Source organism: Haliotis rubra, unplaced genomic scaffold (genome assembly GCF_003918875.1).
Source record: "Haliotis rubra isolate DU_JTF1 unplaced genomic scaffold, ASM391887v1 Scf178, whole genome shotgun sequence".
In the NCBI taxonomy this organism is placed as follows: Eukaryota; Metazoa; Mollusca; class Gastropoda; order Lepetellida; family Haliotidae; genus Haliotis; species Haliotis rubra.
The window spans coordinates 1,223,258-1,295,346 of NW_025765758.1; the positions used below are offsets into that span (position 1 = coordinate 1,223,258).

General features: G+C 42.3%; 2 protein-coding genes and 1 long non-coding RNA gene across 3 annotated transcripts; 2 read left to right on the forward strand and 1 right to left on the reverse strand.

Annotated features, from left to right (window-relative positions):
• The first annotated feature begins 702 nt into the window (after nt 1–702).
• LOC124273201 (peroxidasin homolog) lies at nt 703–24,329 on the forward strand. Its single transcript, XM_046708420.1, has 12 exons — nt 703–829; nt 6,217–6,304; nt 8,756–8,898; nt 9,479–9,658; nt 10,431–10,512; nt 10,910–10,920; nt 17,031–17,213; nt 17,520–17,618; nt 17,991–18,705; nt 18,884–19,053; nt 22,860–22,962; nt 23,806–24,329. The coding sequence occupies exons 1-12, from the start codon at nt 703–705 to the stop codon at nt 24,287–24,289; spliced, it is 2,385 nt and encodes a 794-aa protein (XP_046564376.1). The 3' UTR covers nt 24,290–24,329.
• Nucleotides 20,159–22,261, reverse strand: LOC124273218. Its single transcript, XR_006897578.1, has 2 exons — nt 21,231–22,261; nt 20,159–21,199 (listed from the first exon to the last, which is right to left on the reverse strand). It is a non-coding gene; the product is annotated as an uncharacterized LOC124273218 (long non-coding RNA).
• Nucleotides 24,330–27,322: 2,993 nt separating the features above from the next.
• On the forward strand, nt 27,323–57,050 carry LOC124273216 (peroxidase-like). Its single transcript, XM_046708432.1, has 13 exons — nt 27,323–27,338; nt 29,186–29,317; nt 31,276–31,423; nt 33,497–33,639; nt 40,350–40,529; nt 41,410–41,491; nt 42,336–42,442; nt 47,371–47,472; nt 52,777–52,875; nt 53,419–54,133; nt 54,620–54,789; nt 54,896–54,998; nt 56,628–57,050. The coding sequence occupies exons 2-13, from the start codon at nt 29,188–29,190 to the stop codon at nt 57,031–57,033; spliced, it is 2,385 nt and encodes a 794-aa protein (XP_046564388.1). The 5' UTR covers nt 27,323–27,338; nt 29,186–29,187; the 3' UTR covers nt 57,034–57,050.
• The last annotated feature ends 15,039 nt before the right edge of the window (nt 57,051–72,089 follow it).

A 72,089-nucleotide genomic window follows, 5' to 3' on the forward strand; every position in this document is an offset into this window, starting at 1 on the left:
GTGTGTTCTCAACTAGTGTACATTCAGGTTATATGGGGCGCGGTGGGCGAGCTGGCTAAGATGCCAGGCTAGTGATCCAGCGAGCTTGAGGTGTCGGGATCGAGCCCACCTGTGACCGGGTGTAAAGACCTTGGAGTCAACTTTGTGTGCAGACTCTTTCCGTGTTGTCACAATCCCTAGTGTACAGTACACAACCCTGTGCGCTTATCAGAACCCACGAATCCGTTGGTATATGACCAGATGGTGGCCACATGAATACGTGCAAACACCAAGTTGCGGGTACAGCAACGTGCAGTGAACTTGGACAAAGGACTGTGACTATGTGTCCCAGTCCACCCAGCTGTGAATGGGTACCTCGTTAGGATGAGAAGGCCACAATAACTCGGTGCGCCTAGTGGCTGCAAGAGTTGTATGATCCCCAGTGAGTTGAGATTGATAACACGATGTGCCGTTGAGACTGACATTTTCGAGGGAAAAAATAACAGCGCCTTGAGCAAGCACTAGTTGCCTGGATATGTGCGCTATCCTTTAATAATAATAATTATATAGATCTATGTAAAACAGTCCATCCAGGGCGAATTCCACGCCTAAAGATGAATGATGTCTAGACCTCATGCATGAATGCATTCAACTCAAAAATGCGATGCATACTTATCAATGTGAGATATGGTCAGTTTTTTATTCTCTTGTTTGTCTCCAGACATGGGGTCGAGGTTCCTACTCTTCATCGTGGCTGTCGTGGCCATGAAACAGACGGTCGAAGCCCAACCCACAGCTCCATTGACGGCTTCTGCCGAAATACAGCAAGACATCCAGTTCCTTGAGTCTGGTAAGTAACACTATACACTTAATGTATGTCAACCATAAAAGGTTCTTTCTACCATTACATCGATTACATACACGTGAAGATCCAGGTTCGAGTTGAACACGTGACGGTCTGGATTTGTTAGAATTGGTCTTCAGCACCCGAAGCTTGTCGTAGAAGGCGACGAACGGGATCGGGTGGTCAACCTCGCTGACTTGGTTGACACATGTCATCGTATCCCAATAGCGTAGATCGATGCTAATGCATCGAGTCCGGACTCGATTATTTACAGACCGCCACTTGAATATTGCTGAGTGTGGCGTTAAACAACAACCCAACCAACTACAACACAAACGATTAACTCTCGTAGCTGTAGTGCTTAGCAAAATAGAGTGAGTGAGTTTAGTTTTACGCCGCATTTAGGAATATTCCAGCAATATTATGGCGGGTGACACCAGAAATGGGCTTCACATGTAGTACCAATGTAGGGAATCGAACACGGCCTTCGGCGTGACAAGCGAATGCTTTAACCACCAGGTTACCCCACAAAATAGAAGATACAATGTGATGAATACAAGTGACGAATCACTGTACAATATATAATAATAATAATAATAATAATAATAACAATAATAATTAGGCTCAGGCTCGTCAGGCTCCCCATTGTTCTCGGTGCCCTTGGTTTGGTACCTCCTGATCTCTTGGCGCAGATCAGGAGAGTGCCCGGGTTCTCCACCGGGAGCACAGCCCTTCTGACACTCTGGGTAATGCAGAAGGCTGCAGTGTTGGGGAGCCTTCATATTCTCCGGAAGGTTCTTGGTGGGTTCGACTAGGCAGCGTTTCCTGGGAGAAGTCCCATTCGCTGTCTGGGCTGCGTGTAGAGGGGGGCAAGGGCCCTGAGCTGATGATGAGCCTTACCAGCCTGACTGTGCCAGGATCACCCGAACCCTCTCTGCTGCATACTATCTTTAATCTGTAAAACATAATAATAATAATCACAATCATAATCATAATAATCATAATTATCATAATAAATGTGAACTTATAATGCGCCTTTTCCATGCACTAGGCCCATGCTCAAAGTGCTAACAAAGTGGGTGGATAATATACATATATACAATGAGGGACTAGTACAATGATGGAACATATTTAGGACGTTGTCCCTGTTTAATTCTTAGAAAACTCACTTCACTTTCTGAAAAGTCATGACTGAATATTTCTTGAAGAATCTGGGAAGTTGATGTTACAATGGAACAGAATCATTTTACATTGGATGTGGAATTTGCAAATGTAATTTGTGCAGTTTCTAAATAAAACAAAACAACAACAACAGAGAACCAAATGTTGTTTTTCTTTAGACTTATCTGCAACTACAACCTGAATAGGGAAATCTAAAAAATAACGCTAACCAATTTTTTTCGATGATTGGTCGTTGGCATTGAACCAATCATCAATTGTGAGATTTCAACCAATTCCCAACACTACTGTTTGGGAAATAGCTAGCGATCATTGATGGTGCCAGGTGTTCATAAAAATGATAGCATGGTCTCGCACCTGTACAGTTCAGCACAAACGATACATCATGAGAATACAGGCGAATAATTGATACTATGTCTCACAACAATATGTCACAGTTCAGCACAAACGATACATCATGAGAATACAGGTGAATAATTGATACTATGTCTCACAACAATATGTCTCAGTTTACAGCATTTGAAATGTAAACTGCCTACACAACCGTTGTCAACACAAAACATCCTTGTCATTCAAACATGCCAATATTCAGTAAACCTACAGGTAGACAATGATTCAGTTGTCATGTTGCGTTTGTCATTCTGGTTATCAAACGACGCTTTTTATTTCTTTTTATCTTAATATATTCCCTTAAATGCTGGTAAGAATAACTTAGGATACCTGTAGGCTGTACTGGAGGTATTTTTTTCTGAAAATGCTGACACTTATCGCTTTTGAAGAACTTAATATCCAACAATTAAAAGAAGTTCTGCTTATTCTCTGACGTGGACTTAAATCTGACTGTCGCGCCTCAATACCTACGACTCTCAACCAGGAAGAGCGTCTCTCAAAGGTACTTCCCCGGTATCCGCATCAACGCACTTTCTTTTCAATCTGAAACAGTATCTCAAAGTACTTCTGGCTTGTCATCTCTAAATGCCAACGGGGCGGTGTGGTAGTGGTTAAAGCGTTCAGTCGTCATGCCGAAGGTCCGGGTTCGCCTCCAGACATTGGTACAACGCGTGGAACCCGTTTCTGGTGTGTCCCGCCGAAATATTGGAATATTGTTAAAAGCGGCGTAAGACCATACCCAACACTCTTAATGAGAAGAGGTTGGCAGTGGGGTTGCCTTGTGGTTAAAGCATTCGCTCGTCACGCCGAAGACCCGGGTTCGATTCCCCACATAAGGGCACACTGTTAAGAGCCCATTTTTGGTCTCCCCCGCCGTTATATTGCTGGAATATTGCTAAAGGCGGCGTAAAACTGAACTCAATCACTCAAAATGTGAACAGCCTACAAATTGACTAATACACACATTTCACAGGTGCGCGTTTAATTTCAGGGCAGTCTATAACTGTTATAAATTTCGCCGACAAATAGCCTTGAATATTACATGATATGCTGTTTTTTTTATAACTGTCCTTCGTTGACCGGTGTTTGTGATCTGAATGGATTCATCGTGTATTTAGAACTTGTTTTAGTCACGATATGGCTGAAATACTGTCACACGGGTTCGATTTTCTACATGGGTACAATGTGTGAAGCCCATTTCTGGTGTACCCGCCGTGATATTGCTGGAATATTGCTAAAAGCGACGTAAAACTAAACTCACTCACTCACTCAAATACTGTCGGTGTGACTTTAAATTTTAACTCACTCAATCACTCATTTGAATACCACTGACATTATAAATATTATCTCGAGGCCATTGCGTACGTCTGAGATGGGAGTTTGAATGCAGGCACATTTTTATAGGAAATTTCTATCAAGAAGTTTGAGATGTTGCCTGTAGGCTGTCATTCGCCTGTAAACTGTACAACATTTGTTACATAATGTTTAGTTAACGAGCGATGGATTTACTCAGTGGAGAAGTTCCTGGTCTTTTATAATTATTGAGCGAGTAAGTTTTTAAGACATACAAAGGAGTTGCATGAAATGTCAAAGTGACAGGCGTCCTCACGTTGCTACCCTCATTTCCCCTCCCCTTTTACCCGTGAAGATCCGGGTTAGAATTCTTCTACTGCAACCCGTGCTTCTAGAAGCGACTAACGGGATCGGGTGGTCAGGCTCGCTGACATGGTTGACACATGTTTTTTGTTTTTTTATAGATTTTGTCTCTATTTGTATATGTGTAATTCGTATTATTCATAATTGCCAAAACTACTTATATTTGTGATCCCATCGAACTAGAATAACACAAACAATGAATTAAAATTTACATTAAACAGTATTGGATTAGAACTAACATTTATTAAATATTTATCTCCTTGTGGATAACTGACCCGTGAACATCCGGGTTAGAATTGATTTTCAGTAACCCAAGCTTCTCTTAAGAGGTTACTAACGGGATCGGGTGGTCATGCTCGTTGGCTTGGTTAATACATGTCGGGGCGGTGGGGTAGTCTAGTGGTTAAAAGCGTTGGCTCGTCACGTCTTAGACCCGGGTTCGAATCCCCACATGGGTACAATGAGTGAAGCCCATTTCTGGTGTCCCCCGCCGTGATATTGCTGGAATACTGTTAAAAGCAGCGTAAAACCAAACTCAGTCAGTCAGTGACACAAGTCATCGTATCCTAACTGCGTTAATCGATGTTCATGCTGTTGATCACTGGATCCCTTCAATGTAGATGAAGTTTTTTTGTTTTTTTAAAAATATTTTTTTATTTATTTGTTCCCATGGTTACAAAGTCAATAACAAGGGTATATGGTAGCAACAGGCACAGAAAAGGTGAAGATACATTGCTGTAGAGATATATTGGTAATTAGTTGCTGAATACTGGGATGAGCGAATTCCATTTAAGATTGAATTTCTCGATTTCATTGTTTCTCTTTGAAATAAATTTTCTACAGAAAATATCTCTTTTAATACTTTTTATAATTACGGAATTTTGGAATTGATTTTTTTATATTACATAAATTGATATGTTTTTTGGCAGAGATAATGATTTGATTTAGTAATACATCATTATGCAATGTACCAAACCAAATCAAATATTTTGTGATGTTTATTTTTCGTGGTAAATAGTTATTAATCCAGAGTTCGAGATCATTCCAGAATTTCATGCTTTCACAGCATTCCCAATAAACATGACAAATGCTCTCAGAAACATTATTGCAAAACTACACAAATCATTGTCAATCAGGTTCATTCTCGATAATTCTTTTTTAGTATAAATAACCCTTTGCAAAAATCTGTATTGAAAATCAAGAAGTTTAACGTCTTTCAATCCATGTCTATAAGAGTTAAAAAATTTGTACCAATCAAACTCACAATCATTGAATGTAGTTTCCCATTTAGTACAAATTTCAAGTTTATCATTTTTAGAAATCAGCTTGTCATAAAATATTCTTGAACCTTTGGAGAGCTTTAACATATTTCTTTGGTAAACATTGATGTATAAATTGTAGGAAGGAATGATGCTTGTCCTTTTTTAATAACATTTTTCCAAATATCAGGTAAGATGTGAAGTAGATATTTATAAATAGTGTCCCTCTTATTTTGTATTTTATCTTTAACTTTTCAAATGGCATAAATCCATGTTCATCACATAAATCCTTTACTGTCAATAAGCCCTTATCCGCCCAGTGAATAATAACATGGCAAGGGTTTTTATAATAGTGATTGAGCCATAATGGTTCGGCAAGAATGTAATCAATATTGTCAGAATCAGCATTGAACTTTTTGCAATAATTGTTCCATGCTTTTAAAACATCTTTCCAATAAGGGTTTTCAATGTTGAGTATTTTGTCAATATTTGCTCCATACTTTAAGATATCATTATAAGGTATCTTACAAGGATTATTGTCGGATGATGTAATGTAGATGAAGTTGATGTCACACGTTTGCACAAGTTTACAAACTAATGCATACTTTTCTTACACAATGAACCTGTTACGGTCGGGATTAGAATTGGTCTTCAGAAAACCATGCTTGTCGCAAGTGGCGACTAACGGGATCGGGCGGTCAACCTCGCTGACAAGGTTGACATATGTCATCGTATCCCAATTGCGTAGATCGATGCTCATGTTGTTGATCACTGGATTGTCTGGTCCAGATTCGATTATTTACAGACCGCTGCCATATAGCTGGAATATTGCTGAGTGCTGCGTAAATCAACAAAACAAACAAACAAACAATCTTCCCCCCTCTATTTTTCTCAGTCGTTGTGTTTCAGGTGTTGACCGGCTCGGAGGGAAATCTACATCGGAACTACACGCTGCGTTCATCTCAACAAAACCAGAGGCGATAAAGCTCGGCCAAGCGTACAGAGAAAAGCTTCTGGCGAAACTTGCGGTCACTTCTGCAGCCAAACCCTCTAAAGTAAGTTCATCACAAAGGATAAATATTTATGCGCAAAACTCTCAACGATCATTTTAATGTTACTTCGAAGTCTCATTTCATGCTGTGTTTTGAAAACACAAAACTTATACATAACTTTTAATGCAGAAGGTAATGTATTTTAAGATTTGATATTATCATAATTAATATTAATAATATGATATTATTATCAACTGGGATTGTTAGAGTCTGTGTCCTCGGTTGCCTCCCACAGGGTGATATCCTTAGTCTATATTATTCAAAGAATATTATATATACTGTTTTAAACGTAGAATATTTGACATTTTAAGTTTGGCTAAGATTGCCAATTATCGCTAGTGACTAAAGGGATGGTTTAAATCTAGAAAAAATGCAGTTAGTCTCCTTCGTGTCTAGTACGGTAATTTACCGCCAGTCAGCCAGTGTGTACATTGTATTGTCGTGAACAGTGAAAGAAATGAAAGGTTTCATGCTAGTTTTAAATCTGTAGATCTGATATTCTAGTTCTTTAACTGTCCTTTGCCAACAGGTTTTATAATATAAATTTCTGCATTACCAATGTGTAGTCCATTTGGCTCAAAAGCGGACCGATGAATTGCAATCTAACTCGAAAGCTAATAAACATAACATATTCAATGAAACGCTGATCATAATCAAAACATCATACCCACTCTGTGAGGTTTTTGCAGAATTTTTGTCCTAAAAATAATAAAGTTGTTTAACAAACTATCATTTAAATATTGACAGTTCACTGTCTGTTACGAGGGAGGAGTGCTGAGAAAGGGACAGCCAGGTGTTCGAGAAGCACGTTCACAGACAAAGTTATTTATTCATTAACCTGTGCTGTGCCGTCTCCATCCGTTCTCGAACACCTGGCTGTCCTTTTCTCTGCACTCATCCCTCGTAACAAACAGTGAACTGTGTCAATATTTTAATGATAGTTTGAACTTTTAATTTTAGGACATAAATTCTGCAAAACCTCACAGAGGGTATGATGACATGTCATAGATCACGATATGTCTGAAAACGGACTATATTGTACACATATCATCACGATATGTAAACCTATTGCCATAAATAGTAAACCTTTTGCCAATTATTTTTTGCTCGTTTGTTGTTTAACGCCGCACTCAGCAATATTCAAGCTATATGAGGGGGCATGTGAATATTCGAGTCTGGACCAGACAATCCAATGATTGACATTGTGAGCATCGAATCTATGCAGTTTGGATACGATGACATGTGTCAACCAATTCAGCCAACCTGACCACCCTACCCAGTTAGTCGCCCCTTACGACAAGCATGGCTTGCTGAAGATCAATTTTAACAATGATCTTCACGGGGTTGTTTTGCAAATTGGACCATGTAGGGATTCAAACCTGAATGATTCCGAAGCAAGCGGGATGTATTCCCAAAGCAGGGAACATCCACTTATCTTTTCATGAACGCCTACTACTATCTATTGAAAATCATCCTCTGACCCGTGAAGATCCGGTTAGAATTGATCTTCAGTCACCTATGCTTGTCGTAAAAGGCGACTAACGGGATCGGGTGGTCAGGCTTGCTGACTTGGTTGGCACATGTAATCGTATCCCAGTTGTGTAGATCGATGCTCATGCTGTTGATCACTGGATTGTCTTACACCGCCGCCATATAGCTGGAATATTGCTGAGTGCGGCGTAAAACGAAACATACTCACTCCTCCTCCCGTGGCGCTACGAGCATGAACAATTGTGTGGATACAGGCGCTATTAGCTGCCAAATATAAACAATGTAATCCCTGTTCCCACCTCTTTAGCAACATGAACCGTCTCTTGTGACGCATCAATGCGACACATATAAAGTTTTAAAAAGTACAATGTTGTGTGATTTCATAGCTGTAGACACAACAACTATATATCATATGATTTGCATGGTGTGAGGTGGTGTTGGAGAGCTTTGTAGCTTGGGTGTGGCCAATTGCCTTTGAGCAAATCTATTTTAAAAATCTATCTTATCTATCAATTCAATTGCTTTTTGTTTTATTGATAGTTTTAGCTGTTTAGATCTCCACATTTAGAAGTTGTTATTCAAAACCAACAACTCGTTTTTTTTGCTGACCTCTCATTGGGGCGATGGGGTAGTCTAGCGGTTAAGGCGTTCGCTCGTCACGCCGAACACCCGGGTTCGATGCCCCACATGCGGACAATGTGTGAAGCCCATTTCTGGTGTCATCCGCCGTGATATTGCTGGAATATTGCTAAGAGCGGAGTAAAAGCTCACTCACTAACTCTTGCTCCCTCGTTTTCTGTTTTTAAACATTTTCTAAATAATTTAGCCTCTTTGGAACACTATTTCCTTGCATAAATTATAATAATTAATTAATTCGATTTTGATAATTGATGTCAATCAATCAGAAACAACTGCCCCATTTCCATCACGTGCAACATAACCGACAAGTTCCGGTCAGCGGACGGCAGCTGTAACAACATCCAACATCCTGACTGGGGACAGAGCTTCATCCCAATGAGGAGGTTCCTTCCACCACAATATGGCGACGGTGAGCTGCGTGCATGGTTTTGTTAGATGGTTTACCAAGTTTGTGTGTAATGGACCCGTGAAGATCCGAGTTAGAATTGATCTTCAGTAATCCATGCTTGTCGTAAGTGGCGACTAACGGGATCGGGTGGTCAGGCTCGCTGACTTGGTTGATACATGTCATCGTATCCCAATTGCGTAGGTCGATGCTCATACTGTTGATCACTGGATTGTCTTGTCCAGACTGGATTATTTACAGATCGCCGCCATATAGCTGGAATATTGCTGAGCGCGGCGTAAAACTAAACTCACTTACTCACTTTTAAAAGTGACCTAGGGGCGGTGGAGTAGCCTAGTGGTTAAAGCGTTGGCTCGTCACGACGAAGACCCGGGTTCGAATCCCCACATGGGTACAATGAGTGAAGCCCATTTCTGGTGTCCCCCGCCGTGATATTGCTGGAATATTGCTAAAAGCGGCGTAAAACCAAACTCAGTCAGTCAGTCAGTCAGTCAGTCTGTGACCTGCATTACTTCGGGCGTTCCTCCCACAAAATGTTATCATTGTTAAAAGTTGCGTTTACTCAACTCGCTTATGATTGCAGGTATATCATCGCCCCGAACCACTGGAAGTGACGGAAGCCCGCTTGTAAGTGCACGTCTTGTCAGTACCACTCTTCACACCCCTGACGTCGACGCTTCGTCACAGAGTGACGTCACACACATGGTCATGCAGTGGGGTCAGTTCCTGGATCATGACATCACCAATACCCCTATAGAACGAGGTCAGCAGAAACTATAACTACTGGTTTGTTAACCTTGGTTTTGTAATGATGCATTTTATATGATATCTTGTTCGTAATTGTACACACCTTCTTTCCTTAGTGTCGGACTTTCACATTCACAAGCATATTTATCCGCCTCTCTAAAATTGCTGGGGGAGTTTGGTACATGAATCATATTTGATAATCCTATTTTGCAAGTGGACAGTAGGAGCAGTATCCAACGAATATGGCGTACAAGCATCCTGAAAATACAATACATATCTACAAAATGATTCTGCCGGAATTATATATATTGGGGGCACGAAAAGAAAATACCAGCGCCTTGAGCATGCACTAGTTGCGTGGATATGTGCGCTATAAAAATATCCTATAATAATAATAATTAAAAGAAATGGCGTCAATGTGATTTTAATGCGTTTATGGACAAATGAACGTAAAATAAAAAGTAAAGGCATAAATATAAACGGTTTTTCGTGGATACGCAAACGCAAAAAATATTCAAAATAAAAAAAGTCCAGTCATTAAGTAAAGTGTTCAACAATGATCTACACCTTTACATAAATAACTTGTCCTATGCTTTACAAGAACGTTTATCACTGTCCGTTGGGAAATGTATTGTTAAATACAACAGCATACTTTCAGAAGAAACGACAAGAGAAAACGGCACAATTGCTTTGGAAACATTTTCTACTTTCTAATAAGATTGGTCGTTTTAATAAACCTTTAGCCTTGATATGAATCAAATAAAAGTATAACATATTGTTATGTACAGGCACTGACGGAGCTGCCATAACATGTTGTAAGGAGGACGTCCAAGGCGGAGCCCCATCCCCTGCCTTGAATCTCAGTGAGAGGTACTTGTAACCTTGAATTCCCCTTGACAAGTATTTGTAGCCTTGAACCTCACTAGCAGGTACCTGTTACCTTGAATCTCACTAAGAGGTACCTGTAGCCTTGAGTCTTACTAAGAAAGTAAGATTGTTTATGGATAACAACTTCTTTTATTATATATGATGAGACGTTTCGGTATGGATTCTTATACCGTTGTCAAGCAAGAGTGAAGTACTACATCACAGAACAGACTTATATACATGAACAGGGATTAAGTAATAACAACATGTAGGTATGAATCAAGGGGATTAACAACAACAACAAGGCACGGTGGTAATAATGTAGTGAAGGTAATAATGAGTCTTACTTGCAGATACCTATCATATTGAATACCCTCAGCAGGTACCTGTTACCTTGAAGTTTACTAAGAGGTACCTGTAGCCTTGAGTCTTACTGAGAGGTACCTATAACACTGAATACCCCTGGCAGGTACCTGTAACCTCCCTTCTGACAGGTAGCTGTAGCCTTGAATCTTACTGAGAGGTACCTGTAACCTTGAATACCCCTGACAGGTAGCTGTAGCCTTGAATCTTACTGAGAGGTACCTGTAGCCTTGAATCCTCCCCTGAGGTACCTGTAGCATCCTTTACTGACAGGTACCTATAACACTGAATACCCCTGAAAGATACCTGTATCCTTGATTCTTACTGAGAGGTACCTGTACCCTTGAATACCCCTGACAGGTACCTGTAGCCTTGCATCCCCTCTGACAGGTACCTGTAGCCTGATTCTTACTGACAGGTACCTGTAGCCTTGAATACCCCTGACAGGTACCTGTAGCCTTGATTCTTACTGACAGGTACCTATAACACTGAATACCCCTGAAGATACCTGTAGCCTTGATTCTTACTGAGAGGTACCTGTACCCCCCTGACAGGTACCTGTAGCCTTGCATCCCCTCTGACAGGTACCTGTAGCCTCGAATCTTACCGTGGGGTACCTGTAACAATGAATACCCCTGGCAGGCACCTGTAGCCTAGATTCGTACTGAGAGGTACGCGTAGCCTTGAATACCTCTGGCAGGTACCTGTAACCTCCCTTCTGACAGGTATCTGTAGCCTTGAATCTTACTGAGAGGTACCTGTAACACTGAATACCCCTGGCAGGTACCTGTAACCTCCCTTCTGACAGGTAGCTGTAGCCTTGAATCTTACTGAGAGGTACCTGTAACCTTGAATACCCCTGGCAGGTACCTGTAGCCTTGAATTCCTACTGACAGGTAGCTGTAGCCTTGAATCTTACTGAGAGGTACCTGTAGCCTTGAATCCCTCTGACAGGTACCTGTAGCCTTGATTCTTACTGACAGGCACCTATAACACTGAATACCCCTGAAAGATACCTGTATCCTTGATTCTTACTGAGAGGTACCTGTACCCTTGAATACCCCTGACAGGTACCTGTAGCCTTGCATCCCCTCTGACAGGTACCTGTAGCCTTGATTCTTACTGACAGGTACCTGTAGCCTTGAATACCCCTGGCAGGTACCTGTAGCCTTGATTCTTACTGACAGGTACCTATAACACTGAATACCCCTGAAAGATACCTGTATCCTTGATTCTTACTGAGAGGTACCTGTACCCTTGAATACCCCTGACAGGTACCTGTAGCCTTCCATCCCCTCTGACAGGTACCTGTAGCCTCGAATCTTACCGTGGGGTGCCTGTAACAATGAATACCTCTGGCAGGCACCTGTAGCCTAGATTCGTACTGAGAGGTACCCGTAGCCTTGAATACCTCTGGCAGGTACCTGTAACCTCCCTTCTGACAGGTATCTGTAGCCTTGAATCTTACTGAGAGGTACCTGTAACACTGAATACCCCTGGCAGGTACCTGTAACCTCCCTTCTGACAGGTAGCTGTAGCCTTGAATCTTACTGAGAGGTACCTGTAACCTTGAATACCCCTGACAGGTACCTGTAGCCTTGATTCTTACTGACAGGTACCTGTAGCCTTGATCCTTACTGACAGGTACCTGTAGCCTTGCATCCCCTCTGAGAGGTACCTGTAGCCTTGATTCTTACTGACAGGTACCTGTACCCTTGAATACCCCTGACAGGTACCTGTAGCCTTGCATCCCCTCTGACAGGTACCTGTAGCCTTGATTCTTACTGAGAGGTACCTGTACCCTTGAATCCCCCTGGCAGGTACCTGTAGCCTTGATTCTTACTGACAGGTACCTATAACACTGAATACCCCTGAAAGATACCTGTATCCTTGATTCTTACTGAGAGGTACCTGTACCCTTGAATACCCCTGGCAGGTACCTGTAACCTCCCTTCTGACAGGTACCTGTAGCCTTGATTCTTACTGACAGGTACCTATAACACTGAATACCCCTGAAAGATACCTGTAGCCTTGATTCTTACTGAGAGATACCTGTACCCTTGAATACCCCTGACAGGTACCTGTAGCCTTGCATCCCTCTGACTGGTACCTGAGTGACAGGTTCAGGTATTCATGGAGGTGGGAGAGTGACAGGTTCAGGTATTCATGGAGGTGGGAGAGTGCCAGCAGGTTCAGGTATTCATGGAGGTGGGAGGAGTGACAGGTTCAGGTATTCATGGAGGTGGGAGAGTGGCAGGTTCAGGTATTCATGGAGGTGGGGAGAGTAACAGGTTCAGGTATTCATGGAGGTGGGAGAGTGACAGGTTCAGGTATTCATGGAGGTGGAGGTGGGAGAGTGACAGGTTCAGGTATTCATGGATGGAGGTGGAGAGTGACAGGTTCAGGTATTCATGGAGGTGGGAGAGTGACAGGTTCAGGTATTCATGGAGGTGGGATTCAGGCAGGTTGAGGTATTCATGGAGGTGGGAGAGTGACAGGTTCAGGTATTCATGGAGGTGACAGGTTCAGGAGGACAGGTTCAGGTATTCATGGAGGTGGGAGAGTGGCAGGTTCAGGTATTCATGGAGGTGGGAGAGTGACAGGTTCAGGTATTCATGGAGGTGGGAGAGTGACAGGTTCAGGTATTCATGGAGGTGGGAGAGAAACAGGTTCAGGTATTCATGGAGGTGGGAGAGTGACAGGTTCAGGTATTCATGGAGGTGGGAGAGAGCAGGTTCAGGTATTCATGGAGGTGGGAGAGTGACAGGTTCAGGTATTCATGGAGGTGGGAGAGTGGCAGGTTCAGGTATTCATGGAGGTGGGAGAGTGACAGGTTCAGGTATTCATGGAGGTGGGAGAGTGACAGGTTCAGGTATTCATGGAGGTTGGAGAGAAACAGGTTCAGGTATTCATGGAGGTGGGAGAGTGGCAGGTTCAGATATTCATGGAGGTGGGGAGTAACAGGTTCCGGTATTCATGGAGGTGGGAGAGTGACAGGTTCCGGTATTCGTGGAGGTGGGAGAGGTGAAACGGTTTCAGGTATTCATGGAGGTGGGAGAGACAGGTTCAGGTATTCATGGAGGTGGGAGAGTGGCAGGTTCAGGTATTCATGGAGGTGGGAGAGTGACAGGTTCAGGTATTCATGGAGGTGGGGGAGAGTAACAGGTTCAGGTATTCATGGAGGTGGGAGAGTGACAGGTTCAGGTATTCATGGAGGTGGGAGAGTGACAGGTTCAGGTATTCATGGAGGTGGGAGAGTGACAGGTTCAGGTATTCATGGAGGTGGGAGTAACAGGTTCAGGTATTCATGGAGGTGGGAGAGTGACAGGTTCAGGTATTCATGGAGGTGGGAGAGTGGCAGGTTCAGGTATTCATGGAGGTGGGAGAGTGACAGGTTCAGGTATTCATGGAGGTGGGAGAGTAACAGGTTCAGGTATTCATGGAGGTGGGAGAGAAACAGGTTCAGGTATTCATGGAGGTGGGAGAGTGAGACAGGTTCAGGTATTCAGGGATGGGTGGGAGAGTAACAGGTTCAGGTATTCATGGAGGTGGGAGAGTGGCAGGTTCAGGTATTCATGGAGGTGGGAGAGTGACAGGTTCAGGTATTCATGGAGGTGGGAGAGTGACAGGTTCAGGTATTCATGGAGGTGGGAGAGTGACAGGTTCAGGTATTCATGGAGGTGGGAGAGTGACAGGTTCAGGTATTCATGGAGGTGGGAGAGAAACAGGTTCAGGTATTCATGGAGGTGGGAGAGAGAGTTCAGGCAGGTTCAGGTATTCATGGAGGTGGGAGAGTAACAGGTTCAGGTATTCATGGAGGTGGGAGAGTGACAGGTTCAGGTATTCATGGAGGTGGGAGGGCAGGTTCAGGTTGGCAGGTATTCATGGAGGTGGGAGAGTAACAGGTTCAGGTATTCATGGAGGTTGGAGAGGTAACAGGTTCAGGTAGGTATTCATGGAGGTGGGAGAGTGACAGGTTCAGGTATTCATGGAGGTGGGAGAGTGACAGGTTCAGGTATTCATGGAGGTGGGAGAGTGACAGGTTCAGGTATTCATGGAGGAGGAGAGGGAGAGTGGCAGGTTCAGGTATTCATGGAGGTGGGAGAGTGACAGGTTCAGGTATTCATGGAGGTGGGAGAGTGACAGGTTCAGGTATTCATGGAGGTGGGAGAGTGGCAGGTTCAGACAGGTTCAGGTTCAGGTATTCATGGAGGTGGGAGAGTAACAGGTTCAGGTATTCATGGAGAGGTGGGAGAGTGACAGGTTCAGGTATTCATGGAGTTCAGGTATTCATGGAGGTGGGAGAGCAACAGGTGGAGGTATTCATGGAGGTGGGAGAGTGACAGGTTCAGGTATTCATGGAGGTGGGAGAGAAACAGGTTCAGGTATTCATGGAGGTGGGAGAGTGACAGGGTTCAGGTATTCATGGAGGTGGGAGGTGGGAGAGTGGCAGGTTCAGGTATTCATGGAGGTGGGAGAGAAACAGGTTCAGGTATTCATGGAGGTGGGAGAGTGACAGGTTCAGGTATTCATGGAGGTGGGAGAGTGGCAGGTTCAGGTATTCATGGAGGTGGGAGAGTGACAGGTTCAGGTATTCATGGAGGTGGGAGAGTGACAGGTTCAGGTATTCATGGAGGTGGGAGAGTGGCAGGTTCAGGTATTCATGGAGGTGGGAGAGTGACAGGTTCAGGTATTCATGGAGGTGGGAGAGTAACAGGTTCAGGTATTCATGGAGGTGGGAGAGTGACAGGTTCAGGTATTCATGGAGGTGGGAGAGTGACAGGTTCAGGTATTCATGGAGGTGGGAGAGTGGCAGGTTCAGGTATTCATGGAGGTGGGAGAGTGACAGGTTCAGGTATTCATGGAGGTGGGAGAGTGACAGGTTCAGGTATTCATGGAGGTGGGAGAGTGACAGGTTCAGGTATTCATGGAGGTGGGAGAGTAACAGGTTCAGGTATTCATGGAGGTGGGAGAGTGACAGGTTCAGGTATTCATGGAGGTGGGAGAGTGACAGGTTCAGGTATTCATGGAGGTGGGAGAGTAACAGGTTCAGGTATTCATGGAGGTGGGAGAGTGACAGGTTCAGGTATTCATGGAGGTGGGAGAGTAACAGGTTCAGGTATTCATGGAGGTGGGAGAGTGACAGGTTCAGGTATTCATGGAGGTGGGAGAGTGACAGGTTCAGGTATTCATGGAGGTGGGAGAGTAACAGGTTCAGGTATTCATGGAGGTGGGAGAGTGGCAGGTTCAGGTATTCATGGAGGTGGGAGAGTGGCAGGTTCAGGTATTCATGGAGGTGGGAGAGTGGCAGGTTCAGGTATTCATGGAGGTGGGAGAGTGGCAGGTTCAGGTATTCATGGAGGTGTGGAGAGTGACAGGTTCAGGTATTCATGGAGGTGGGAGAGTGGCAGGTTCAGGTATTCATGGATGGAGGTGGGAGAGTGACAGGTTCAGGTATTCATGGAGGTGGGAGAGAGTCAGGGCAGGTTCAGGTATTCATGGAGGTGGGAGAGTAACAGGTTCAGGTATTCATGGAGGTGGGAGAGTGACAGGTTCAGGTATTCATGGAGGTGGGAGAGTGGACAGGTTCAGGTATTCATGGAGGTGGGAGAGTGGCAGGTTCAGGTATTCATGGAGGTGGGAGAGTGGCAGGTTCAGGTATTCATGGAGGTGGGAGAGTGGCAGGTTCAGGTATTCATGGAGGAGGGAGAGCGGCAGGTTCAGGTATTCATGGAGGTGGGAGAGAGGCAGGTTCAGGTATTCATTGAGGTGGGAGAGTGACAGGTTCAGGTATTCATAGAGCTGGGAGAGCTATAGACTCCATTGCTGAGGGCTGTCATTGGCTGTATATTGAGGTTCGAGAGGTAGAAAATAGGTTCAAAGCCTCATGGGCGGTGGAAGTATAAGATGCTCAGAGATTACAGAGCGGTTTGGGTGTACCAAGTTGAGATATTCTCCGAAGGTTAAGAATGACAAGGATGTTCGGGCGTTTTAATTTAAGTGTCCAATTGATGTATTTTCAATTCTAAGTCTATATTAAGGTCGCGACTGTCCAAGTCGTGTTGTGAAATCAACAGGAACTGGTAAACCTGGTGCACCTTCTTCCAATATGGGTTCCACCAAATCATGCCCAAAACGATCTGTGGTGTGATGTCTAGTCGGAGATGGAACTTCCTTGATTATCCTCCAGTCCGGAGTGTTTGTCCCTGATCATACTCAACCACGTCATCGTCTTGTAGTTCCAGCAGAACAACTGAACCAACTGACTGCTTACATAGATGCGTCGCAAGTGTATGGTTCCACCGAGGAGGAACAGCATGAACTACGTGCTAACACTGGAGGTACGTCATACGACACGCATAGCCGACACTTGGTGCTCTCACGGACACATGGTGTCATTACTTTTCCTTGATCCGTCTACACAACTATCACTTGATGATGTGTTTCATCAGCAAATTATGATTTTACTGATCATTAAAATAACTGGAGGTATGTCATACAACACACATTGCCGATAGTTTTGGCTTTTTCGAACACCTGGTGTAGTAACTGATTGTCTTCAACTAAATAAAGTGTATGTCAGTGTGTCTGTGGAATGCAGATATAAGAAGGACTAATTTCAGTGATTCCAACTTACCTACTTTCAGGTTTGCTGAGAACATCATCTGACAATCCGGAATTGCTTCCCAGAAACTCCATCCCGGATTGTGTAACTTCCACTGAACCCAACTTCTGTTTCAAGGCAGGTATGTATCTCACCTTGTTGGACTTTGCATCTCGTCACCTGTGTGTGGCGCTGACATGATTACGTCAGACCTGGATTAGAATCCACGATCATACATTTCTATCTTTCCCAAGGGACGCAACTCTGCTAAACGAATTGCGCCACATAGACAACTGGGCCCCACGTGGTCCCTTTTTCCGTGAATATAAGGTTACGATATGTTTATTATTCATGAAAGATACTGTCCTGTCAAAAAGTACAGCCTGACCTGCTTTATATCGTGTCTCAATCATTCCTACAATTGTGGATACTTTTGAAAGGTAAATATATCCATGCAGTACCAAACAGAAAAACTCAAAATGCCCCATTTGAGTCTTCCATTATCTGTGTTCAGGTGACGAGAGAGTGGACGAGCACATGTCTCTGACAAGTATGCACACCATCTGGCTACGGGAACACAACAGAGTGGCCAGGAAGCTTGCAAGTATCAACCCGCACTGGGATGATGAGCGGCTGTTCCAGGAAGCCAGGAGGATTGTGGGAGCCATGATGCAGCACATCACCTATGCTGAATTTCTTCCCCTGGTCCTCTCCCCTACATTTTACAAAAAATATAAACTCCGTCCATCTTCTGGTCCTGTTAATATTTACGATGCCCGTGTTGATGCAAGTGTCCACAACGCCTTTGCTACAGCTGCCTACCGCTTTGGACACTCCATGCTAAGATCCTTCTTTAGTCGTCCAAACAGGAGATATAAAGGTGGAAAAGATCTTCAACTAAGAGACTCATTTGGAAACACATCTATCATCATTTCATCATCAGGTGATGCTATAAATAGACTGACAAGAGGGCTGGTGGTTGATAGGGCCAATTCTGTGGACAGACACGTAAGTCCTGAAGTTTCCGACTTCCTTTTCCCAGATGATGAAGGCAATAGTCTTGATCTGGTGTCTTTAAACATTCAGCGTGGCCGTGACCATGGTCTACCAGGATACAATGATTGGCGGAGGTGGTGTGGATTCCCGGAAGCTAAAGATTTTAAAACCAGCCGTGGAGGACTTTATGAGCATTCTGTCAAGGCGGCGGCAGCTTTTCAATCGTTGTACAGGTGAGTGCTCCGAGCATTGGGGACTGAATCAGAATTTAACGTTACATTTGAAGTACTGATACCACATAGTGATAAGGACGAACCGAACAGCAATGTGAAGGTGCAGAGTAGGTTTAAGATTGTGTGCCCATTCTCAAGTCAAATTGCAACTGAAGATGTAAAACGTATCCTATTTTAGATCTCCCAGCGACATTGATCTGTTCTCTGGAGGCATATCAGAATGCCCAGTTCCTGGAGGTCTGGTGGGGAACACCTTTTCTTGCATTATCGGCCGTCAGTTCGAGCTGCTCAAGATCGGCGACAGATTCTGGTATGAGACGGATGACAAGGATGTTGGGTTTACACCAGGTATGCATTACATAAGTTATCACATTCAGCGGAGGTTGACATTTGCAATTATCAGACCCACATCAGGTTTTATTTAGGTTTTGTTTTAGGAGCCGGAGCTGGATAAAACCTGATGTGGGTGTGATAATTCTCAATGGCAACCTCCACGAATGTGATCATGCATTTATTTTACCGACTTTTTTCAAGCTATCATCAGTAAAAACATTTTGACAAAAATAGCAGTTCGATTGACATTGAATGACCTATGAATACATCACGTGACATGAACCAACTGACTGACGCTTTATTCATGTAGCAGGTTATAAGGCATTGATTGTCCATCGGAAAAAAATTACCCACCGGGTGGACGGTGTATATGGAAATGTGTTCAGGGTCACGTGGACCAATCAGATATCGAGGTTCTTACATTAGGTAGGATAACCGTTGTTATTCTAAGTTACATATCCCCCAATACAAACACCATTAAAGGCACAATGTCACACATTTCCAACAATATTTTGGCCTATATTATACATATTGGGGCATATGCACTCACGTTAGCTTCCTATTGATGCAAATAATACTTTTTTAATAACTTTATTTCTGTTCACCGGTACATGTTTTACAATTAAATGAATAGTTCATAGTTCAATACATATAGTATCTAATCAAAATGGGTATGATAATTCAGTAGCTGATGGTTATGGCTTTTACAGGAGATATATTGTTCAGGTAAACGGGCAATGACATATTGACCAGTATTTCTTGAATTTAGTGTAATCTTAAGTTATGAGTAATAAGGGTGAGTTATAAGGATGAGTTATAAGGATGAGATATATCTGTCTAAATGATATGTATTGGTTATATCTCTGTTGATATATTGGAGATGTGGTGGCCGTTTCGATAGTTTGCATTTATACACATTGAATTTAGTTATATTTATGATCAGATTTACAACATCATTTCGCTTTTCATAATAGCCAAATAAGATATGTTGTTTGATAAAATATAGTTTATTCCTGTTTTCTCCTCGATCCAATCTTCTAGTTCTCTCCATATACGGCTAACTTTTGTACATTCGTAAAAGAGGTGTGTTATTGATTCAATGTCAGTTTACATAAGTCACATTTATTATTGTTCGTATATTTCATTTTATGTAGGAGGTCGTTCGTGGGTATTATTCTGTAAATGATGCTGTGTTGAAACCATTGTAGTTTGCTGTTTGTATGTGTGCGGAAGGGTGTATAATGTATGGTTTTCCATTCTTGTTCTGTCAGGGTACATCTGAGATTGTTCTCCCATTTCCGAATGTGTTTACTGGTCTTAATGTCAAAAAGGTTTGTGTTTTGATGTGTCATAGAATATACGACAGCCTCTTTTCGTTTCACATACATCTTTGATGAAATATGGCAGAATTGGTGTTTGGAGTTTTGATTTAAGTTTAATGCATTTGCTTTTAACATAAGAGTCAACTGATTCAATTATGCCTTGATATTCAAGGAAGTTTGTTTTATGTGATATTTCCTCTGAAGGGAAGAAAGGTTGAAATAATTTCCGTCGTTATCAACGAGGTCATTAATGTAGTGGATGGCCTTATCAGAGTAGTGTTTATAGACAAAGGTGCTTCCTCCTATTCTAATGTTCTTATTGTGCCATACAATTTGGGAAAGGATATCGTATTCGTTTTTGGCATTTTCACATTTAGAGTTTAGGTATAACTCCCAGCATTTCAGGACATCCCTCAAGAAGGGGTTTGTTCCTCGATTTGTTGGTTTATATGTCAGGTTATCTTCATTATTTATGAGGTGGTCGCGTGTTATTGATAGGAAATCATTCAAGAGTTTTTGAATTATATATGTCTTGCGTTCAGTAGTCGTCTAATCCATGATATTTTTTTAGAAGATATTATCCGCCTTATGTTTGGAGCTCGTAGTCCTCGTTCATCATTTGGTTCTGAAAAATTATTTTTCTGCCAATTTTATCGGGTTTGTTTTTCCCTACAATCCGAAGCAGAGTGATTCGATTTCTTTAAATAGTTTATCGTTAGGATCTGGAAGCGACGCGAATAGATGGTTGAGTTTTGGTAAGATATAGCTTTTTAATATGGTATTTCTTCCTTATGGAGTTAGATTACGTTGTAACCATATATTCATAATTGACTTAATGCCTTTTAGTTTGTCCTTATAATTTGTTTCGACCATTTCCGCCAGGTTGTGTGTAAAGGTGATGCCTAAAAGGGTGAAACTTTTCTTTTCCCAGTCTAATTTCCATTGTGTACATAATATTACACTTGAAGAGCGTTGTGAACCTATCCAAAATAGTTGTGTTTTACTCCTGTTTATTTTAAGGCCTGAGAAAGCAGAGTACGTATCTCGTGTGTTAAGCGCACTCTGTACGCAGGCTTCATTTCCATTTAGAATCAGCGTTGTATCGTCAGTGAACTGTGATATGAGGTATTCGGTGTTTCCGATTTTTATTCCTTTGATATTTTCATTGTGACGTAGCATTATCGCTAATATTTCTGCGCATAATACGAATAAATATGGGGATAATGGGTCACCTTGTCTGCAGCCTCTGTGATACTAAAGAAATCTGTTCCGAATCCATTAATAAGAATGCTGGATCTAATATTACGGAAACATGTTTCTATCCAGTGCTTGAAAGTTAAAGAAAGTCAAAACATTTTGTATAAAGTTCCAGTCCACCGAGTCGAAAGCTTTTTCGAAATCAATTGATAAAAGCAATCCAGGTATTTCCATGCATTCCGTATAATCCATTATATCCTAGACGAGTCTTGTGCATTCTCCAATATATCTGTTTGTTATAAAACCTTTTTCTTCGTTTATTATTTCGGGTAATACTGTTTTAATTCTATTTGCGATTGCTGAAGAAGCTATCTTATAGAAGACATTTAATAGGGATATCGGGCTCCAATTTTTTAGATGCTGTTTTGATTTGTTCTTTTGGGGAAACAGGTTATTAGGCCTTGCGTCTGGCTTACTGACAGTGAGCCATTATTATAGCCAAAATTAAGCGATCGTATCAAGTATTTATGTAAAACTAGCCAAAAGAATTTGTAAAATTCGACTGTGAACCCTGAAGGCCCAGGGCTTTTTCCGTTTTTTAATTTTTTCAAGGATCGTAATACTTCATTGTAGTTAAGTTCGCCTTCTAAACTACGTTGCTGTTTATTGTTCAGTTTTGGGGAGTTAATGTTTTCAAACAAGTTTTACAGGTTTATATTTTGACATATCTGTTTACTGTAAAGGTTTTTATAATAATTATGGGTTTCGCTTAAGATGTCTTCCTTGTTTGTGAGAATCTCTTCTCTTTTATTTTCTAGTCTTGTAATTGTTTTATTGATATAATTTCTGGTCTCAAGGGAGAGGAAGAACTTGGTTGGTTTTTCCCCCTTTTCTACCTAGTCTGCTTTTGATCGCATTATTATTCCAATAAAAGACTTATTATCCCTTACGACTTGCCTGAAATCGATGTTGTCGATGTTTGCCGAACTGGTTTCAATCACATAGTTGTGCCTAAGATATTCGTAAAGAGCGTTCCAAGGGACATAACTCTATGGGGGTTCGCTTGAAATAATGTGTTCGGCCGGTCGAGGGCGCAAGAATCGATTTAATGCAACGTTGCATTAATTCATTCGAACTTTTTAATTTAATATTGTAATCTAAATACGTAATTATTTTGGGCAATAAATTATATGTTAGTTAGTATAATTGAGAGAAATGCAGTAAGTTTCTTTTTAGAGAAGTGTGGTGTGACATTGTGCCATTAAATATGTGCTACTGCGAATGATTATCCTCTTCCATTAGATCAGCTGACTGAACTCCGCCACACGTCTCTCTCCCGAGTGGTCTGCGACAACACCAACACAAAGAAGATTCAGCCTAACGCTTTCAAGAGGGCAGGAAGAGGGTGAGTTCCTTGCGTACACACTTGAGGTGAGGTGAGGTGAAATTGGGTTTAACGTCGTGCTTGAGAATATTTCGCTCATATGACGACGTGCATGCGTGTGTATGTGTATGTGCGGCTGCTTGTACTAGCCCAGACTGAAGCTGGTTTTATAGTGCTAGCCCACTGAGATACCACGCCGCAGTGAAGCATGAATACCCGACTCAGACACATTATACTGACTCCGAGCCGACCAGTCATTGTTGTACCCATTAATGCCGAGCGCCAGGCAGGGACCAACAAGTACCATATTTTAACGTCTTTTGGTATGACGCGGTCGGGGATCGAACCCGCAACCTTCCGCTCTCCGGGCGGACGCTCTAACCACTACACCACGGAGGCGGTGTACACACTTGAAGTATGAACGAAATAGAATCATAAAACTACAATAACTTTCAAAGATTATGCAAAGATTAGATTTTACTGATGCATGCCGACTTTGCTATGCATTATTAATACGGTGAGTGAGTGAGAACGGTTTTTCGCTGCAGCGGTGGTTAAGCAATATGATGTGGGCCGGAATGAGGGACACGTATGTTAACCATGTAGGGAATAGAACCCAGAGTGAAAAGCGAATATCAACTAGATTTCCCCTGGATTGTTATAGTGCGTATGTTGGCTTCCAGCTCTAATTTGGAGTGAAAAGGGCATGCAAAGCTACCAACATACACATGGTTCTCATGTGGGGAGTAAACCCCGGATTTTCGGCTCGACAAGCGAACGTTTTAACAACTGTGCTACACAACAGTCGAGAACGTCTTCACCTTGGAAGTATAATGAAAATGGTTTTGGTTGTGATTGTTACAGGAACACCCTCAGGTGGTGCCGTCAACTACCCAAAGTAAACCTTCGTGCCTGGCGGGAGGTTCAACAGGGTGTTTGGTCCGCCTGGTCACCCTGGTCCGCCTGTAAACGCGGATGGAGGACTCGGAGAAGGTCCTGTACGAAGAGAGGTCGAAAATGTACTGGATCGAAGAAGCAGAAAGAGGCGTGCGGCTCAGACTGTGGGTTCCAGCAGTGGGGGGCGTGGGGCAGCTGTGTGCAGGGATGTCGCTACAGGAGACGGGTCTGCGACTGCAGGAGCTGCGGCCGCGGAGAAGACTTCGGCACTGACAATTGCAAGATAAAAGGGAAGCGTGGTCGCAAACGTATTTGTGCCAAGTTGTATGGATATGTAAAACGTGGTACTTCAATACATACTTGTCCAAATAAAAGTCTATTCGATTTCCATTCCTGTGTTGCCGAGTCGGGGTCGGGGTCAGGGTCAGGGTCAGGGTCAGAGTCCCCATAAGTGTACCGCACGTCGCTTGAATAAGACGTATATTGTTGTAGCGCTTCTGTACTTTTTTTCTCCTAAGATTTGTTTATATTTGTAAAGTATCCATTTAATAATAATAATAATAATAATAATAATAATAATGTGTCCATTTATATAGCGCCAAACTCCACACTAGGTATGCTCATAGCGCTAACAATCAATTACCCCAGATAACCCAAGCTGCCTGTTAGGCGCTAGAAGGTTATAGTCATTTGACTTTTTTCCACCGGGTACCCATTTTCCTGCTGGGTGAACAGAGACAATTTTGAACAAACTCACTTGCCTAAGGTGAGACCACATGTGCCACATGTGCTTCATTGTGGTGCAGGAATCGAGTCCTAGAAACTCTCAGGAGTCAAGCTGCCAAACACGGTCACCATTTAGCAGTAGTGTTGTCGCCAACGTGAGTGTGAAACTCCAATTGCAATTTCCTTTGTGTTACCTAAGTCTTAATACCTTTTTGTCCAAAGCGTTCAAGTGTTAATGGTATACACACACGGGTTGACATTTGCCTGCCACTGCAGCGTATAGCGTTGGCCTATTTGGCGTGAGTGAGTGAGCTTAGTTTTACGCCGCACTCAGCAAAATTCCAGCTACATAGTGACGGTCTGTAAATAATCGAGTCTGGACCCGACAATCCAGTGATCAACAGCATGAGCATCGATCTGCGCAACTAGGATACGGTGACATGTGTCAACCAAGTCAGCGAACCTGACCACCCGATCCCGTTAGTCGCCTCTTACGACAAGCATGGGTTGCCAAAGATGAATTCCAACTCGGGTCTTCATGGGTAGGCCTATCTGGAAGTTTGGACTGACACTCACAGCAACTAGCTTTTATTTATTACTGTTAACGTGACTAGCTGCCCGCAGGATGCAGATGATTTTAATCACAAATGTGTCCACTTTGGAGGTCGACTTAAGAGTAAGTGACTAAACTTTTACACCGCTTTTAGCAATATTCCAGCAATATCACGGCGGGGGACATCAGAAATAGGCTTCACACATTATACCAATGAGAGGAATCGAACCCAGATGCAAGGCAGCATGAGCGAACGCTTTAACCACTAGGCTACCCCATCACCCCCACGTCAGAGATATATTACTACTTCTGGTAATCGTCACTATAGTGGTGGTATGGTGTGGTTGTATTGTAAAGATACGACCTACACGGTGTTTAGACAGAAGCCAGCCTTCATATTATAAAAAAAGCGTATATATGATGCAATAACTTATAATGGGGCGGTGAGGTAGCCTAGTGGTTAAAGCGTTTGCTCGTCACGCCGAAGACCCGGGTTCGATTCCCCACATGGGTACAATGTGTGAAGCCCATTTCTGGTGTCCCCCGCCGTGATATTGCTGGAATATTGCTAAAGGCGGCGTAAAACCAGACTCACTCACTCACTCACTATAACTTATATCTTGACCGTGTAGCCTGGAGCGGAAAAGGGCGATATTGACTGAAGCGCCATGCAATGATCAATGTGTGGCCGCGGATCACATCACTTCGCTCTCTGCCGTTATTGATCAAAATGTGCGGCGGCAATGCTGTTTGTCTTGGTTGTCTATTCCTATTTTCACAACACGGATACCATCGATGGGCTCAATCATTCATAAAAGTTTCACCCACAAAATCCTTGATCATGAAACACATTAAATACACTCGCTATGTGTTCTCGACCAACAAACACGTATTTAGCAGGTCTGAGTCGTCGCACAGTATGAGATCCACGAATTACTTTGAAGCGAGTGAGTGAGTGAGTGAGTTTAGTTTTACGCCGCACTCAGCAATATTACAGCTATATGGCGGCGGTCTGTAAATAATCCAGTCTGGACAAGACAATCCAGTGATCAACAGTATGAGCATCGACCTACGCAATTGGGATACGATGACATGTGTCAACCAAGTCAGCGAGCCTGACCGCCCGATCCCGTTAGTCCTCTTTCACGACAAGCATGGGTTACTGAAGATCAATTCTAACCCGGATCTTCTCGGGTCCTTTGAAGTGAGACTGGTGTGGCATCTTACATAAACGTAAAGTGCAAAACGACGATCAGGTGATGGGGTGTGGAAGATATGTCTCTGAATCCTCACGTTTTGACGCTGAAGCAAAAATTACAAGCCATGAGCTGCTCATAGAACACCTAGCATCTGAAATAAATGTGTTGATCAACCTAGCCTCTCAACTGAAGTTGTGTTCCTCTTAGGGGAAGTGGTGTTCCTCTTAGCGGAAGTGGTGCTCCTCCTAGCTGAAGTGGTGTTCCTCTCAGGTGAAGTGGTGTTCCTCTTAGCTGAAGTGGTGTTCCTCTAAGGTGAAGTGGTGTTCCTCTAGCTGAAGTGGCATTCCTCTTTCCTGAAGGGGTGTTCCTCTTAGCTGAAGTGGTGTTTCTCTCAGGTGAAGTGGTGTTCCTCTCAGCTGAAGTGGTGTTCCTCTTAGCTGAAGTGGTGTTCCTCTCAGCTGAAGTTGTGTTCCTCTTAGGGGAAGTGGTGTTCCTCTTAGCGGAAGTGGTGTTCCTCCTAGCTGAAGTGGTGTTCCACTAAGGTGAAGTGGTGTTTCTCTACCTGAAGTGGCATTCCTCTTACCTGAAGGGGTGTTCCTCTTAGCTGAAGTGGTGTTTCTCTCAGGTGAAGTGGTGTTTCTCTCAGGTGAAGTGGTCTTCCTCTCAGCAGAAGTGGTGTTCCTCTCAGCGGAAGTAGTGTTTCTCTTAGCGGAAGTGGTGTTCCTCCTTGCTGAAGGGGTGTTCCTCTTAGCTGATGGGGTTTTTCACCTTGTCTCCAAACTGGTACGGGTGTTTCACCTTGTCTTCGAACTGTTGCGGCGTTGACCTGGCCCAGAATAAATGACAAAACAAATATGAAGCACAGACATTTCATGCAGTGCGTTCAACTGCTCGATGGTGACGTTTCTTTTCAATTAGCGCATACTGCACGGGATTCTTGTGCGATTTGATCGTCGGTGCCAGAATAATTGAATGGCAGCCGATTCGAAGTCACACATAACCTTAAACAAGCAGGGCAGAAGGTAAGAAAACTGTTTACTGTAAAAGCCCAGAGGGGTAAAAATGTTTGTTGTAATTTTCTGTTTTAAAATTGGTAATAACCACTTTTTTCTGGTAATTACCACTTTTGAAACTAGTATTTAGCACATTTGAAACAAGTAAATTAGAATTTTTAAATTTTACTTATTCTTATTCATATTCATTGTATGCTTTTTAAAATAATATTTTAATATCATGGTTGATCTTTTATTTTACATACAGAATGTTGTGTAAATTTTTACCATTTAAAAAAAATAACGCCATGTATTGATTGTTGCATTTTAGTTTTCATATAGTTTCTATGACTATTTGTGGATTTTATCATTTCAGAATATCTAGCTATATATAGATACACGCGTAACATTTTCAGCTTCGGTATTAAAAAAAATTCCAGAGCTTAGTTTTCTATTGTTACAGGGGGGTGGTGGGGTAGCCTAATGGGTAAAGCGTTGGCTCGTCACGCCGAAGACCCGGGTTCGAATCCCCACATGGGCACAATGTGTGAAGCCCATTTCTGGTGTCCCCCGCCGTGATGTTGCTGGAATATTGCTAAAAGCGGCGTAAAACCAAACTCAGTCAGTATTGTTACAGGAATATCTTGTCCAAATCTAGAGTTTATTTTGTGTATTTTCACTAAGTGATTGACTGATGATTTAACTTCTACTTACTCGTTTAATGTATAGAGACTCTTGCCCGAGTGTCCATTGATATCAAATATATCACCACAACTTGATACAGTTACAAATATCCGATGCTTGTCGAGGATAGTTTTCCTTTTATCAACGAGTGTTGATATACATGTATTGATATCAGAAGACACGAGGTTGAGATTCTAAGTAATACGTCATTGACGATCCATTGATGTCAGGGCATTGTACGAAATCTACTGTCAAAACGATATCTCCTGGAAGACAACGTTTGATCTCACACAAGGAATATCTCCTGTGGATTATAACTACTGTTATTACTCCCCGTGGAAGATACTGCAGTGTAATATTTTACGGCAATTAAAACGCATAAAATTAATTTAAAAGTTCTAATTTACTTGGTTCAAAAGTGGTATTTACCAGAAAAAAGTTCAACAGTGCCTCTCATTTCAATACCTCACATTACGTCACGGAGACGCGCCCCTCTGATTGGTTGAAATTTGGAGAGAATTGTGCAGTGTTGTCAAAAAGGTCGATTTAAGTTGATTAAGGGTCGAAATGAGTAGTTTTAATGACGGGGTTTGACTTATAACGATTAAATGATTTATGCATCTGTAACCCCTATATATGTATATATATATATTCAGTTGATATGATTTGACTAGAGTGAAATTTAAAGGGGAATACGGGCGGAAGTCTTTCCAGATAATAGATGAATAATATCTAGACCTAGCATGAATGCACAGAACCCGAGTCCAGCGATAAGGTAGCCTAGTGGTTAAAGCGTTCGCTAGTTACACCGTAGTATTGCTGGAATATTGCAAAAAGCGGCGTAAACCTAAACTCGCTCGAGAACCGTGAAAATCCGGGGTAGAATAGGTCTTCAGCAACCCACGTGCTTGCCATAAAAGGCGACTATGCTTGTCGTAAGAGGCGACTAACGGGATCGGGTGGTCAGTTTCGCTGACTTGGTTGACACATGTCATCGGTTCCAAATTGCGCAGATCGATGCTCATGCTGGTGATCATTGGATTGTCTGGTCCAGACTCGATTATTTACAGACCGCCGCCACATAGCTGGGATATTGCTAAAACTAAACTCGCTCGCTCACTCAACCCCGAGACAGTGTGTGTGAATGAATGTTATGTATGGTCAACTTTGTATTCCAGTATTTTCGTCTCTAGACATGGGGTTTTTGCTCCACCTCCTCCTCGTGGTAGGTGTCGTGGCCTTGATTCCGACCGCTGCAGCCAAACGTAAGAATGTGAGGATGCTTTTAGATGAAATAAAGCAAGACATAAAGTTCCTGGAGTTCGGTAAGTAAACACTATACATGTATGCCGCAAACAGGTTCTTTTCACCATAGCATCCTCAACGAATAACTCTCGTACCTGTATTTTCACTTAGCATCTTGAACGAATAACGTTCGTATCTGCATTTTCACCATAACATCCTCAACGAATAACGTTCGTACCTGCATTTTCACCATAACGCCCTCAACGAATAACGTTCGTACCTGCATTTTCACCATAACGTCCTCGACGAATAGCGCTCGTACCTGCATTTTCACCATAGTATCCTCAACGAATAACTCTCGTACCTGTATTTTCACCATAACGTCCTCAACGAATAACGTTCGTACCTGCATTTTCACCATAACGTCCTCGACGAATAGCGCTCGTACCTGCATTTTCACCATAGTATCCTCAACGAATAACTCTCGTACCTGTATTTTCACCATAACGTCCTCAACGAATAACGTTCGTACCTGCATTTTCACCATAACGTCCTCAACGAATAACGTTCGTACCTGCATTTTCACCATAGTATCCTCAACGAATAACGCTCGTACCTGTATTTTCACCATAACGTCCTCAACGAATAACGTTCGTACCTGCATTTTCACCATAACGTCCTCAACGAATAACGTTCGTACCTGCATTTTCACCATAGTATCCTCAACGAATAACTCTCGTACCTGTATTTTCACCATAACGTCCTCAACGAATAACGTTCGTACCTGCATTTTCACCATAACGTCCTCAACGAATAACGTTCGTACCTGCATTTTCACCATAGTATCCTCAACGAATAACTCTCGTACCTGCATTTTCACCATAACGTCCTCAACGAATAACGTTCGTACCTGCATTTTCACCATAACGTCCTCGACGAATAGCGCTCGTACCTGCATTTTCACCATAGTATCCTCAACGAATAACTCTCGTACCTGTATTTTCACCATAACGTCCTCAACGAATAACGTTCGTACCTGCATTTTCACCATAACGTCCTCAACGAATAACGTTCGTACCTGCATTTTTGCCATAACGTCCTCAACGAATAACGCTCGTACCTGTATCCAGCATAACGGACACACGCCACATGGATAATAATTACTGCAGAATATATGTATGCCCATCTGAACGAGTAATATGTACCATTGCAACCAGAGAATAATCTCAACATCTGCAGATTCAGGATGTATTGATGTATGGTGTGTAAATGTTCAAGCAAAGATTTTCAGGAGCAAGTGTAGTTTTACGCCGCACTCAGCAATATTCCAGTTATATGGCGGATTCAAGCAAATAGACAGAACTGACATTTAAGTTTATTGATTAAAGCTGTACTCGGCAAAGTTCCAGCTATAAGTCTGGTAAAAAATCGAGTCTGAGCCAGACAAGTCAGTGACTTGTATGAGCATCGATCTACGCAGTTGGTTGACGATAACATGTGTCAACCAAGTTGAGCCTGACCTCCCGATGGAGTAAGTCACCTCTTACAACAAGAATTGGTTGCTGAACATCAATTTAACATAGGGTTATGTATGTTGCATAATTATCATCCGTGAAGATCCGGGTTAGAATTGACCACCAACAACCTATTCTTGTTCGAGGCGATAGCCCGGATCGGATGGCCAGGATCACTAATTGGTTTACACACGTCATCGTATACCCATAGCCTAGGTTGATGCTTATGATATCAGTTACTCGCTCATGTGGAGCGGTAGAGTAGCCTAGTGGTTAAAGCGTTCGATCGTCACGACGAAGGCCCGGGTTCGATTCCCCACATGGGTACAATGTGTGAAGCCCATTTCTGGTGTCCCCTGCCGTGATATTGCTGGAATATTGCTAAAATCGGCGTAAAACATAACTCACTGGCTCATCTGGTCCAGGCTTCATTTTTTACAGACACTGAGGCTAACTGAGTGCGGGGTTTTACAAAGCTAAATATGTGTTTTTCGCATTGCACCTATGCAGCTGCCATTTTGCAGGCATTGACAAACTCGGTGGGAAATCAGCAGCAGAACAGCACGCGGTGTTCATCGCAACAAAACCGAAGGCAATAAAGCTCGCTAAGATATACAGGAAGAAGCTTCTGGAGGATTTACACGTCCATTCTACGGATAAAGAAGTTCTGAGGTAGGCCCTTCACAAGATTAATTAACTGGCTGATTGATAAACGACCCACTCAATATTCCAGCTATACGGCGGCGGTCTGTAAATAATCGAGTCTGGACGAGACAACCCAGTGATTAACCGCCTGAGCTTCATACTACGCAGGTGGGATACGATGACATGTGCCAACCAAGTCAGTAAGCCTGACCACCCGATCCCATTAGTCGCCCTTGACAGGCTTGGGTTACTGAAAACCAATTCTAACCTGGATCTTCACGGGTCCTCCACTACAAGAAGATGAAAATAATTAATGTTAGTTCTAATCTAATAAACCCGTGAAGATCAGGGGTAAAATAGGTCTTCAGCAACCCATGCTTGCCACAAAAAGAGACTATGCTTGTTGTAAGAGGCGACTAACGGGATCGGGTCACAGGCCCTCGTGTCTTTGCGAGGATTAAAGATTTTGAAAAAATATTAAAAAATTGAGATGACCCCCAAGTCGAAATGCCTCACAGTACAATACATTATGACAAGGCCGGACACTTCGGTGTACCCCCACCCGCCTGCTTTGCCGATCGCTACTCTACCATCGCATGCAATGGATTAAAAGTAATGTAAACATAATCATGGATGATTGGCCTATCGAGCACCACTCATGACACCTACCAATTCTTTATTGTTATTTCTGCAAGTCGATTAAAACCAGAGTTTGACCCTCAACTAAACGATCTTGACACAAATGGATGACGATATGTCCGGACAAAATGGGGGTGTGGTCGAAGCAAGCCCTCTGGTTGGTTGATGCTTGTGAAGGAGACATTTACAACTAGATACATTCTTTCAGAAGTCATTTCTCGAAAAGTATTCTTACATTAAGCAGTCGATGAAAGGAAAAATTCTAGGGAATTTACAAAGAATGTGCAGATTTGCAAGCGTTGACCAATCAGAGGGCTTGCGTCAAACACACCCCTGTTTTGTCCGGACATATCGTCATCCATAGATTAGAAATGACCGTGACAAAAAAGTCTTGAGAGTCTCCTTTAAACCAGCAAAATAGAAAACAGACAAGTCTATAATATTTAATAATATATTGAATAAACAATGAGCAAGGTTACAATGAATGACAATACAGATTTATATTACAATACTATTGAGTCACAAATCAAAAATAGTTATTAAATGTTTATAATTACTGCAGTCTTGATTCTTGTCGATGTACGGATTAGAGATTGTTGACGGCAGTTGAAACAATGTGAGCGGACGATGTTAACAGACAGGTGAGCGTAAATCCAAAGCAGTCTCAACAGTCCCGTCGATCTCAGCCATCAATCAGAGTTCTCGAGAATTCTAGCAGTAGCTACGCCTCACTAAGGCCATGTAGATCACACTTCGATCATGTAGAACTCACTCGAAAGAACGCCAGTCCCATACCGGATCGGGTGGTCAGGCTCGCTGGCTTGGTTGACACATGTCATCGGTTCCCAATTTCGCAGATCGATGCTCATGCCGTTGATCAATAGATTGTCTGGTCCAGACTCGATTATTTACAGACCGACGCCAATATAGATGGAATATTGCTGAGTGCGGCGTAAAACTAAACTCACTCAAATCACACACAGCGCTATAAACTTTTGTGACCCATAATAACTGAAAGTTTATCAATGATATTTTAATTAAGAAAAAACGCATCTTCATAACGTCATCTTATCCCAACTTCGTAGATCGATGCACATCCTGTTGATCACTGGATTGTCTGGTCCAGACTCGATATATTTGTAGACCGCCGCCATATACCTTGGATATTGCTGAGTGCGGCGTTAAACAACAAATAATTACACTTCAACGTTTAGGTTTAGGAATTTGTAAGCACCACTGACAAGCAGCAGTGACACAATATATCAGTTCCTTCAGAAAAAAGTTAAATGCTATTAAAATGTTTAGGAAAAATCATTTGAAAATCCCTAAGCTATACACGTGACAACGACAAGCGTGTGACAAGAATGCCGTTGTGTTGCGTCCATACGCCTGAATCAAGAGAACTCGGGCTTCTGATAGCGAACGTTAATCTGTACAAGTAAATGATGCCAATGTTCTCAGTGACAAGTGTGGCAGCGACTTGACTTGCACCAACACTGGCAAATTCCGGACAGCAGACGGCAGCTGTAACAACATCCGACATCCTGACTGGGGAAAGAGCTTCATCCCAATGAGGAGGTTCCTTCAACCACTATATGACGATGGTGAGTAATGATTTGGTGCATAATCTTTCTTTAATAGTTTACCTATTTCGTGTGTTGCGAATGCCAAACGTAATTTGATCTACGAAAGTCAAACAGTGTCATTATCAGGCCTACCAAAGAAAACTGTCCCACTGTGCTAGAAAAACGCAGAAAAGCCCACATTATTGATATTGCTGGAATATTGCTAAAAGCGGCGTAAAACCATACTCACTCACTCACTCACTCTGATTATATGTGTAAGCCTGCAATGGGGATAAACGTAATTCCCTTGATATTCTTATGCCAATGTTCTGAGATGCCTGTATTTAGTCCTCAAAACAGTTGTGTACTTTGGAGGTGCGTGTCAAGTTCTTTAGCGTCTTTCAATCACATGGTTACAAATGTACAATTAATTTTTTTCTTATCCTGACTCATGATCTTTTGTTTATCTCCCTTTCCTTTTCGAATGGCAGTTGAATCCCTTGAAGTTCCCGAAGCGGACGTAAAAATACACTAACCCACGAGTTACCTGCCTTTTGCCCTTTTCCCGCGCAAACAGTCATGTGACCAGCCTTACTTATCACTCTCACTGGAGCCCTTATACGGCATTATATCCTTTTTATTTAGGTCCTGTTCTTCAAAATTACGCTTTATACGGATTTGGCAATAACTACTATGTATTATATGTAAAAAGTTTTTAAAAAGTATTTGTATTTGTGTCTTTATGTCATCGTTATGTAACTTTGTTTACATTTCATGAAATCTTGCAGTGTTTGCAGGTACAGGTTATCCGTGGCTGATCCTCACCCCCAGTGCTCTTCATGCATAAAACCATGTTCTTCCAGCTTGCGCTTTACATATTGTGTTGATGTATCAAATCTTAAATTTAATCTATATTTGTCTTATATCTATAGACGTGCCATAGATCGGGTGAGGAAGTCATCTCAAGTCACGGCTGATAAAACACGAGATCAGCCTTCAAACCGTATGTTGCTTGCTACTGCTGAAGTTCATAATACTGGTGCTGTTTAGTGCGTTGCAGGGGCAGTCTGCTGGTACGGGGGCCAAGAAGAGATCGGCTACAACGCAGTTGACTCCGACTCAAGCTAAGAAAAAGAAGTCATCTTCTTCTACATCACAGAAGAAAGCATCTGTTACCAGATCGGAGGGTAAATCTACACAGCCTACTAAGTCAACGCATCAAAAATCCATCAACGAAGAGATATTACCTCCACATGAAGTAGACGTTTTTGATGACCCCCGTTACTTCTACCCGAAGTACCTATGAGATCAGCGACTCAATCGACTTCTACAACTACTAGACCGTCCCCTGCAACGGTCACAGCAAGCCAGCTGTTTGACAAACTACCACCTACTTCTCAACGGAGTGAAGTTGAGGCGCAGAACTCATCAGCGTTCTCGAACACTTCGTCTACACCGCAGCATCTTCAACCAACGCAGAACTTTGACCCGGGCGAATTTATGAGACAATTCACCAACCAGATAATGGCCATGATGGAACGTAGGTTCGAGGAAGAAGCGAAGGCTCGGCGAAGCCTCTCATCTACCGACACGTGCGCAAACCTACGGACCTGCGCAAACCTACTCCTCGAAGAACTACATCTAAAGAATACGTTGGCGAACGAACACCTTTGCCACGTCGTCCAACAGTCGGACAATTGTCATCATAGAAGAGGATAGAAGAGATGAGATGCCTACTCAGTTCTACGTCCGCGAACCCTCAAAGTTCGAGAACATTGAAGGACCCATCTCCTACACCTAGCCGCTCTAGATCGAGATCTCATATATCTCAGACGTTAGAGAAGTCACTCATCATGACAGAGGTTCGCGAAGAGAAGGTTCACATCACAGAAGTTCGCGAAGGGATAGCTCACACAGAGGTTCGTGAAAAGATGAATCTACAGATAGAGTTTCGCGAAGAGAGCACTCTCAAGATAGACGTTCGCATAGGGAGGAATCTTCAGATAGATGTTCGCGAAAGGATGATGAAGGTTCGAGAAGGGATACAGGTTCGCAGATGGATGAGTCGGATTCCCTGGCACTAATAATCAGGAGACTTTGGATCAGCAAGCAGACTTCGTCTTCCCAGACTCAGAGGTTACAGCGTGGATTGCCAACGGGTTGAACTTGGAGTCTCCTAAGGATAAAGATGAAGTCTACACTTATATGATGCGTAACGACAACTTTGACTCTGTCACTATCCCTCCAAATGAACCTATATCCAAGGTACCCTCTAACCTACGCACAGCTTTCTCGAAAACATCCAAGTACCAGAGTCAGCATCTGCCATCATTTAAAGTGAAAACATTCCCCTTACATCATATGGATCCATTTACAAAGGCGCCTGAATGGGTGCCTAAACAAGATGTATTGTGGAAGATAAAGTATCTCAACTTGATACTGCTACAAGGCGATCCTTCTTCGGGTTGGCTAGGTCCAGAGCCATCAATGAAGCATTGATCAATAAATTCCAGAGCTCAAGTTCAGAAGAGGATAGAATGATATAATCGGCCCTCATAACACAGAAGAAGGACCAATACTTTTTATCGGACCATCTGGCATCTATATCTGCAGGTCTCACTTTACTACGCACACGAGGGCTACTTGCATCCTGTTCATGGAGTGATAGATTCATCTAACCGCCTCTGAGAGCTCCATGGGAGGCGCCTACTATCTTTGGAGGACAAATAGACGATGCAGCTAAGGAAGCTATGCACGACTCGAGAGAAAGTTATGATAATAAAATCCATAGATACTCTGGCCAACGTCATCCGTCATACTTCGCAAAAGTCCAAATATTCTGGCATACAGAAGGTAAAGGAGAAGTACCCCAGCTTCAGAGGCGGCAAAGGATCTTTTCGTCGCCCATCCGGAAATTACAGAGGAAACTCAGGGAGAGGCCGCACTCCCAGAGGATCCAGAGGAACTAGACTTTGAACGACTGGAGTCTTCCACCCCCAGCCGCTTCTGTAAAACCGTCAACAGTGGGTGGACGTATACAAAGGTACTGGAAAAATTGGGGAATACTAGAGGACGACTACGTCTCCCAAGTACTAAGAGAAGGATACAGAGTACAACTCAAGGCCACACCTCCGCTAACCCTCAACCCGATGGTCTTTAACTATGCAGAGGAACAGGCAAACTACAAGAAGCCATCGACTCACTACTTTTGAAGGAGGCGATAGAGATAATAGATCAGCACCATCTCACTCCAGGCTTCTATTCCCCAAGTTTTCTAGTACCCACGAAGAACTCCAACGAGAAGTTCAGACTGATTTACAACATGTGCAAATTCAACAAAGACTATCTGCTGAAAACAGAGGTCTACGCAATGCATTCTACTTGGACAACGGAATTCAGCTGAACTTCACGATCAAGTTGCTCACTCAACTAGGATGGCTGGTGAACCTTATGAAGTTGGAACTAATACAAGATCCGCAATTTCTGGGGATAAGGTTTATCACAACACAGAATCGTATTGTCGTCCCAGAAGATCGTTGGGACAAGATGCAAGCCATGATTCCACCAGCAGTCATCTCTCCCTTCACACTACGATCATGGCAAGTTCTACTCGGTCAACTAACCTCGGCGCAGGACTTCACTCGCACAGGAAGGTTACAACTAAGACCACTGCAACGGTTCCTGACAAAACATCTAGACAGCGTCGACCCTATCTTGCTGCCAGACAACCTCAAGAGGTATCTACCGTGGTGGACGCACAGGTCGGACGTTTGCAGAGGGACCTATTTACAAGAGGCGGCCTTCAACACATCTCTACGTAGACGCTTCGATGCAGGGCTGGGGTACGCATCTAAACAATCAAGTTGCATCAGGAAGGTGGTCCAAAATAGAGCAGCATCTTCACATCAAACTGCTGGAGATGAAAGCTGTGATCAACGCCTTACAACTATGGTCGAGCTCGCTGAACAACAGAATGCTGATATTCTACACGGACAACTCTACAGTGGCATTCTCCATAAATCAGCAAGGATCCACAACGTCTCCAAGCCTGCTACAGCTCGCATTCCAGTTGTTCCACATTACATGGAAGCAAACATCTGGATAAAGGCGTGTCACATACCCGGAGCCAAGAACGTACTTGCAGACGTTTCTCCCGACCACTGCACTATTCACCTACGGAATGGATGCTCCATCCAGAAGCGTTCCGGCTCATCATGAGGGAAATAGGATCCCCCTTGCATAGACCTGTTTGCCACGAGGTTCAACAAACAACTACAGACATTTGTCTCACCAGTTCCAGATCCTCAAGCCTGGGCAACAGATGCTCTGAGCATATCTTGGGAAGGACTAAACGCTTATGCGTTTCCACCCCCGATATTACTTCCGGAAGTACTGTTGAAGATCAAACAGACACAGGCGCTACAACTGACTTTGATCACGCCAAACTGGCAAGCGAGAGTATGGTTCCTAGACCTAATAGATCTCGGAAGTCCAGCAATCAAGTTACCAGATTGGCCGAACCTACTCATACATCCGCACACCAAGCAAGTCCACGGGAACCCGACAGCATTCCAGTTACACGTGTGGACCGTATCCAAACATGTTTGAAGAAAAGAGGATACTCCACCAGGGCAGCCAAGGCAGTAACGCTAGCGTTACGCAGATCGACTCGTAACCTGTATGATGACAAATGGCTGAAGTTTTGAGACTTATGCAAGGCGGAAAGGCTTCACTGCGATGAAAGCTACCTATCCTCAAGTGGCGGAATATCTTTCATCTTAGACAGACCAGACATCTCATAGGTTCGACATTATTTACATACCTCGCCGCCATCAGTACAGTGATTACCATGAAAACAGGCATCAAGTTGACGAAAGTACCAGAATTACTTGCTCTGCTGAGATCTTTTAAACTGGAGGACCAGCAAAGAAGTTCAGAGCTCCGGTCTGGGATCTGAATGTAATTCTACGTCATCTTATGAGTGATGCCTACGAACCTATAGACCAGACTACCTTCGAGCTGCTGACACAGAAGACTCTGTTTCTGCTTGCGTTAGCCACGGCAGCTTGAAAATCAGAGATACATGCGCTGGACTTTGGTCGAACCAGATTCGACACGGAGCAACATGCTGCAGTTCATCTAGAACTTAAATGGGACTTCATTGCCAAGAACCAACTACCTGGTCAGCCAGATACAGTTCCACGTACCAGCGCTATCTACAATCCTTGGCCCAGAGGATATAGAAGACTTATCCTTGTGTCAGGTCAGAGCCCTGAAGGTACATCTTCAAAAGACTGAGACAAGGAGACAAAAATTCAAGCGCCTGCTCATCCCATTATCAATAGACATCGGCAGAAGTCTAGAGAACGACCATATCGTTCTGGATGAGAGCTGTCATATTGAGAGCCTATAAAGCAGCAGGACTAGAACCTCCTAGAGCTTCCAAGTCAGAGCACTGGTGTCAACACTGGCTCTGCACGGAAATTGCTCTATACCAGCAATTATGGAGGGCTGCTTTTGGAAGTCGGGCACGGTGTTTGCCAACCACTTTCTCAGAGACATAGCCACTGAAGACGTCTCAGGCATTCACCAATTTGGGCCTCTTGTTGTAGCACAGCAACTAACGGTTCCTCAAAGGCGCTGAGTTGGAAAATCTCACCCTTTATCACATTGACTTGTTGATAACTTATACTAAGGAAAAAGTATTAGGTTGAAAGTCCATGCACACAGTCTAGAACAGGCTAGCATGAGTGATTAAAGATCCTGTACGGGTAAAGAGCTTACCTGTACGTGGAGGGATCGCAACTCATTTATGATAAAGATCTTATCATAATCTATGGGTTATGAGATATCTAGTAACAAGAAGATACTAGTTTATCTGTAGCCACATGAATCAACATGATTCAACTTGTCTGAGACTGAAGTAAGACAAGAAAGTGGTCCACCCGAGTTATAACGGAAGTTGGAAGAATAGGATCACGGAACTGCCGTTTCGCGGGGTGGGGGTGGGGGGGGAAAAGAGATACAGGACGTATTTAAGGACAGCTGATGAATCCACGAAGTGGCTTCACCCACCACCAATCCGTCGGATTCTATAAGCAAAAGCTCATGAGTCAGGATAAGAAAAAATATGTAATTTTTTAAAGTAAAATTGATATTTTTATACTTATCCTGACTCATGGCGAGAAGCTCTCCTAACCTCCCCGCTGGAGACATTTTGGATTTCACAGCAGATCCAAGTGCATGGGCAGAAAATCATATGAGAGTGACAAGTAAGGCTGGTCACATGGCGTCCGCTTCGGGAACTTCAAGAGATTCAAGTGTTCCACTACCATTCGAAAATGAAAAGGGAGATAAGCAAAAGATCATGATAAGTATAAAAATATCAATTTTACTTGAAAATTACGTATTTATTTCCATGTGTTAGCTCGGTTTGCACTTGTCTAAGGCGCCGCATATCACTGATGAGACAGTTGCATCCCTTTGGCACTCCAAAAACATGTCATTGTGGTTTTGAATCCCATTTCTGGTGTTCCTCCCACATCACTGAGTGGTTTAGTTAGCAGTATTACAGCACTATCACAAGGGAGGACACCAGAATGGGCTTCACACATGGTACCCATGTGAGAAATCGAACTCTGGTTTTCGGCGTGACAAGCGAACACTTTAACCACTAGGCTACCCCACCGCCCTTCCTCCCACGTAAAGCTGACGAGGCGTTCCAAACATTTGCTTATATATGATTGCAGGTATATTATCGCCCCGAACTACCGGAATTTATGGAAGCCCACTTGCAAGTCCACGTCTTGTATGCACCACCCTTCACACCTCTGACGTCAATGCCAAGCCAGAGAGTGACGTCACACACATGGTCATGCAGTGGGGTCAGTTCCTGGATCATGACATCAGCAATACCCCTATTGAACGAGGTGAGCCGAAATTGTAACTACTGGTTTGTTAAAGGTTCGGTAAAGGTGCATTTTACACAATGCCTTCTGATATGATAAGGATTGTATTTACATTCACAAAAAGTGTTTAAGGCGGAATTTATACGATATAGATTCTTTAAAACCAAGGGATCACAACGGAATCAGTTTTGTTCAGTCACAACATCTGATTTTTAAATGTAGAACATCACTATCCCACATGTAAAACTCCATTCCTTAATCCACGTGGCTTTTGTTTACAAACGTGGCGAGTATATATACAAATATATAAATCTCTAGTAGCTAGTCAAAAATGAAAGCAAGAGTCACATGACGTCTACTGAGAAAACATACGAACTGCTGGGCGTTATCAGTGATATCTAATTAAATTCAGGGGCAAAACAGACCCGTGCAGGTCCGGGTTAGAATATTGGCCTTCAGTAACCCATGCTTGTCGTAAGAGGCGACTAACGGGACCGGGTGGTCAGGCTCGTTGACTTGGTTGACACATGTCATCGGTTCCCAATTGCGCACATCGGTGCTCATGCTGTTGATCACTGGATTGTCTGGTCCAGACTGGATTATTTCCAGACCGCTGGAATATTGCTCAGTGCGGCATAAAACTAAACTCACTAAGGGGCAAAACAAATTACTAGAAATATATAGGCGTCCTAATGAGCACGCAATAGATGTGGAAATGTGTATTGACGTCATTTCTAGAAAGAATAGTCCTATGGTAAATCTTTTGATAGAAGCGACAATAACTTTCCACATTTATAAGAAGGCATTGTCGATTGTACAATTGTGACTATATCATGAGCATATATTTGTTTCAGCGGTATTACAGCTATACTATGTTGACATAACTCTTATGATTCTACAGGCTCTGACGGAGCTGCCATAACTTGTTGTAAGGATGATGTCAAAGACGACTCCTACTCCTCAACCTTGAATCTTGCTAGCAGGTACCTGTAACCTTGAATCTCGTTAGCATGCCCATGTAGCCTTGCATCTCACCGAGAGGTACTTGTAACCTTGCATCTCGCCTAGAGCTACTTGTAACCTTGCATCTCAAGAGGTACCTGCTGTCTTGCATCTCAAGAGGTACCTGCTGTCTTGCATCTCAAGAGGTACCTGCTGTCTTGCATCTCAAGAGGTACCTGCTGTCTTGCATCTCAAGAGGTACCTGCTGTCTTGCATCTCAAGAGGTACCTGCTGTCTTGCATCTCAAGAGGTACCTGCTGTCTTGCATCTCAAGAGGTACCTGCTGTCTTGCATCTCAAGAGGTACCTGCTGTCTTGCATCTCAAGAGGTACCTGCTGTCTTGCATCTCAAGAGGTACCTGTAAGCAGAAAGCAGATTAATCCTTGACAGAGCGAACTACCATGAACATATTTCAGTAAAGATGATTAGGGATTATTTGCACAAAGAAAACATACAGGTTTGAATAAAAATGTTGATATGTAAACATGAAAACCCTTTGATAAACATTTGCGGTATGACACTTAATATATACAAGGTTAAATATGTAGGATTCAGATGCATGATCTGTGCCTATCTTCGTTTCAGGAATAGGAACAGAACAGAATTTCAGGAATAGGCAATACAATGATTTTACTTTGTTCAAACAGAACGTCAGTTCCATGGCCAAGAAGTGTTATTTGGATGTTATCTATATCCCAGCTGTAGGGTTTGGAACTACTAACATCATGATTTAGGAGTAGATATTTATGTATTTCTGAGGATGTGCTATAGTGTGAGTATGATAAATGTGGATACAATGATCTAATGTTCTTGTATATCTGCCAGACATCAGTGCTTCAACATTGACGTGCCACCAGGAGACCGACGGTTCAACCGCACATGTCTCAACTTTGTCCGGTCAGTGCAGGTTGCCAACACAAACTGTGACATCGGTGAGTACCGAGTGTCAGAGTATAATACGTTCAGGGTGTGAGGGAGGTGGGGGTGACAGGATCAGGTATTCATGAAGGTTGGGGAGTGACAGGTTCAGGTATTCCTGGAGGTGGGGGAGTAACAGGTTCAGATATTCATGGAGGTTGGAGAGTGACAGGTTCAGATATTCATGGAGGTTGGTGAGTAACAGGTTCAGATATTCATGGAGGTTGGAGAGTAACAGGATCAGGTATTCATGGAGGTAGAGGAGTAGGTTAGATATGCATGGAGGTGGAGGAGAAGAAGGTTCAGATATTCATGGAGGTTGGAGAGTAACAGGATCAGGTATTCATGGAGGTAGAGGAGTAGGATTAGATATGCATGGAGGTGGAGGAGTAGAAGGTTCAGATATTCATGGAGGTTGGAGAGTAACAGGATCAGGTATTCATGGAGGTAGAGGAGTAGGATTAGATATGCATGGAGGTGGGGGAGTAGAAGGTTCAGATATTCATGGAGGTTGGAGAGTAACATTATCTGATATTGGTGGTTTGGGAAAAATGATTCTTTTTTCCTGAAATTTAAAACGGAGCACGAAGAAAGATTAATCTCACTTGTGTCAGTTTGAATTTACAATGCTAAATAAATAAGTATACACAGCGGCAGGGCAAATATAAAACTTTATTATTTCTCGTCGGAACGAAAAATGTTGGCGGGGTAACGCAAAAAGGACAGCCTTGCAGGTTCAGAGTGCATGTGAGGTCAGGGTGTAACAGTTTCGGAGATATGTATGATATGTGAGTGTATGGGATACTGGGACACCAGAAATTGGGTCTCGAACCCGGGTCTTCGGGGTGACGAGCGGACGCTTTAACCATTAGACTACACCACCGCCCCGCACATCAAGCGAAGAGAAAGTGGGCGGGTGAAGATAAGACGATAAAAAATGTTTTTCACGCATTATATAATTTAAGGAAAGTTTACAATTTGGATCTTAGTAATAGTCTTTAAGGTTCATTAATGTATGATGCACATCACCATTCGCTTCCAGGTTTAGAGATACGTAGAATATGGGAGTGAAATACATGGCGAGGATAATTGTATGAAGAGAAGGTGGGGGTAGATAGGTGCACAGCTTCATGGGCGGTGGGAGTATTTCATGCTCACATGTCGTATACAGGTTGGAATAGTCCCAAATGACGTCATCATCGAACACCTGGCTGACTTCATTTCACAGGGATCAATGACCTTGTACTGAGCTGACCGTGGGAAAAATAATGTTATCATTATTAACGGAACTTTCCCAGTAAAAGAAAAGATTTCAATAAGGGATATGCTATTTATCAATTTACGCTGGAACCCAAACGCGTAGAGGGGAACTGTTTGAATACCTTAAAAGGAGTTACATTTTAAGTCAGCTCTTCCGGAAGGTATCAACTGTCTCATTTACAGCGAGGATCAGTTGATTTTTAAGTGAACGAAGCATGAAACATTAGCAACACCATGAATACACGACAACTACAATGCCATTGGAACAAAGACAGTGTTACTAAAGGGATGAAAATCAAAGTGCTTGCTGCCGATCAGTTACCACGGACCATATCCACATATCCCAAAGGATACATTTTGAATAACCAAGCCTCTCGTCAATCTGGACAACACTGGATAGCTATTTGGATGCAAGTTCAAAACGCAGAGAATTTTTTGACAGTTTGGTAAGAAAGCCTGAGTATTATCAAAGGACATTCCACACATTTCTACAAAGGAATGGTGCTTCTTTCCAACGCAATACACGGATGTTTCAAAGTAAAAACAGTAAAACTCGTGGACTGTATGCTTTGTTTTATGTGATGATGAAAGCCAGAGGACATTCACTGAATCATATTCTGAATCGTTTTACTTTCAACCCAAGGTTAAACGATATGCTAGTGTATAGATATGTCTTCCATTATGTGTCACTTATAGTTAACGTGGTCCTCCTCCTTAAGAGATGTCTATGTACCCATCAAACTGAAAAAAATGTACAGACTGTGGATATCTATATAAAGGACAGAAACGGTGATTTAGCTTCATTTAGCCGTGGACCAGTGATAGTGACACTTCATCTGAAACCTCTGTGTGAGAGTCAGTATTCGACTGGAACAAGAAAATGAACAGGAGATACTGGAGACCCTATCTGGACGACCCTAAGAAATGGACCAAATATTACTATTTGCAGGCTAAAGGATGTCCCAATCCCTTTACTAACGTTGATGATTATGTGATCTATTACGAGAAGCAAGGGGTCAAGATGGACCTACCCCCTTCTACAGACACGTTTGCTCTCACGTCTCCCACCCAGCAAGTCGTTCAACAGGCTAAAGCCAAGTTGAAGAAAGAAAAAGTGTCGCTGTAGGGAAAACACAATGGAAGCAGTGTCAACAAAGCGAATGAAGAAAGATTTTTCAATAGAGACAAAGGCTAAATGTGTCATTTGTGGTAGGACTGTCGACGTGTGAACATCATTATGCATCCCTGTCCCGTATGCTCCAAACAATGTGTGGGCTCATGACTTGTCCCTTCATATTCGTACAAAACATTCAGGAGAAGATTTCCAGCAGCAGCAACAACAACAAGAGCAGCAGCAGCAGCAGCAACATGTACAACCACATTCATCAGAAAGTACTACTGAGTCTTTGGAAGAATGTGGTGAATGTGTTTCAAGACATGCATGATTTGCAAAAACACAGAAAAAGGTGTCAAGAAAAGTCCTCAGTGGGTCCACGGGGGATACCCCAAGTTAAAAGGATGTGGGAGGAAGATGACAACTTCTCTGCTGTAAAGAGACCACGTCTTCTGGTGGACTGTGACTATTGTGGTGAAGTGTTTAGCAATAACCATAACTTACAAAGACATTTACACGATAAACAATGTCCTGAAATGGAAAATGATGATGATGATGATGAATCATAAGCGATGTCACACACGGCAACAGGAAAAATAAGATGGCTGATCTCGAAGAGCAAGGTATAAGACAAATGAATTCACGTACACGTGAGCTGAATAAAGACTTTGGATGAGAAACGACAGCTGTACATGAAACGAAGACATGATACAAGCCAAACTCAAGAAATTAATTTGGAGCATGTTTAAAGAGACGTATGCAAGATTTATTACTTATCTGTATCATATGCAGTGGGGTCCAAAGACACACGGAATACTGAAACAAGTACAAGACATGAATAATATGTATCATGATGTGTTTTCCAATCAGTACAAATGTAAGTCTTGGGTCGAAGGCTTGACTGAAGATGATGATGAAGACATGACATCTGAGAGCGAAGTATCTGGACAGGATGTTGAGGAGGGGCAATAAGACAATTCACAACAGATGTAAAGTAGACGTCTATGAGCGCTCCTATCCTAAATCTTGTTTTTTGTCATGTATACCTCGTTAGGATGGGAAAACCACATTAACTTGGTGCGCCTAGTGGCAGCAAGACACTCCCTGGGGAGTTGAGAATGGTAATATGGCTATGATTGACATCCAAGGAAAAATTTACCAGCGCTTTGAGCATGCATGTGGGATGGACTATAGTGCTATATAAATACCCATATAATAATAATATACATCAGTGCGTTGTCATTCATACATGTATCACTCTTTCATGCTAACACTATACAATTACACCCCATTCCTGATGGAATTTTAGATGAATTCCATGAAAGTTACATTCCTAAATATGATGTACAATCCCCATGATGAGAACGCACATTTCTACAGTCAAAGCTGACACGCCCTAGCTAGTGTTGATTCTAACGAGCATGTAGCATTTTATTTATGGATGTTTTTGGTTTTAAAATACATCAAGTATTGTCTTATCATGATGCATTCATTCAATACAAAATCATACTATTTAGTTTGAGAGTAGGGAGTAATTCATGGGCTGCTAATTCCACCTAGAAATTAGCATTTAGACTTCATTTAGAGCCTTAGCACTGCAGGGAGGGCTAGGCTGTAGGGAAAACAATATGGTTCAGGAACCGTGAGACAGGCTAATGTTAGACCAACGATTTTGAGTACAACTTGAGGAGGTATGATATTGCACCATGGCTGAGTGAGACGAGGGAAGTGTGGAAGCAGCGAGTTTAATTCACCATGCCTCAATGGCGCACGCTTTGAGATTTGAGATATCAGATTTTCTCCACGGGCGACAGAAAAGGTTATTGAGCATGGAAAATATAAACATTTTGTAAAAAGACATGTAGTTAGTGATAACCTCAACTCACTATCAGAGGGGGTTTATATAGGTAGAATTGAAACTGGATGAAACTAGTTTGTGGTCAGTGGTACAGTGAGATCGATAGTTGCTCTATGCTGATTGGTCCAAAATAATGGCGTGATGTCATGGTGTGATGCTATGATGTCACGCCGGATCCGTTTCCCACGGGTACGCGGTCATTGCCCCCTGTGAAATGAGGTCAGCCAGGTGTTCGATGATGACGTCATGTGGGACTATTCCAACCTGTTTACAACAACACTCAGATTCAAGAGCGGTTTAGGTGTACTAAGTTCAAAGATACTCTGAAGGTGTGAGCGTAATATGTTAAGAATTTCATGCATGTTTGGGCTTTGGTTAAGAGCCAAATGAGTATAATAGATTGTCTATTATGGTGTATATGAAAATCGAACTCGCCGCCAAATCGTGTTTGTAATGTAAAGTCCATAGTAATTGGTGAAACTAATGCATCAACACTGTTTCCACTAAATACTGCGCGAGATGATCTATGAATCATAATGTGAGTGAATCTTCCATATACGAGGTTCGTCACGATATGGCTGCAATATTGCCGGTGTGACGTTAAATATTAACTCACTCACTCACTCCATATACGAGGTGGAGTTTTCTTTAAATCCCCCAATTCACGGTACATGTCCTTGATCCAACTCTACCCTGTCATCATCTTGTAGCTCCAGCAGAACAACTGAACCAGGTCACGGCTTACATAGATGCGTCGCAAGTGTATGGTTCCACAGCGGAGGAGCTTCACGATCTACGTTCTAACACTGGAGGTACGTCATACAACAAGCATAGCCAGCAATTGGTGCTTTCGTGAACACCTGGTGTCATCCACTTTAATTGATCCATCAACACAATGTTCATATCTCAGTGACAAAGGAAACAAAGTCACAAACCTTCCCATTATTTCAGACCTGAAAATATCAGGTGGGTGCAAAGCTGAAGGCACTGACTTAATGATAAATTATAAGGCAATATCTTACAAAATGTGTCAACAAGATATTGAGCTTGTCGTCATCGACGTCCTCGGTAGATGTTATTTTTTGTCAAAGACTCTAAGTGTCCGAGTTACAGAAGAGAAGATGGTTTGGAGTCAATGCTGTGAGGTCATTTGAACTAGAGGATACTTAAGTGATACGTCTGCCGTTTAGAATGTCTTCTCTCACAAAACAAGGTATGCAGACCTTGGTTATCAAGTTTCAAGCTTTCTTCTGCATAAAGGCTTCATGCAGCAGCGGGTTGAAGATTTATTCTGTCCTTTTTCTAAGCATTAGACCGTGCACCTTTCTTTGTTTATCTTTCCAAGTTCTTCTTTCAGCTCCCTCTCACTTCCTATCAAATTGACCCAGTATTGCATCTAGCAGGCACTCCAATTAAAATTGTAAAGAAGCTAAATTTCTGGGAATAATATTTGACCAACATCTTACTTTCTTACCACAAATTAAATCTCCGAGAGCTAAATGTCTGAAGGCACTCGATTTATTAAAGGTTGTTTTCAAACTCCAAGTGGGGAGGGGACCAGTCAACCCTCCTTCACTTATACAGATCACTCGTCCCTTCTAAACTCGATTATGGTTCCATCATTTATGTTGGAGCCGTCAAGAGCAATCTTAAATTATTATATTCTGTTCATCACCAAGGTCTCAGTCTCTGTGTTGGATCTTTCCAAACTTCTGCTATTGACAGTCTTTCTGTAGAGGCTGATGAGCCATCTCTCAAACAACGCCGTATAAAATTATCGTTACAGCATATCACAAAACTGTATTCTAGTGAGTCCAACCCTCCATATAACTGTTTTTAATCCTCGTTATGAGGATCTGTACAACAAAAAGTCTTCTTGTTTCGCCTCTTGGGATAAGAATTAAACCATTCGTTTCTGCTGCTGGCATTGAGCTGGAAAGTATTTCTCCTTCCCTCCTTGGCAATTGGTCAGGCCACAAGTTGACCTAACACTGACAGCATTTAAAAAATCAGATACAAATGACTTACACCATAAACAAGAATTTAATCAGTTAAAAAGTAAATATGATACATACAAATCCTTATTTACAGATGGGCCCAAGGATGGTGGCGCAGTGGCTTGTGCCATTGTTATTGGATCCAGAATAATATCTGCTAGATTACCTGACAACAGCTCTATTTTCACAGCGGAAGATAATGCCATACTCACAGCTCTTAAATATGTTAATAAACAACCTAAATATAAACAATACATAATATTTTCAGATTCTCTTTCTTGCCTTCAGGATATTAAAAATTTGTCTTCTCAACATCCACTTTTAATTGAAATAATAGAATTATACAATGAGCTTGCTACTGGCCAATGCGACATCGTCTTTTGTTGGTTACGCAGCCATGTGGGAATCTCTGGTAACACAATGGCCGATTTTGCTGCTAAGGTAGCACTAAATAAACCTGTGACACCACTTCTTATTCCATATTCTGATTATAAAGCCGTGATTAGATCATATATCCGAGCTCTAATGCAAAAGAAGTGGGACACCCAAGTAGGTATCAATAAATTACACGAAATGAAACCAACTATCGGTTACACCTATAGTTTGGCATGAAATGCATGTGGACCCGGTTTTTTGTAAATATCTCTTCATCCAATGACCCAATCGATCTCAAACTGTGCAAGTGGATGTTTTGTCAGACAACCTAATCACATTGTAAATCACCGATTTTATGCATTTGTATTAAAGAATCTGTCTATGTAAGTGTCAACAAAATAAACAGCAGAACGCAGAATGCTTGCAGAGGGAGGGAGCCAATGACCTGTAACAGCGGCAGTGTTGGGTCATAAAGGTCAACGTTCGTCAATGTAGGTCAGCTATGCACGTGACAGGTATGAAGAGGTGTCACAGGTCGTGAATAAGGTAAGGTGGGTGCCAATTGTTAACCATCATACGGAGTTTGTTTCTCCGAGTTGTTCAACATTAACCACAAAACCCATTAGTGAGAATTATTCTGTAGGTTAAAATCTTTAAATTTTGCAAATAGCCGGCGAATGACATCTCTGATGACCCTGATGTCAAAAGAATCTAACTTTGGATGCCTACCTTTTTGTACAAGGTTTTGTCTATTGGTTGTTGGTTTATTGGTTGTTGGTTTATTTTTCACAATTTTTAGCACGATGTTCTTTTTCATGCCAAGAGCAAAAGTTGTACGTTTCATGTAATCCGACACCTTATAAATCGGTTTGCTACGTCTGCTCTCTTTTTAAAAAAAATTCAACACATTTCTAATTAAACGTTTAGCATCATCTGAATAAGCTTTCATGATGACAGCTAGAAGTAGTCAATGTGAATGAGGGGCGGTGGGGGGTGGCCTAATGGTTAAAGCGTTGGCTCGTCACGCCGAAGACCCGGGTTCGAATCCCCACTTGGGCACAATGTGTGAAGCCCATTTCTGGTGTCCCCCGCCGTGATGTTGCTGGAATATTGCTAAAAGCGGCGTAAAACCAAACTCAGTCAGTCCTAGTATGGTGATCTACCTTCAGTTGTTGGCGATCTACAGCCCGTGTTTTATATTGTATTGGTCTTCTTTAGTTAAAATGTTTTAGTTTTCCATTCTAGTTTTATATCCATATCTGTGATACTCTAGTTATTTTACAGTCCGTCGATGACTGGTTATTTACCTACTTGTATTTATTGTGTATGCTCAACATTTCTCGTCACTATATGGCTGAAATATTGCCGAGTAGACATTAAATTTTAACTCACTCACTCCTATCAGATTGGTTCTGTTTTCAGATCTGGTGATTCTCTAGGTTCGACACCTTGCAATAAATCTTTTAATAGCCTTGAAACAAGAGTCTATATCTGAGCTTTGTAAACAAAATTCCAAACCCTTTGACTGTGGATCTTCTTGCTTGATTTAGGGGCGGTGGTGTAACCTAGTGGTTAAAGACCCGGGTTCGATTCTCCACATGGGTATAATATGTGAAGCCAATTTCTGGTGTCCCCCGCTGTGATATTGTTGGGATATTGCTACAAACAGCTTAAAACCCAACTCACTCACTTCTTGCTTGATTTAGAAAGGGCCAAAGTTGACTTTCCAACGGACCTTCAATGGTGTAACTTTATTCTTCAGCTTTTGGTTCTATCCTTTTCTTTAGCATCTTGATGAAGTCACCCAACTCTTCAAACTATTCCAGCTGGAGTAAAGATCAATAAGTTCACCAAGTGGATGTGTTGGAATATCATTCTTTTCAAAATGCTGCCAACACATTGAGTTCATTTCCATCCTCTGACAGGAAATCTGGTCCACTAAACCTCTGTCTCATGCCCATCAACTTGTGCAAAATTAGGCCTCCCGGTGCACAATCAGTAGGATTGCACTTTGGTGATACATCGCCTCTGTTGAAATGTAGACAGATCTCTGACCACGCTGATTCTTTTGGATACAAATGGCTGAAAGTGAGACTTCCTGTATCTCAGTATATATATATTGGCAGTTCAACAGGTGATTCCATGGGTGTTGTTCTTAATTTCCTCAGGTTCCATTCATTGTAGTTTTGACATGTCTTGGTCAAGTATCGCCCCTATGGAAAAAATCACAATACCTTCCCTGGAACTAATTGCAACTTCCGTAGCAGTGACGCTGTGTAACAGGTGTTATAGGGACTAATTTAGGACGGCCATCGTCCAAATATTTAAAAACTAAAAACTATGTACTCAAGACATGTGAGACTTTATTGTAATATATATATATGACGCTAACCTGTATTTTTAATCACTACTGTACATCCTTATCACTACCGCATTGTAAATTGACTTGTCAGCCCATTAATTATCGTATAAACATTTATAACCTTCATTGGTAATCCCCCTTGTCCGTGTCTGCCATCACATCAACTGGTCAAGGAAGTGCTATTGTTTTTCTGTGTGTCCATTGATGAGTCGTCGCCTGTCCATTGTTGTCAAAAACTGTATATATACTTAGTATGCTCACATCTAGACAGTGTAGGAGTACGAGTTCGGTATTTGGACTGTCTGTTGGGACGACCACGAGCAGGATAATGCCGCTCGTAGGAAACGCCCTGGGATTGAGCAGGTACTCCGCTCACCTCACTCATGTCTTGTGTATTTGTTTGTCATGTACTAAAGACGTTTGTACTCAACTATGCCTTCGTCATCATCAACGCACACTTCATCTTAATTATGAGCTAATTCCCCAGTTGACGCGTACACCATGCGTTGACACAGGTTATATAGAACTTTTCTATTAAATGTTTAATGGCCCAGTATGGGAAACAGGACCCATGGTGATTCTTGGGCTGAATACATCTCCAGCAACTTCTGAAACAAAACGTATCGGTCACTAGATTGTCTGGTCCAAACTAGATTAACAGGCTACTATCATGTAGATAGTCAATAGAAAACACAATAAGTATATTGAACACAAAAATTACCTGAATTTCTCGTGATGCATACGCTAACATATTACAACCCTTGAAGATCTGGGTTAGAATTGATCTTCAGTAACCCATTCTTGTCATAAGAGGCAACTATCGGGATCGTGTGGTCAGGCTCGCTGGCTGGGTTGACACGTCATCGTATCCCAATTGGGTAGATCGATGTTCATGCTGTTGATCCCTGGATTGTCCGGTTCAGATCCGATTATTTACAGACCACCGCCATATAGCTAGAATATTGTTGAGTGTGGCGTAAAACTAAACTAACTCACTCACATGTTACAAATAACTAACGAAGCCGGAATATTCTGCAAGATTCATCTCAATGTTCCTTTGTCAAGCTTTGAAGACACATGACAGTACGTTTCCTGAACATGGAAAGGGCTTTGCCGCATATATTCTGCGGTAATTCCAACGACTTTTAATTATATACTGAAAATCAGTATCATGCTGTGTTAAAGTTTTCTCCAGCAAATGCAATCAGATAGTATTTGTGCTATAAAACTAATATAGAAAAAGGAATGCCTATTTTTCATGATTGAAGTTGATACATACTTTATTCCATTATTGGAAATTATGGGCCGGTTGATCTGTGTGTCTTTGGAATGCAGACATGGGTAGCAATCTTTACAGTGAATTCCACCTTACCTGCTTTCAGGATTGCTGAGAACATCATCTGACAAACCAGAACTGCTTCCAAGAAACTCTGTCCCGAATTGTGCCACATCCACTGAACCTAACTACTGTTTCAAGGCAGGTATGTATCGCGCCTCGTTGGATTCTCCTCCTCGACACTTGGTTGAAACCCACAGCCACGGATGTAGTGTAAATTTTTGCAACTTTTCCTTATCTTACCATCAATGTGTCTATATGTCTCTGGCAAGCTGGCTTGCCTCTTACTAACGGAGGAGAGCGAGAACTAATGCAGGCCTTAGACGTTCGCCACTTTGTTGGAACCCACAGGCGTGGATGTTGGTGCATGGCCAATCAGAACACGTTCAAATGGGATTCGAATCCAGTCATCAATTTCTGCCATGCCCAAGGGACGCACCTCTGCAAAATGAATTGACATTTAATCAAACTGGGCCCCAAGTGCTCCCATTTTTGTACATCTGACTTTAGGATATTTTCATGTTACCGATGGATGTTTTCCAGCGAATACTAGCGATCAGCTTTGACCTGTCTAATTCAGTGTCTTAGTGACTCCCAACATTTGTAGAAAATGTCGAAAGATAAAAACCCCTAATATATGAAGCATCTAAACTCAAATTCTACTACGTAGGTGTTTATCTGTGTACAGGTGACGAGAGAGTGGACGAGCAAATGTCTCTGACAAGTATGCACACCATCTGGCTACGGGAACATAACAGAGTGGCCAGGAAGCTTGCAAGTATCAACCCGCACTGGGATGATGAGCGGCTGTTCCAGGAAGCCAGGAAGATTGTGGGAGCCATGATGCAGCACATCACCTATGCCGAATTCCTTCCCGTCGTCCTTCCACCAAAGTTCTACAACAAATTTAGACTCCGTCCATCGAAAGGTCCTGTTAAAATTTACAATGCCGATGCTGATGCAAGTGTTCGCAATGCCTTTGCTACAGCAGCCTACCGCTTTGGACACTCCATGATAAGAACATATTTCAGTTGCCCAAACCAACATTATAAGGCTGGAACAAATATTCAGCTTAGACACTCCTTTGGAAACACGTCCATCATTATCTCATCATCAGGTGATGCTATAAATAAACTGACAAGAGGGCTGCTGGTTGATAGTGCCAATTCTGTGGACAGGTACGTCAGCCCTGAAGTTTCCGACTTCCTCTTCTCGGATGATGAAGGCAACAGCTTTGATCTGATGTCTTTAAACATTCAGCGTGGCCGTGACCATGGTCTACCAGGATACAATGATTGGCGGAGGTGGTGTGGACTCCCTGAAGCTCATGACTTTAGTACAGACCGTGGAGGACTTGTGGATCATTCTGACGATGTGGCGGCAGCTTTTCAATCATTGTACAGGTGCGTGCTCTGAGCATTGGTGACTGAGGTGTGATTTAAAGTCATATGTGCAGTACTGGACCCATATAGCAATAATAAGGACCATGAGACGTACAACAATATCTATGTGATGAGTAGGTTTACCGGCAAACAAGGATAAGTTGAGCACGACCTGGCAATTGACCCGTATTAGCATGTATGAGTGTCGCCCACTGGCGCTTGCCATTGTTAGCGGAGGGGTCCCAGGTTGTCCGCGATCAAGTGTAGTGCGACTTGCTACACCGACGTGAGAGTCTTATGAGCAAGGCGTGTGCAACTACGCGCGGAATCAATTTCATCGACATGTAATGCACGTGCACTAGCCTACATCTGCTCTAAATTTCACAAAGCAAATGGGTTTGCTCATTGCCGTGCACCGCCTACTTCTCGTAAACGCGTTCTCTGCGCCGTCCCAACTTATCCTTGTTTGCCAGTAAGATTGTAAATCGAATTAAACTGTCATTTTAGATCTCCCAGCGACATTGATCTGTTCTCTGGAGGCATATCAGAGCGCCCAGTTCCTGGAGGTCTGGTGGGGAACACCTTTTCTTGCATTATCGGCCGTCAGTTCGAGCTGTTCAAGATCGGCGACAGATTCTGGTATGAGACAAAACACAAGGCTGTCCGGTTTACACGAGGTACGCATATATGTCGTTTTTCCAGGTAACATATCCCCCAATGCAAACACCATTTAATCTGTGTTTCTTCGAATTCCTAATGACTTCTAATGTCTTCTTCCGTTAGATCAACTGACTCAACTCCACCACACGTCTCTCTCCCGCGTGGTCTGCGACAACACCAACATCTACAAGGTCCAACCTAACGCTTTCAAGAAGGCTGGAAGAGGGTGAGTTCCCTGGGTACACGGTTGAGTTGTCAGGAAAATGTATTAATTAAAACGAAATCACAAATGAAACGTGATATTCTGGCAAAACCACAATAACTTTCACGGATAATGCAGGGATTAGATATGTTTACTGATGCATTCATACAGATTATTGTGATACAGACTTTGTTGGGACTATGTGTTATTAGAATGGTGAGTGAGAGAGAACGGTTTTATGCTGTAGGTTTATTTTTAAGAAAGGCGCACTATTTTCAGCTACTCAAGGATATATGCTTTTTATGTCGAATCTTCGGTACCAGATGATACCAGATGATACCTACTCGTTAGTAAATTATAATATCAGACACGTAGATTTAACTAACACGTTTCCATATGACCCCGAGCGTGGGGTAGTCTAGTGCGGAGCGTTCGCCTGTCACGCCGAGAACCTGTGTTCGATTCCAACATGAGTACAATATGTGAAGCCCATTTCTGGTGTTGATTGACGTGAAATTGCTGGAATATTGCTAAAAGCGGCGTAAAACTAAACTCACTCACTCACTCCAATGTCCCTTGCCTTGTTTTTGCTTTAATATTGTGATTGGGTCGAGGTCGGAATAGGCTTGGGCGAGGTGTTTAGTGATGAGAAAGTAGACAACGCTGATTTCCGAAAAGGGAAAGCACGACCCCCATGCTGTATTATCGTGGTGCCTTTGTGGGGGACCGCCTCCGTGGTGTAGTGGTTAGAGCGTCCGCCCGGAGAGCGGAAGGTCGCGGGTTCGATCCCCGACCGCGTCATACCAAAAGACGTAAAAATATGGTACTTGTTGGTCCCTGCCTGGCGCTCGGCAATAATGGGTACAACAATGACTGGTCGGCTCGGAGTCAGTATAATGTGTCCGAGTCGGGTATTCATGCTTCACTGCGGCGTGGTATCTCCGTGGGCTAGCACTATAAAACCAGCTTAAGTCTGGGCTAATACAAGCAGCCGCAAATACACATACACACGCATGCACATCGTCATATGAGCGAAATATTCTCAAGCACGACGTTAAACCCAATTTCACCTCACCTCACCTTTGTGGGGTTCAAACTCTTACTTTGGCGTGATAAAACGAACGCGTTACCCACTAAACGTTTCTCATTTCGGCAATACAACCAGGATTTTCGGTTTGATAAGTGATAGCTTTAACAACAGGGCAACCAATGCACAGAATATTGATTCATAAGCACATGCTCTGTAATCGTATCGCATGGTGACATTCACTGGATTGTATGGTCCAGACAACATCGTACAGCTGTAATGCTGCTGAAACAAATATAGGCTTTTAGGGGCCATTCGTAATGTATTGCTAGGGGGTGATGATGATTGTTATGGAGAAGCATGTACAATGTAAGTGACCCCCCCGCCCCTTCTGTACCACACCCTCCCATAATCTGTAAGCATAATTTTGTTTATACAATGAGAACAAAAGGGGGGACACCCTCCTTAAAATCAACGCACGCACGCACGCACGCACGCACGCACGCACACACACACCAGCCATACATTTTGAACGGTCCCTTTGTCTTATGTATGTGGAAACATGTTCGTCGCTTCTATTCAACTATTACTAGTTATTTTGAAAACTTTGGCTTTGATTGTTACAGGAACACCCTCAGGTCGTGCAGTCAGCTACCCGAAGTAAATCTTGGTGCCTGGCGGGAGGTTCAACAGGGTGTTTGGTCCGCCTGGTCCGCCTGGTCCGCCTGTAAACGCGGACGGAGGACTCGGAGAAGGTCCTGTACGAAGAGAGGTCGAAAATGTACTGGATCGAAGAAGCAGAAAGAGGCGTGCGGCTCAGACTGTGGGTTCCAGCAGTGGGGGGCGTGGGGCAGCTGTGTGCAGGGATGTCGCTACAGGAGACGGGTCTGCGACTGCAGGAGCTGCGGACGGGGAAAAGACTTCGGCACTAACAAATGCAAGATAAAAGGGAAGCGTGTTCGCAAACGTATGTGTGTACAATTGTACGGATACGTGAAACGATGGTACTTCGACACATCTTTGACCAAATAAAAGACTATTCAATCTGCCGACTGGTGTCTCGTCTGTGTCTCATCTGTGTCATGCAAAAACATGTCAGGCGGGGTGGTGGGGTTGTTCAGTGGGCATAGCGCTCGCTCATCAGATCAAAGACATGGATTCTATTCCCGAAATGGCCATGAAGTGTGAAGCCTATTTCTGATGTCCCGTAAAAGGCGACTAACGGGGTGGTCAGGCTCTCTGACTTGGTTGACACATGTCATCGGTTCCCAATTGCGCAGATCGAGGCGCATGCTGTTGATCACTGGATTGTCTGGTCCAGACTCGGATTATTTACAGACCACCGCCATAGAGCTGAAATATTGCTGAGTGCGGCGTAAAACTAACTCACTCACTCACCCTGATGTCCCACATGGGCGATGGGGTAACCTAGCGGATTATAATATCACACATAAATTGAAGTAATACGTTTCCATATACCCCGGGCATCAAATGCTGCAACCCTGCATTTGAGCAAGCGTCACATTATAATTTTTGAAATCACATGATGGATTGTTGCTCCGGATCTTTTTTTCTTTTGGTCGTTCGATTCCCAACATGGGTACAGTGTGTGAAGCCCATTTCTGGTGTCCCCCGCCGCGATATTGCTGGAATATTGCTTAATGCGGCGTAAAACCAAACTCACTATAAATGATGTTATAGCTTGAAGAAGGGAGGTGGGTAGACTAGTGGTTGAAGCATTCGTTCGTCACTTGAAGACCCAGGTTCGATTCCCCACATGGGTGCAGTGTGAAGCCCATTTTGGGTGTCCCCCGCCGTGATGTTGCTGGAATATTGCTAAAAGTGGCGTAAAACTGAACTCAATCACTCAAAATGTGAACAGCCTACAAATTAACTAAACACACATTACTAAGGTGCGCGTTTTATTTCGAGGCAGTCTATAACTGTTTTAAATTTCGCCGACACCATAGCCTTAATAACCCTGTCTTGACTGGGTCGCCTGAAAGTGGGCGAAGAAAGATATTGATAGAAGCGCCATTCAATGACCACTGAATGGCCGCTGTGTACATTAGGTCCCCGGCTGCCGAATCCTGATCCAAGTGTGTGGCTGCAATGCGTTCTTTTTTTACCATTTTTTAACGCATTTATAGGTACAGTACATGTAGCAATGCGTTGTCTTGATTACGTGTATGCTTATTTTCACCGGGAACAAAAATACCTTTAACTGGGCTCACACATTCATAAAACGTTTCACCTGTGAAACCCATTAAATACACTCGCTATGTTTTCTGTAAGAATTTACAGTCAAGTATTTAGCAGGTTTGAATCGTCACACACTATGACTATGAGATCCACGAATTACCTTGAAACGATATCTGGTGTGATATCTTACATAAACGTGGACAGGATGAGGGAGATATCACCAGATAGCATCACTTTCTGACGCGGTAACAATAAGACACAGAATACTCACAACACACACTTAATATCTGACATGTATTTCTTCTAAATAGTGATAGAATTACGCATTCAATATTGTTTATATTTTATAATGCATAACTGTATAAATTATTTAATTCAATATCGTGTATAATGTACAATACTGTCTACACTGTATGATACAATACTGTTTAACTGAAACTATGCAATACGTTTTAGTGTAAATAATACAATGCTGCAGATATAACACAATATTATCTAATATATACAATACAACACAGACCATATTAGACACTGAATAATACAATATAAGCTATTTATATCGACGCCGTGAATATAAAACGCAACACCTTTGAATCTAATAGTACGTAAAACAGAATTGTGAAGACTATAAAGTACATGCACTTTGAAAACTTTATTCCACATTTAATATCATCTTTCTATATCAATTCTTTTGTTACTACTGTCAATAACAGTATATGCATACAAACATTACATATGTACCTGTTTGAACTTCTGAAAAGTTCTGAATAAATATGTATTGGAAATTAGAATAGCAGAGACAACGACCGATGAATGAAACAGAAAGTGTTAATTAATCACTCTACTTTTGAAATAGATTCAAGAATGCCAGATTCGGAGAAATAACGGAATCATTTAGTATAAAAAATATCATGTTGAAATCAGTAACAAAAAAATAAGTAAAGTTGAATTCAGTTAATAACAATCCAGAAATCATTTAATAGGAAACAAATAACGATGAAATCAATAACAATGACTTCAGTGAACAAATTTCCTTTATATGAAACCAAAAAAAACAAGTACTTGACATCAAATGAATGGATAATGTTAAAATCAGTTGATAACAAATAAATAATGATGAAATCAATTAATAACAATCCTGAAATCATTTAATAAGAAACAAATAACGATAAAAACAGTACCAATGATTTCAGTGAACCAATAAAATGATGAAATCAATAAATAACAAGTAGTTAGCATTATATAAATAGATACTGTTGAAATCAGTCAATAACAGATAATTAATGGTGAAATCAGTAAATAACAAATAACTAATAATGAAATCGGTTATTAGCAAATAAATAATAATAAAATCAGTTAATAACAAATAAATAATAATGAAATCAGTTAATAACAAATAAATAATGATGAAATCAGTTAATAATACATTAATACCTAATTCTTGCCAGAAGCGTCACCAGATCTCATCTAAGTGTCAACAGTTCAGACAAGGATAGCGCATTTACTTCCGCCTCAACACATTGATTAGGGTAATGGAAAAGTATCGAGTTTTGGCAAAGGTAATGGCCACTGTATTAATCCTTTAACACATCCTTCCCTGGGGTTGCTGGTGTTTAGAGAGGGGACACCTGATCCCCTTTGTTCTGTTTCAAGTATCTCTCATATTGGGGCACGCGGGCCTCGGGCATTAGACCACTGGGGGTCAAGAAAAATAAGGATATTGTGTTATTAGAGCAAGTATTATTGAATTACAGTAACTTGGCGTCGGTAGTAAATGAAGCACACCCCTCTCCTGCCACCCTCATCTCAATCTGGACACCCACCGGGGGTCAACACCTGTCACTGTGAAGTAGGGTAGACAGTCAACATCCCCTACCGCCTCATCACTACGGTTGTCCTATGGTACCACATACGTACAACTACGGATTCTTACCTGAGACATGTTCAATTGCCGTGCTGTTTGGTTATGATCGTTACACATTATTTGATTTTGTAACGACGCCAACGGATAATGTCCCATCTAGGATTCAACTAGCCAGCGGTCAGATCATCGATCATTTGTGGACTGACTTCACCGAGGCTACAACAGTTACTGATCACGTCACACAGCTTTTGTAACCAATGGTTGTACTGGGAATGACCATGAAACATTTTAGGTCCTAATGATGGTCATCAGTGGTCATCACTGATGACCATCAGATGGTTATCACTTAACCAATGGTCATACGGCCAACGAGTTCGTCAACCAAGTCCCATTTAGCCACGAAATAGATTGTCTGACACACGTCTCGCACGATCAGGACAAACTACCATGAGATTAAGTCTGGTCCGCAATACGTACCACGACATTTAATATGTCCTGAAGCGCCAGTGCGTACGTCTAGGCAGCAGGGCAAGCACTACTAGACACGTCAGGACAGGAAGCACCACTAACAAACGTCTAGTCAAGACTTGAAGCACCACTACATACGTCAAGCCAGGACAGGAAGCACCATTACATATGTCAAGGCAGGAGAGGAAGCACCACTACACACGTCTAGCCAGGACAGGAAGCACCACTACATACATCAAGCCAGGACAGGAAGCACCACTACACACGTTTAGCCAGGACAGGAAGCACCACTACATACATCAAGCCAGGAGAGGAAGCACCACTACACACGTTTAGCCAGGACAGGAAGCACCACTACATACATCAAGCCAGGACAGGAAGCACCACTACATACATCAAGCCAGGACAGGAAGCACCATTACATATGTCAAGACAGGACAGGAAGCACCATTACATGTGTCTAGGCAGGAGAGGAAGCGCCACTACATACATCTAGCCAGGACAGGAAGCACCACTACACACGTTTAGCCAGGACAGGAAGCACCACTACATACATCAAGCCAGGAGAGGAAGCACCACTACACACGTTTAGCCAGGACAGGAAGCATCACTACATACATCAAGCCAGGACAGCACCACTACATACATCAAGGAAGCGCCCACTACATACATCAAGCCAGGACAGGAAGCACTGTCCAGGGCGTCATGGAAAATGATGCTTTCAAACTTCTGTGGAATAGGCCCATATACAGCCTCAGAAGAATTCCTGCCAACAAACCTGATCTCGTCCTTTTGATAAAGCCAATGAATTTATATATATCATTGAATTTTCTGTCCCTTTTGACAGGAATGTGATTGACAAGATCAAGGAAAAGCATGATAAATATGCGGACCTCGCCTTTGAAATGTCTCGCTTGCATCCCAAGTACACTGTCGTCAGGCTCCCCATTGTTCTCGGTGCCCTTGGTTTGGTACCTCCTGATCTTTTGGCACAGATCAGGAGAGTGCCCGGGTTCTCCACCGGGAGTACAGCCCTTCTGACACTCTAGGTAATGCAGAAGGCTGCAGTGTTGGGGAGCCTTCATATTCTCCGGAAAGTTCTTGGTGGGTTCGACTAGGCAGCGTTTCCTGGGAGAAGTCCCATTCGCTGTCTGGGCTGCGTGTAGAGGGGGCAAGGGCCCTGAGCTGATGATGAGCCTTACCAGCCTGACTGTGCCAGGATCACCCAAACCCTCTCTGCTGCATATTATCTTTAATCTGTAAAACATAATAATAATAATAATAATAATGCTCTTCCAATGATATAATTTACAGAGAGCAGAAGGGGGCAAGAAAGGGATGTTGGGGGTGCAAGGATCAACTTCTTGTGCAGAAAATGATTTTGGAAGAGGCAAAAACATATCACCGCAACCTCTCCATGTGCTGGATTGACTACAAAAAGGCATACGACTCTGTCCCTCACGAATGGATTCTGAAGTCTCTTCATTGTATTGACCTCCCTCAGCGACTACTTGATTTACTCAAGTCTTTAATGAGTTGCTGGTCGACTCAGCTTGAGATATACTCGCAAGGGCAGGTTCAGACTTCGGAATCTATTCCAATCAGAAGGGGAATATTTCAGGGGGATTCCTTTAGTCCTTTGCTTTTTTGTCTGTCTTTAAATCCTTTGAGCTTTCTGCTCAATAAAGAGGAGGGTTACCATCCCGGAGGAAGATCAGGGCAACACATATCTTGGAATGTAAGTTCGATACAAGCTCCAGAATGCCCAAATTCAAGACAATCTTCGGGCTGAGTACAAATCTCGCTTAAAGAAAATCTGGTGCTCAGAGTTAACTGCTTGAAACAAGGTCGAAAGAATCAATACTTTTGCTGTGCAGTCCTTTCCTATACCTTTGGAGTAGTTGATTGGGCAAAACAAGATATCCAGAGTCTTGATCGCCTGACTAGAAGGATCATGTCTGATAATAGAGCTCACCACCCTCGTTCACCCTCGTTCTCTTAATTGTTTATATATGCCAATCAGTTCTAGAGGTCGGGGTTTAATTAATGTGGAGGCTTTTCATGATAGAATATTATTGTGTACGTTTGCACATGTTTATTTATCGGATGATCCTCTAGTGATGCATGTGAAGACTCATGATGAAAGCAAGGAATTCCACAGCTTTCTTAAGCGTGCCAAGGTTGTTGAACAAAATCTGAAATTTGATGTTGATTTTGTTGATGGCGATCTACTGCTGCACGGCACAGCGATTGGAATAAACCAGGTAAAGTCCTTCACCAAGTCTGCCCTGAGTCGGTCATTTGTGCAGAGGCTTTCTGAAAAACCACTGCATCGCGTGTACATGCAGTGTAGCAATTCAACCGACTCCTTCGCCTTGATGAAGTCGGCTGGTCTCATATGTGAAACCAAGGGCTTCTTTTTGCTGCTCAGGACCAGTCACTTCCCACTCGTAATCGCCTAAATGTGATTTTTAAAGAAAATATTAACATGAAATGACGACTGTGTACTGAAGTTACAGAGACTGTCAAACACCTTGTCAGTGTATGGCCTACCTAGGCACAAACAGCATATCTTAAACGACATGATGGCATGGCCCGTTGCTTTTACTATCGTCTTCGCCATGCCTGAGGCTTTGATTCCGAGATCCATCCATGGTACGACCCTGAACATGTCCAGGGCATTATGGAAAATGATGCTTTTAAACTTTTGTGGACAATGCCTATATACAGCCTCAGAAGAATTCCTGCAAACAAACCTGATCCTGTCCTTCTTGATCACGCAAATGAATGTATTTATATCATTGAATTTTCTTTCCATTTTGACAGCAATGTAAGTGGCAAGATTCAGCAAAAGCATGATAGCTATGCGGACCACACCTTTGAAATGTCTCGCTTGGATCCCAAGTACACTGTCGTCAGGCTGCCCATCGGTGCCCTTGGTTTGGTACCTCCTGATCTCTTGGTGCATATCAGGAGAGTGCCCGGGTTCACCACCGGGAGCACAGCCCTTCTGACACACTGGGTAATGCAGAAGCTTGCAGTGTTGGGGAGCCTTCATATTCTCCGGAAAGTTCTTGGTGGGTTCGACTAGGCAGTGTTTCCTTGGAGAAGTCCCATTCGCTGTCTGGGCTGCGTGTAGAGGGGGCGAGGGCCCTGAACTGAGGATGAGCCTTACCATCCTGACTGTGCAAGGATCACCCGAACCCTCTCTACTGCATTTTCATCTTTAATCTGTAAAATATAATAATAATAATAATATGGATTCTTATATTGCGCTAAACTCCACACCAAAGTGTGCTCAAAGCGCTAACAGAGTTCATAGATATCACTTGTGTGTTGACAGTCTATTTCTGTTGAACAGGTAGGTATTAAGATGTTTCTTCAAAACAAGTTAAAGTTGGAGTTGATTTCAGATCAAATGGGAGAGCGTTCCATTCAACAGCAGCATTATATGCGAATGATCTTCCGACAAATTCTTTCTACATTTACTTTGTTTTCATCAGCATGAGATCAGATGAGTTTTGTCGAAAAGCATCATCGGACACTCATGTCTATGTCAGTTTCCATGTATATTTCATCATCAGACACTCATGTCTATGTCAGTTTCCATGTATATTTCATCATCGGACACTCATGTCTATGTCAGTTTCCATGTATATTTCATCATCGGACACATGTCTATGTCAGTTTCCATGTATATTTCATCATCGGACACTCATGTCTATGTCAGTTTCCATGTATATTTCATCATCGGACACTCATGTCTATGTCAGTTTCCATGTATATTTCATCATCGGACACTCATGTCTATGTCAGTTTCCATGTATATTTCATCATCGGACACTCATGTCTATGTCAGTTTCCATGTATATTTCATCATCGGACACTCATGTCTATGTCAGTTTCCATGTATATTTCATCATCGGACACTCATGTTCATCCATGTATATTTCATCATCTCATGTCTATGTCAGTTTCCATGTATATTTCATCATCGGACACTCATGTCTATGTCAGTTTCATGTATATTTCATCATCGGACACACATGTCTATGTCAGTTTCCATGTATATTTCATCATCGGACACTCATGTCTATGTCAGTTTCCATGTATATTTCATCATCGGACACTCATGTCTATGTCAGTTTCCATGTATATTTCATCATCGGACACGCATGTCTATGTCAGTTTCCATGTATATTTCATCATCGGACACTCATGTCTATGTCAGTTTCCATGTATATTTCATCAGCGATTGCGAAGGGGTTCTTTAAAATCCAACCTTTAATTCGCAAACGCCTGATATCATTACAATCACAGTGAGTCAAAAACACATGCTCATGACATAGTCGAAATCGTACATTCGACTCTGATGTTGACAGATTGTAGATACTTGATGGGTATTTAGCAGTTGGAAGGTAACATAACAACGTATGGGGCAAGAAGTAGCCCAGAAACGTCGTGTTGTAAACAATAAACAAGTTTTAAATCCATATCATATGTTGTTCTGTTGGTAGATATATATTGTGGATTCGGAAAGGGCTTGTCGCTTTTAATTAAATTGTCTTAGATATACATGTATTTATCGATTTTCGGTAAATGTCATGAACGGTAATGGAGACTGTTGAGCTCTTGGTGTTGATATGGTGTTTACGATATGAAAACATGATCTGTAAACTGATAAACAGCAGTGGTCGGCAGTAATAATACCTTAATTTTCCTTGTCTTTACAACAGTTGTGACCACTCCCAGATGTTGCACAAGACTGAAACACTGGAGTTAATTCTATGGAGTTGTTGCCCCGAAAAAAGATTTTAGTTAAAAGGGGTCCAATGTTTTTTAAATTCACGAAACATGACGCCAGTGTCTACACCATGTGTCACATCAAACATTGGGCTTAATTCTTAGTGATACCCGTCTTATGCCTGGTCATCATCGTGTTCATCGTGGCTTTGATATAAAGTATTTCATTCAAGATAAATGATGTATAAATTTTTTCACTAACGACGTAATAATGATGTTCTAATGCTTCCCTTTCTCGCGGAGTAGTGAAAAGATTGTGACGTCACATCAACCAGCTGTGACGTGTCAAAAAGAGATAGTCCAACCAAGGGTTGTAATCAGCCAATCAGCACGCCCCATCGCAGCAACTGGGCTCTGCGGAAAGATTAAACCAGAATTATGTGATTTAGGGGGTGATATGCGCCAGAGCTGACTATCTCAACTTCCCATCATTTCGTGGAGAGAATTGACGATGGCGGATCCCGTCCACAATTATTAAATCTGCTGGTTGAGATTGATGCGAGTTGGAGCGCCGTATCTTCATCATCTCCGCCATGGATGGTAAAAGTGGATGGCAATATTGGAGAATCAGTTGGAAGATCTGGCTATTGTTCCCCGGGTTTTGATGCTCGAAGCGGAACGTAGCTAGCCATTGTGTCGCCTACGACACCCGTCACCAGGTGACGAGCGCCTTTATTAAATCAAGTAAACCCCTTATTTCATCTTTAATCTACTTGCTTAGACGGTAAATCTTGGAATCGTCCTCATCAGTTCAGCATGGGGGGATGTCACTCCCGACGTCTCGCTGTATCCCATGCTGAGTTTGCATATAGATGTATATGAGCCAAGTCGCTTCAAGGCTCAGTAAATGACTTGCATATGTCTCCATTCACGTTGCATATGAGACACTTTAAATCATAAATATAACCCTTAAGTGGATGTGCACGTATCATCATATTTGACAGTGAATATTTGCATATACATGTGTGCTTTTTAAGCACATCGTGTCTGATATATATTCGTATAACAACTGAATAAGCACATCTTGCCATCTGTATATGTCCATATGACAGTCGATTCAGCACGTATTGTATTAGCTATCGATGTTAAATAGTAACTAGTTAAGCACATCTTGTCATATGTATATGTCCATATATCAGTCGATTAAGCACATATTGTATTAGCTATAGATGTAAAATAGTAACTAGTTAAGCACATCTTGTCATATGTATATGTCCATATATCAGTCGATTAAGCACATATTGTATTAGCATTAGATGTTAAATAGTAGCCAGTTAAGCACATCTTGCCATCTGTATATGTTCATATGACAGTAGATTAAGCACGTATTATATTAGCTATAGATGTTCGTATAATAGATGGTTAAGCACATCTTGCCAGCTATTTTTGACAGATTGACTATTTACTATTGGGAAGTTTCAGAAAGGTTAAAAGCACCACAATATAATGACTAACTATGCTAAGATTTGAAGCCAAACATTTGATCAGTATACAGTATAAATTATGTTTTTTCATCGTGTCATTTTCAGACACAGAGTCGGAAAATTAAAAGTCAAAAGCCGCGGTGGCTGAGCGGTCTAGACGTCTGACTTTGTGTGCTGGCGATTAGGTGCCTGCCTCTGAGGGTGTGGGTTCGAATCCCGGATGGGACTCAACCCCCAAAAGTACTAGAATCTGTACTTTACTGAGAAAGTGTAATCCCAAATATAACATATGTTAAATTTGTAAAATGACTTAAATATTTTGGTATCGTGTAAAATGTTGTTAATATCTCACGCATAGGCAGATATATCTGCAAAATTTATTACCTCTTATAAACAGTTTGTACCACCTATATTTGCGTATTTGTTTTGAGAACATCGTGAAGCAGCTATATTTTAAAAATAATCTGACTAAGTGCATCTTCTACAATGTGTTGATACTTGTATGTACATGTATATTGATTAAACTCGTCTAGTGGTAGAACATGGTGTTTATGACGGTATGATATCGATAGTGCAAAGTTAATGTGAAGTACTTGCTCGTACACGGATAAGTATTGGTTTCAGCAAATCAAGCATTAACTGTATAGCATTTTAAAATTATTATGTGTGATTATTTAAACAGAAACGCCATATATTAAAGAACTGTTGAAGATTAATTAACCTTGGATTTTTGTCAGCCATAACACCTTTATTTCGGAGACAGAATTTGGCAGTATTTGGATGTACCAAAAATGTTATACGCAAATAAATAAATAAATAAATAAATAAATAAATAAATAAATAAATAAATAAATAAATAAATAAATAAATAAATAAATAAATAAATAAATAAATAAATAAATAAATAAATAAATAAATAAATAAATAAATAAATGGATAGGTGGATGGATGGATGGATGGATGGAATAATACATAATTGTTTTGATAACCTAAATAAACCATCATTCTACATCAGTGTGTATACAGGTAATCCGTCACTCTGTAGTTCATTGTAAAAAAGAATTCGTTCAGTTGCAACCACATGAATCTTAACTCATTTTAAAAATAAATCTGAGCCGAAAAAAAAAAAAAATTAAATGATTAGACTGATGTTTATTATGCAAATTTATCACTTTTGTTATTTGTAAAGTTTTACATCAATTATTTTTGTCAAAATATAGCCATGGCATTATATTCTTTTAGTGATGGCTAAGCGCCAAAATATTATGGATTTATGACACCGCTTACTTAAGACATTATCAGTTGAAAAAGGTATATATGTTAAATAACAAATGATAGGTGTAGTTTTTGTTGGTTTTCAGATTGTATAAATTTTCCAATGTTGATCACTTTAGTTGTGATTTCATGCTTCACAACAAAAATAAAATAATAGTTTAAAAATCAAATTAATCATATATATTTACATTCTTTAATGTTAACACCAACGCATTGACGCCCTGTCACTTCATCGGCTGGTGCATGAACGTCTTGAGACTGTAAACAATGAGCATGGCCATCACAGTAGGTGTGAGTACGTCTTGATTGAAATTATACAGTTTCTCATCTCGCGTAAAATTTACATGATATACGGGTCTTACTTGCCAACATCTGCCGGATTACATCTCTCAGGGGTGACAACGATGTTCTCGGTGGATCACTCGTGGGTTTTATCACTGGGTATGGGTGACACGGAATTCCTAACGAGTATCTACCAGCCTTTGATCAGTGGAAGTTTTTTCCGGTGGTGTTGTAACGTAGTAAGCGAGGGGACTATTAGTGCCTCTCCCCCTCAGTCGCCAGCATCCCCGCGTCCCCCAGTACCATCCCGGACCAACGCCAGGATTAGAAGTGTCTGGTCTTCTGATTATTAGATTACAGGACGGACGCGACTCTTGAGTTTTACGCATTTTTGGGTAAAAGAAAAAAATCTCTTGAATTTTAATCGTGGCTGGGATCACTCGTATTTGATAGCAGTTATCACGAGAATTAACTGTGTGGACTTTGATTCGCGGAGCGTGGCGTGATTTCATCAGGACTGACCTGAGTCTAGGTCATAGGGGGCACTCCTTGAGCTGATGAGCACCTCCAATAAATATATATGGGCGTCTCAGTGTCTTAGACGGTCACTCTAACCCTTACGCTAACTGGGGTGTGTCCATCCAGCAACGCGTACTGTTAGATGCACATTATAGGAGTATATACACAGACCTGTTTGCGTAATATTCTTATGATATAACTGGATTATGGTTGAAACTTGAAAAGAGGACCTCTTCAACTTCGATTTTAATGTCAGACCGACCTGGAACCACCCTTTCCCAATTCAGATGTCGCATCCTCATCTCATGTCCCTCAGCCCTATGTCTGCGCCCAGCATCACCCACAGACTGGACTCCCCCTCCCCACCCCTCTCGTTCGCACCACCCTCACCCCCATCCCATCCAACCCCAAACACTCACACACAAACACCAAAACACGTGCCAAACACCCTTCACACCACCTCAACGACCAACAGATGGCCTCCACCCCCATGCTGGACCCAGAGTGATTCCCTCCCCCGACCTCTCTATCCACACACTGCTCAGGGATTTATTTCCCCACCCACGCAGGAAACAAGCGATCGTTCCTCACCCCACCTCTCGACCTCCACTACCCACGGGTCGGTGTCCCCACCCTAGCAGTAAATCAGAGAGAGACCCCAAATCATGATTTACTGAGTGTGGACTGAAGATCGCTCCGTAATGGGCGGTTTCGCTGAAACTAGATCCGATGAGAGGGTCTTAATGTAAGGACTTTGCGCACGTTTAACCTGCAGCTCATCACCCGATACTCTTTCAGGCGACAAATCTCCACGTGAGAAGAGACTTTCTTACGAAGTGACAACCATAGCCCGTATAATAGCATTGTCAGAGCCTCTTCAAGCTAGGGTTGGGGAATGGAAGCTGATGTCTTTTGGAGTTTACAGCTTTTGCTAGACATTTGTGGTGCCTACACTCTCAAACCTTCAATAAAGCCATAATTTTAGCCACAATATGTCACCACATAAACAATATCGTTTAAAAAGTACCATTATTAAGTTTCATTTTAAGACGAATTGTGTCCAAAGCAATAAACCGATAGGAGTGTTTTGTAAGTAGCGATAGCTCTGTTGTTGGCTGCGGCAGGCGACTGTGGGCGACGCGCAAGATTTTACTTGAGCCAGGTGGTAGAGTTTGGTTGTAAAAGCAGGACATGTTATTTTGGGAAACTGAAAAAGTTAAATTAACGTCAACACTTACTTTATAATGCAAAACAGGGCACATCAGCTGCAAATATCTAACGCTTTTCGTTATAATAGCCTTCTGTAATGGGTGACAGATCACGGCCATTTTGACCATCAAATCATCGTTTAAGGGCTTACATGGGAAGCTTACCATCTTTCCAAATCCAGATCGGATAAAGTGTCTAATGCTTTTTTTAGAGGAATTTGAGGAGCGTGACTTGATGAGAATAGTCTTTGTGCGACGGGACTGCTCAGTGGTCATGTATGTATGTATGTTGTCAAAATTCATGTGATCATGTGACGCTTCTTACTATTCCACCATTGGATTCATCTTATGAAAAGTGTCACCGTGCCATAGATAATGTATTATAATACCTACCGGTTTCTCACCATATTTTCTCAACTGATATCATATCATTAGCACCACTCTCTTCATGTGTCCTGCATTGATATCACCGAAAGAGTATCCCTGTCACCATATGTCCTCAACCGATATCATATCACGAGTACCACTTTCTTCATGTGTCCTGCATTGATATCATATGAACCTTAGAGTGCAAGTCTCTGATTGTGTCCTACAAAACTATCATATTACAAACGGCCGTTAGAAAGGGTTACTGAAACTTTAAGAATGATCAATCCTGCCACACACATGCAAGCAACAAGGGAGATAATTTTAATTCTAGAACAAAACCTGAAGGCTAATTCTTTCAATTAGCGTGGTTCAAATCCGGCCACGGCAGTACTTGATATCTTATATATTAGTTCAATCATTTTTCTGCCGCTGTTGGTTTTAATGGATGGCTGTCAATAAATTACCATTCATCTCTAAAAAATAATAATAATATATATTTTTATTCAGTACCATATATTACACATGTCCTTTCTAGAGAGGCTGAAATAACTAAAATGTGAAGCTCAATCAAACTTGAATTTTGTAGTATCATTGGTTTTCGATAACCATTTATCAAAGATAAGGTGAGGTGGGTTAAAATTGGGTTTAACGTCGTGCTTGAGAATATTTCGCTCATATGACGACGTGCATGCGTGTGTATGTGTATGTGCGGCTGCTTGTACTAGCCCAGACTGAAGCTGGTTTTATAGTGCTAGCCCACTGAGATACCATACCGCAGTGAAGCATGAATACCCCACTCAGACACATTATACTGACTCCGAGCCGACCAGTCCTTGTTGTTCCCATTAATGCCGAGCGCCAGGCAGGGACCAACAAGTACCATATTTTTAACGACTTTTGGTATGACGCGGTCGGGGATCGAACCCGCAACCTTCTGCTCTCCGGGCGGACGCTCTAACCACTACACTACGGAGGCGGTCTATCAAAGATAACCAAAGACATACTTATGTGTGTGTGTGTGTGTGTGTGTGTGTGTGTGTGTGTGTGTGTGTGTGTGTGTGTGTGTGTGTGTGTGTGTGTGTGTGTGTGTGTGTGTGTTTGTTTGTTTGTTTGTTAGTAACGCCCCATTCCAACTATTCAGTACTGATGTGTCAAGGCCCCGTCGAAATACCCAATAGTCTATGTCTATGTGTCTGGAACTGCTACGTCCTGGTATCCAGTAATGCCATGTCCGGGTGTGTCGAACTGTCCGTCCTAGTAGCCAGACGTGCTGTGTCCATGTGTGTCTCGAACAACCCCATCTAGTACTGCCATGTCCACATGTTTCAAACTACCCCATCTAGTATCTAGTACTGCTATGTCCGTGTGTCTCAAACAACGAGATTTAGTATCTAGTACTGCTATGTCCGTGTGTCTCAAACAACGAGATCTAGTATCTAGTACTGCTATGTCCGTGTGTCTCAAACAACCCCATCTAGTATCTAGTACTGCTATGTCCGTGTGTCTCAAACAACGAGATCTAGTATCGAGTACTGCCATGTCCGTGTGTCTCAAAGAACGAGATCTAGTATCTAGTACTGCCATGTCCGTGTGTCTCAAACAACGAGACCTAGTATCAAGTAGTGCTATGTCCGTGTGTCTCAAACAACCCCATCTAGTATCTAGTACTGCTAT

What these genes read in the sequence shown, in the direction of transcription:
- LOC124273201 (XM_046708420.1), top strand. Translation starts at nt 703, where the DNA reads ATGGGGTCGAGGTTCCTACTCTTCATCGTGGCTGTCGTGGCCATGAAA. An exon ending in CATCCAGTTCCTTGAGTCTG is followed by an intron (nt 830 to 6,216) that starts GTAAGTAACACT and finishes GTTGTGTTTCAG; the next exon opens with GTGTTGACCGGCTCGGAGGG. An exon ending in CAATACCCCTATAGAACGAG is followed by an intron (nt 9,659 to 10,430) that starts GTCAGCAGAAAC and finishes TGTTATGTACAG; the next exon opens with GCACTGACGGAGCTGCCATA.
- LOC124273216 (XM_046708432.1), top strand. Translation starts at nt 29,188, where the DNA reads ATGGGGTTTTTGCTCCACCTCCTCCTCGTGGTAGGTGTCGTGGCCTTG. An exon ending in CAATACCCCTATTGAACGAG is followed by an intron (nt 40,530 to 41,409) that starts GTGAGCCGAAAT and finishes ATGATTCTACAG; the next exon opens with GCTCTGACGGAGCTGCCATA. An exon ending in GCTTTTCAATCATTGTACAG is followed by an intron (nt 54,134 to 54,619) that starts GTGCGTGCTCTG and finishes CTGTCATTTTAG; the next exon opens with ATCTCCCAGCGACATTGATC.